At 41.2% G+C, this 72,089-nt stretch overlaps 1 protein-coding gene across 2 annotated transcripts; it reads left to right on the top strand.

Moving 5' to 3' along the window:
- The first annotated feature begins 12,825 nt into the window (after positions 1 to 12,825).
- Positions 12,826 to 52,127, top strand: LOC308087350 (matrix remodeling-associated protein 8-like). Of its 2 annotated transcripts, none has more exons than XM_080431131.1 (7): positions 12,826 to 12,957; positions 39,239 to 39,334; positions 48,405 to 48,707; positions 48,939 to 49,259; positions 49,628 to 49,684; positions 51,056 to 51,197; positions 51,550 to 52,127. In XM_080431131.1, the coding sequence occupies exons 2-7, from the start codon at positions 39,241 to 39,243 to the stop codon at positions 51,716 to 51,718; spliced, it is 1,086 nt and encodes a 361-aa protein (XP_080287257.1). In that variant the 5' UTR covers positions 12,826 to 12,957; positions 39,239 to 39,240; the 3' UTR covers positions 51,719 to 52,127. The 2 variants fall into 2 exon arrangements, with proteins under 2 accessions (XP_080287257.1, XP_080287258.1); XM_080431132.1 differs by lacking the exon at positions 12,826 to 12,957 and adding an exon at positions 29,809 to 29,880.
- The last annotated feature ends 19,962 nt before the right edge of the window (positions 52,128 to 72,089 follow it).

Below are 72,089 nucleotides of genomic sequence, written 5' to 3'. Positions count from 1 at the left end.
CACATTAGTAGGACACTGCGTGTCGTGAGGGGGCCATGAATTTTCCATAACTTTTTTCATTTATTTTTTATATTTTTTTTAAATGTGTCCCCGGCCCGAAAGTGAAGTATCCCTTTAAGCAAGAAGCCATTGGACCAACAGACCTGACCTGGTGAATATGAGAGAGAGAGAGAGAGAGAGAGAGAGAGAGAGAGAGAGAGAGAGAGAGAGAGAGAGAGAGAGAGAGTGAGTGGTGAATATATGAGAGAGAGAGAGAGAGAGAGAGAGAGAGAGAGAGAGAGAGAGAGAGAGAGAGAGAGAGAGAGACTAATGAGGAGTGAGTGAGGGCAGGTGTGATTATGGATTGAGAAGGAATGACAGCAGGTGAGGTGGGTAGATCCAATCCATGGGAATAGGCCAGGTGGACTGTTGCTGTTGCTCACTTTCTACAAGAACATAATTATGTCAGAAAACTGACAAACAAACATTGTTAAGCATTTCATGTTATGTTTAACAATTGCACATGTATTCACTGATACAGTCGTGTTGTGTGCAATGCAACTTTAATGAAGCCTGCATCAAGTGAGGCTTGAACTGGCAACCTTGGGGTTGTGAGGCATTTGTTTAAGGGAGAAGCCATTGGACCAACAGACCTGATGCATTGAAAACGGAGGTCAACAGATGATACCATTTCACGCAAATAACTGAAAAATCCTGGGTTTAAGTGTTTTTCAAACTGCTCAAAATTGCGGACAATCTAAGGGCGGAGCTTACTGGTCAACGTGATACATGTGTTCCTCATGAGTCAAGGCACATGTGTAAGCAGGTTTAATGGCTGTCGGCCAAACAAGGCATGACTTTTGCCTGTTTAAAGTTTGCATTTTCAAAAAATCACTATAGCGCCCCCCTTTGACCAATTGGAGTAAGATTGGTTTCAGTGATATTTGGAATGACCCTCAACATTACCGCAAAGTTTCAAAGAATGTGAGTCTGCATGTATGTGTTAGGGGCAGATGAATAATTGTCATAAAACTGCAATATTCATTGGCTCATTAAAGCTTTATTTTTTCACTTATGGAAAATCTTTGCTGCTTGTTTGTCGGCATAGGTCCAAAGTTCATGTGTAAAACGTTTCGTGCAGATTACTCAAAAATCCCAGGAGGAGATAGGTTTTAACTGTTTTTCATATAATTCAAAATGGTGGGAGATCTAAAGGTCAGAGGTCAAAAGTCAGAGGGTAAAAGTTGTTCATCATGAGGAGACGCATGTGTGTATTAAAGTTTTATGGCTGTAGGTCAAACAGGGCATGAGTTGTACCTGTTCAAAGTTGGCATTTTCAATTGAGTGCTATAGCGCCACCTTTTGACGAAAGATTGTGAGAATTATTTCTTGATCGTTTTTCATGACCATCTACCATATGGTAAAAAGCGACAGCACGGTTCACCCAGAACTGCGAAAAGTGGCGGAAACAGAAGAATACAGGAAATATTAAGGTCCAGAGCCCATAAAAAAACAACAACCTGTCATTGTAGTCTCACAACGTCACTTCAGCAGAATACACCCAGAATTGTCTCCAGCTTGTCCCCATTATGTCCCCAGCCTGAAATCTGCCGCTGATCGATCCAGTGATTTGTGAGATTAGCTCCACACAAACTGGCAGACGGTTTAAGAATCGCCAGTGTAGGACACAATGCTATGTCTGTATAACCTCAGCAACATGCAAACCCATACACGCACACACACAGGCAGACACACTCACACAATGGCCACAAATCCCACATCCTCCACCCACCCATTCCCTCAAGGAATCTTTGTTGTATTACACATGTTGCTATTTCATTAGAATGAGTGACAATTTCATGTGCAGGGAGCAGTGGCGGAGCGTCCGGGAGGCCAGGGAGGCGGCCGCCTCCGGGCCCGCGACCCTGGAGGGCCCGGCCCGTCAGATAATAAATCGGTAAAATCAGGCAAAAATAAGAATTAAACAACATAACCCTAAACTAACCCTACCCTAACCCTAAAACCGAAATAAAGTGACAAAAAGCCCCCCAAAAAGTGACAGAATCCGCCCAAAACCTGCAATTTTTTTGACACGGAATGTCACAGCCTGATCACTGTGCTGTGCCTCCCGGCCCGGCCCGGCTTTGAGTTGTTCCGCCACTGGCAGGGAGTCTGAAACTTGTAATGTTTGTCGAAGAATGCTATAGTAAGCAGCGATCATTGATGTTATCAAGAGACCAGGCTATGTGATTCGTGTCATCTATTCTCCTCGGCTCTTAACTAGATCAGTGTGTGAGGACGAGTATGACAGAGCAGCTTCTTGTACTGTGGTATCTCTCTTTTCCCTGTCCTCATTCATGTTTCATTTACGTTTAGTTTTTTCTTTTTGTGTGTGTGTGTGCGTGCGTGCGTGCGTGTGTGCGTGTGTGTGTGTGTGTGTGTGTGTGTGTGTGTGTGTGTGTGTGTGTGTGTGTGTGTGTGTGTGTGTGTCTGTGTCTGTGTGTGTGTGTGTGTGTGTGTGTGTGTGTGTGTGTGTGTTTAAACTGGCCCGTAACTACCATCGTCAATGTAGTAGTTGCAGTGGATGCATTTGCAACTTTTGTGGACAATGTAGCTTGCATACAGGAAGGCACTACTGACCGGTGGAATCTACCGACAGCCGACGCTACCTAACGGCCAGGTGGGACTTCCAGGCCCATGAGAACAACAACAGAGAGCGCTTTAACACCAAGCAGCAGTGCAAGACTAAGAACTTTGTTTCCTCTGGTGATCCAGCCTAGGACATACCCACTGACTGGTTGTTGGAGGGTTTTGACAACTTGGGATGCCCAAAGACGAGGCAGGAAGGCTGGCACAAGTATTGTGCTGTCTCTGCTGCCATGTATGGCAGCGCCGCCGCTACTTGTGCCCATGGAGTGATGAGTTTCACGCGTGTTGTATCATGAGGACATATATCCATGAGTTTGTGAATGTAACCTCTAAAATATTAACCTCTACCTCTATGAAATATTTGTGTCCCTCCCTGTATGCTTTCCCTGTGTGTGGACATAAATAAATTGTTAAACTGTGTGTGTGCATTCATTCAGTTAGCCGATTAAGCCGGATTTACTTAGTTGTGAGCTTGTACAGTAGTCAGCTATTTTCGGTGCGTAACACTGTGCCACAAAGTATATCAAACCCTTTACTTTACTCAGATGTGGCCAGTAGTGCCTGGCTAACGCTGTTAATCCTATATAAAAATTGCCCAGAGGGTGAGTGAACGGTGGACGGTGGGTACAAACACTGTTCAGGGCTAAAGGCACACCGTTGTTCCAATCCGCACCAAACCTGGCACAAACACTGTTTAGGGGCCTGCCATGACAATAGTCCGCCCAGGGGCCACGTTTGGGCCCCAGGGGCCACGTCAGTGACCCCCGGGGGCCACAGGTACACTGTTGCTCCAATCCACACCAAACTTGGCACAAACACTGTTGAGGGGTATGCCAGGACAATAGTCACAAAAGGGGCCACAGGCACACCGTTGCTCCAAACCGCACCAAACTTGGCACAAACATGGTTCAGGGATCTGCCATGACATAGTCACACCCAAAAACCTAAATTGCACACATATGGGCCACTACAGCAGTGTTACAGCAGTGTTTAACATTTCAAATGGCCATAACTGGTGACCATTGCTCTGATCAGCGCAACATAGGGCTGGATTTGAAGGCTGCGTAGCGGCCTGAAATCTAGCTTAATAAAACTGCACAATGAAACTAAAAACTGAAACTCTTCAGCAGTAGACTCACGTTTTGTCCAGGTGGTCCAACCTGTCTAAGTGCACCTAGCTTCCCCGGTTAAGTTGCGCCTAAAAGACGGGGTGCCATGATTTTCAGTGATTCCCCCCCCCCCCCCCCCCTAAAACATAATCATCAGGTATTATGGTTATACTAGGAGGAAGATTTTTTTCAAAAAAGTGTACAGAAATTGTTAAAATTATGTTTTTATGTGGACACGCCTCCAGTTCATTAAGTATACCTGGTTCTCACCTTAGCACCTCCTCCACCACCTTAGCACCACCCACCTGTCCTAGTCCCTCCTCCTCATGCCCACACCTGTTGTGTTATGATAATGAGGGGGAGGGTATGTTTTTACTATGTCACTAAAGGGCTGTTTTTCTATTGGCACGTTTGACCCTCAAGGTTTCAGCCTCCAGGTAGAAACTCAAAATAGTCAGAGAAGACATAAAACACCATAAAAACACCACCAGGGGGCTTAATGAAGTTCTATCAACCTCAGCAAAAAGTGCAAAACCATGGCACCACCTCTTTAAGGTTCCCCTAGGCCTAGGCCGGGGCGTAACACAGAGCATGATAGTAATCTAGTATACAAGTTATTACAGTATCTATTACTTGTTCAGTGTTTACCTGTGAACCCAACACTGAAAAAAGTAGGTCATCTGACTGACGGATTGGTTTCATGAGGTGTTTAATTCTGTGTCGAGGTTGTGAGAGTACAATAGGGACCATGGCCCATGAAATGACTCATTACAATTCAAGACACACTGAGCAATGAGCATTGAAGCCTAATGTCTTACTTTGTCACACAACTGTGTGTCACTTGATGAAAATTACAGATTTTCAACAATAGAACGTGTTTTTGTTTTGCAAATCTTTGAACGACACAGCCATGCAATGCTGACTAATACCCAGGTTAGACAGCACATGCTATGCTGACTAATACCCAGGTTAGACAGCACAAAGCACAAAGAACTGTCTTATACAGTACCATGGGTCCAACGGGCCTAGAGGACAAATGTGGCCTTTGACACCAGAAGCACCCTGTACGAGCAAAACAACGGACAACAGTTGGAAACAACAGAAAAAAGTAATAAAAGGGTAAAGCACAAGGAATGAACAGGGTTAGATGTGAAAAGGTACAATATAATCTTATATAGTAATCTATCTATATAGTATAATTCCTGGATACATTAACAAATAAAAGCAATTCATATTACTGTGTCATTAGACACATCACTGACATCAGCACCGAAAGCTATGCTAACACCAACATACTTCAAAATACATGTAAAGTAGATCTACAGTAGATATAATAATACTGTAAATATGAAAGCGTTTTTTAGCACAGCTTGGAGTCATGTCAGTGTACATATGTCCTTACCTCCTTCCCAGGCATTCCAATTTCCAACTGATGCACCTGGGTTCATCCGTGAGGCAATCTCTATCACACAACAGAACATGTGTCAGCCTTTGTTTTTTAGTTTTTTAAATACATTATTCAAATCGTTGCTGTCGTAAGTAAACCTTGTACTGTATGTCCAAAACTGTTAAAAATAGATACAAATAAAAAAGGGCGGCGGGGGGGGGGGCGGACAGAGGATGCCACTCACACAGGGCTCCTTCAGTGGAGCTCGCTGAGGGAGTGTGTTGTTTGCATTCCTGGGGGCAAGCTAGTAGGGGGGTCAATTTATCTATGTCCAATTAGATTCTGAGAAGCAATGTACTGTAGACATTGAATGCACTGAGCATGAGATGTGTGTATAATTGATATGAAAAAAAAACTGAAGAAGACCGCAAGGTCGGAACGTTGTTTAATTAAACAACGATGACAATCCAGGAGATTGTCAGCTGACGTGGTTGAAATCCAGGAGACTCCTGCAGGATCCAGGAGTGTTGGCAGCCCTTAATTGCTGCTGTTTATTTTAGGAAACCAGGACATAGGTGGAAACCTCATATGTCCAAAGCATAGAGGTATAATATAACTAGAGGGCGGATTGCCCCGCCCCCAGCTATTCATTTCAATTAAATTGCTCAGTGGTGTTTTGAAGCACCCGGAAGCCTGCCGGAAGTAGAATTATTGAGACGTTTTTGAGACGTTTGGAAGTAGAATTATTGAGACGTTTTTGAGACGTTTCGAGCAACCATAGAGTTATGCGCATGTGCACTAGTGTCCCTTTTGCGTCCTACGATACAACCTACCTCCATGAACGAGCCTGTGTTTATATTTATATTTATTAAATACACTCGAGATGCATATTTATATGTAAATGCATATGTATTTATGTATAATATGTTTACATATTTATATTATATTATATATATTTATATATAAATATCTCAGTATTTTTGGCTCGTGCATGTATTTCGCCCCGCCTGCCGTTCCAGCTTTGACCACTGGGATGGCAGCTTCAATGTTTCTCAGCAACTCTGGGGGCCTGGTCCAAAGCTGTGACTTTTCAGGATTCAAATAAAAAAATAGTAGCAGAAAGTAGCAGATTTAGCTCAAGCTTGTGGATCTGCTACTTTTGATGCTTTTGTGATCAAGCGTGTGACGCTGTAGTATGATCTGACCAGGAGTATCTATACTTTGACTCAGGAGTATCTATACTCTATGTCAGTGGTTCTCAACCTTTTCAGGCTGTGACCCCCAAAAATAATCATATTTGAACTGGAGACCCCCGAAAATAATCATATTTGAACTGAGGACCCCCCGCCCTAATAAGCATGCACTTGGAATTGTAGGAGTTGAGGCATTTCATTTTGTTTGACTCAGTTCCACAGATAAATAGCAGATCTACAAGCTGGCGTTGAGAGCTTGTAGATTGGCTATTTTCAAAGATTTTACCTCTTTCTTATGTTATTTGACAATTTGGCCAATGTTTGACCAGTTTTTATAGTATATATTTTTGAGGTATTACAAAGAAGGGGAAAAAATCATGTGGGGACCCCCCAAAAATCATGTGAAGACCCTCCTGGGGGTCCCGACCCACAGGTTGAGACACACTGCTCTATGTGTGTGTGTGTGTGTGTGTGTGTGTGTGCGTGTGTGTGTGTGTGTGTGTGTGTGTGTGTGTGTGTGTGTGTGTGTGTGTGTGTGTGTGTGTGTGTGTGTGTGTGTGTGTGTGTGCGTGCTTGTGTGTGTGTGTGTGTGTGTGTGTGTGTGTGTGTGTGTGTGTGTGTGTGTGTGTGCGTGTGCGCGTGTGTGTGTGTGTGTGTTCTTTCTTCATCCTCGCAAATGTCTCAGTTACATAACACAGTGGTTCTCAGCCCGACTGGCCAACTGCCTTTGGGTCTAATTCAGCAGCGCGCAGTCATCACATCCAAACACAATATTTATACACTGTCTCAAATCCGACAGAGGGTCTAGGCATGTGTCTCCCATCCCCCCTTCCTGCCTCTTACAGTTGCAAATGTATTGGGCCAGGGGGTGGGGTCTCACCTTTCAAGGCTGACACACCCACACATGTACCTCCTCTTTTTCTGAATGTGACTGGCTGCTATAAAGATTGACTATGAAATGTAACTTAGTTAGTGTGTGTGCCACTCCAAGCCGTGAGGCTGTGGAGATGGCTGAGGGACCTCAGGGTCCAAAGTACTCTGTTGTACTATGAAATAAACTGGAAGCAAGTAACCTCACTGACTGGAGTGATGCCTCAATCCATTCTTCAACCATTCATACACATCTCTGGAACATCAAACGAACTACAATATGGCGTTGTTGGCAACTAAAAGTGCAGTAGAACCTTTACCAAAACCTAGTGAAGTCTGTGGATTCAGATACCACACTACAAAATAAGCTTTTTCTGTGAAACAAGAATAATTACAAGAATTCAATTTGAGTCTTCACCTTTACCACACTTCCTGGGGACAGAGGGAGACAACAGATGTTTTTCATTTCGGCCACCATCCTTACATAAAGACAATAGTATTGAAATCAGCCTGCTAACTAACAAAAGACTTGGCTCTGTGACTTGTTTTTAGTTCACACCTAAAGCTGGGAGCTTCTGCTACAGGACAAAGACCAGGATCTTAAAGTGTTGACTGATCAACACATCAATAGCAGAGACATGCATTTGTATTCAAATTTAGGGGGTTATTTTCCACTCCAAGCACTACTAACTGCAAAACTCAGAATCACCTAATCCTGTATCTCAATATGAAATTACTTATATCGAACACCGTGCTATATGTTTGAAACGATACTACACCAGCAAAATCTGTTAAAGAGGTGGTGCCATGGTTTTGCACTTTTTCTGTTTTTCATGTGTCTATGAGGTTGATAGAACTCCATTAAGCAAACGTGCCAATAAAAAAACAGCCCTTTAGTGACATTATACCCTCCCCCTCATTATCATAACACAACAGGTGTGGGCATGAGGAGGAGGAGGGACTAGGACAGGTGGGTGGTGCTAAGGTGGTGGAGGAGGTGCTAAGGTGAGAACCAGGTATACTTAATGAACTGGAGGCGTGTCCACATAAAAACATAATTTTAACAATTTCTGTACACTTTTTTGAAAAAATCTTCCTCCTAGTATAACCGTAATACCTGATGATTATGTTTTAGGGGGGGGGGGGGGGGGAATCATGGCACCCCGTCTTTAATATGGCATCTAAATCAGTTGAACCACTTTAGCTCTTTTGTTTGAACATTTAGCTGTTTGTGTTAGTATTTTTGGAGAGACATTACTTAATTATCAATATAAATGCTTCTTCTTCTTCGAGTCCATAACAAACTCTGATGTCGTTCTGCCAGCAGTGGCTTAACCCTATTTTTTTACATTACCGATACGAAGCGGATAAAAGCGCCAAATTTTGGATCATGACGCAACTTCCCATATAGGTCCCGCCCATTTCCGATTTCAAGATTTTCCACCATTTTGCGTTATCTTCAAAAAATAATGTTGTAATTACCCCTATACATTTTGTCCAAAACTCCACACAAAATGTCTTTGGTCATGTGACCAAGATGTATCAGTTAGATTTTTCATCGGATTGGCTACGATTGGCTTCTGAAATTTGTGGGAGGGTCCGTTTGGCCAAAATTGCACAAATCATGAACACAGCGTCCTATCTGTCCTACATTTTTATCATTGTGGGGCCACTAGTAAACGCAGAGGCAATGCGATTTCACTGCGACATTCTACAAATGTCACTGTTTTTAAAATGACATATTATGTAATTTCCTGTGTTCTGGTAAATTTGGGGAGTTTGATACTTTTATCAGGCTTGCTTTACTGGCATTGGAAAATTATGGGTACATTTAGAAATGTAATCCATTAAAAACCTAAAACTAGGCCTTGCAGAAATTGATTTGAAGACTGAAGCAATTAAAGACCCATCTTTAATAACTATTCATTACTTATAAGTTAATATCTCTGTATGATTGCATGCACTGACCACACCACTTGATGTTCATTAGGAAATGTTCATTCTGACCAGCTATGTTTTTAACAGTTTCATTTGTCCAAAGTTGTGGTTTTCTGCCTGAGTTTGTTGCATGCGTGGTCAGCCGAAAATATATTTATATTTCCCATCAATAGTTTCGTTTTGATACATAGCCCTCTTTCATTTCCTCTTCTTGTGTCCAGAATGGATCATTGTTGTGAAATCTGACCCAAACCCATCCCATGCCCAGGGGTCTATATATATATATATGTTACAGTATGATTGGAGAACCAGTACGATTGAAGAAAGCGCACTCGTTTTTACCACCCACCCAGCACTAGAGGGAGCCACAAGCCAGGCTTGTGCGCAAACATATATGGCCACACACACACACACACACACACACACACACACACACACACACACACACACACACACACACACACACACACACACACACACACACACACACACACACACAAGCGCACACACACGCGCACGCGCTCATGCTTTTTTTGGTTTATTGAAAGCAGGACTGTTTAGATACTTTTATTGTGTTCTGGCTTTTGTTTTACTTTCTCCCTGACACACACACACACACACACACACACACACACACACACACACACACACACACACACACACACACACACACACACACACACACACACAGTGATCCATGAAAAGAACTATTCTGTCCCTATCGGTTTACAACTCAAACGGCGCTGAGTCGTCTAGTAGAGCATCGGCCGGTCAGCGCGGGCACTCGCGCCTGGAGGCGCGAGGGCGCGCTTCCTCGGCCTCAAGCTCTACTAGACGGCGCGCCTCCGTCATGGACAAGCGTGTGCGTGTGAACGCGTGTTCAGCGTTCCCCTCATAGATATTATGGTTCCCCTAGCGTAGTGTCCTGGTTGCTATGTGGGGGGGAACAACAAAAGACAGGTCTGCGTCGGCGCATCAAAGCCCCGCCTCTCCGCGTTCTCCTTCTCCTCCTCCTCGGAGGAGGAGAAGGAGAGAAGGAGGACGGTTTATTACGCGAGGAGGAGGAGGAGGAGGCTCCTCTTCCTCGCGAGCCTCGCGTAATAAACCCCCGCCTCGCAGCGCCGCGTCCTCCTTCTCCTCCTCGCGAGCCTCGCTAATAAACCCTGTCTCGAAAAGCCCCGCCTCGCCCCGAAGGAGCCCCGTGCCTAAAAACGAGCGCTCTGTCTTCAATCGTACTGGTTCTCCAAACGTACTGTGACATATATATATATATATATATATATATATACATAATACGTTATATATACATATAACGTATTATTCGCATGAAAAAAATCGCCCCGGTGTGTAAGGACCTTTAGAGGGGAGGTTCATAATTTAGCGCTATAACAGCCAACTTTACCTTTTGGCCTATAACTTTTGAACCGTAGGTCTTAGAAAAAAAAATCTTTTCCCCTGGATTCCTTGAGTCATGACGGAACTCCCCATATAGGCCACGCCCATTTGCGTCTGGATACAAAAATCGGTACACATGATCTCTGGACCCTTGCGATAAACATATCCAAACGGCATTTTGATAGTCCTTACCGTTCGTCCGTAATTGGCTTCCAAAGTTAGTGGGAGGGGCCTGTTTTACAAAGAATGTCAAAAATCACGAACGAAACGTCCAATCAATCCCAAATTTGAATCACATGTCGAGGGTGGTTTACTCAACGAATCCCCAAAAGCAGTTCCACTTTGATCCATAGGAGGCGCCACAAATGCGCAAAATGTAACAGTTTGATGCAAAAACATGATTTTTGGGGGGATCAGTTGTCTCAAAAAGAAAAGCAAGTGATCTCAGGAGTGACATGACGATGTCATTGGCCCGCTACATTTGTGGGAGGGGCCTGTATCTTTAGTGGGAGGGGCCTATTTCCTCAAATCAAAACGGCACGTGTCACGAACGCGGGATACGATACGATATGATAATACTTTATTGTCAGCTCACACTGAAATTTGTCTTGCGACCCAGCAGCCATGTATGCAACAATAAACAGTACACACATTTGACATGACACAAGAAAAACAAAACAACATACATACAAAGACAAGAGCAGTGTCCACCTCTCAGCCTACCCCTGGCCTATAACTCCTGATTAAGCCTCAGTGTCGTCTGATGGACAAAGGACCTCTTCAGTTTGACCTTATTGTATGTAGGAACACTGTATCTCCTTCCTGAAGGCAGCAACCTATATTCTCCATACAAAGCCATGCTTTGTATACAATACAAAGCCAATACAAAGCCAATTCGAATCGCACGTCGACGGTATTCCTCCAGGCGTATTCCTCGAGTCCCGACGGCCGCGACCGGCGTCGGTGCAACCACACTTTGCAATTTCCCAGAATTTATTCTAGTTTATTCTGGTTTTCTCCTGGATTTGGTATCAAACTCCCAAAATTCACCAGAACACAACTTTAGTTACTAGTTACTTTGCAGATATACATTATTATATTGTAAATCACACACATTAACCACTTTAGCCCTATTTCAAATGTAGGCTATTTGAAAATAGCGTAGCCTGTAGATCTGCTATTTTCAAACATCCCCTCCAAATCTGGTATCTCTAGCTCTTACGGTTTCTGAGAAAAAAATACTTGAAATCTAGTTTTTTCATTTTCCCATTTTCCATTAAAGTGGGTGGGGAAATGTAATTCACTAATAAATTAATATCAATTAAACTATGCAACCAATCTCTTAGCAAAATACAAGCGCACGATTCCCGGTCAAGCCGTGTGAGGAAAACTGTGGGAGGAGATGCGGTTTGAAGTTTTTTTCATAGAGTACTATATAGTCTGGCAACCACACTAATACAGTGGGACTGTGGCGCCCCCTATGGATCAAAGTGGAAATGCTTTTGGGGATTCGTTGAATAAACCACCCTCGACATGTGATTAAAATTTGGGATTGACCGGACGTTTCGTTCGTGATTTTTGGCATTCTTTGTAAAACTTTGGAAGCCAATTACGGACGAACGGTAAGGACTATCAAAATGCCGTTTGGATATATTTATCGCATGGGTCCATAGATCACGTGTACCGATTTGTGTGAGATTTGGAAAAGTTTTGAAGGAGAAGGAGCAAAAAGTGTGTTTTGAAGAAAATTCAAAATGGCCGAAAATCTATCCTGACGCAAATGGGCGTGGCCTATATGGGGAGCTGCGTCATGACCCAAGGAATCTAAGGAAAAAAATATATTATTCTATGACCTACGGTTCAAGAGTTATAGGCCAAAACGTAAAGTGGACTGTTATAGCGCCACCATGAGGCCAAATGGTGTGATTATTTTTAAAATAATTTCGGACTAAATTATGAACCTCCCCTCCAAATCTGGTATCTCTATTTCTTACGGTTTCTGAGAAAATCTAGTTTTTTCATTTTCCCATTTTCCATTAAAGTGGATGGGGAAATGTAATTCACTAATAAATTAATATCAATTAAACTATGCAACCAATCTCTTAGCAAAATACAAGCGCACGATTCCCGGTCAAGCCGGTCATGACGTATGGCACGACATTGGGGGAAAAACTGTTTGAGGAGATGCGGTTAGAAGTTTTTTTCATAGAGTACTATAGTCTGGATGCACACTAATTACATCTACTCTGTTTTAAAAATCGGGGGGAGGACCCCCCGCTAGCCACGCCCCCAACCAAACTCCTGGATTCTAACAGTCCAATGTTGGCAGCGCTGGAATCTAACCACACCGAGACAGAATGCTGCTGAGGAGTAGTCGTTAGTGTCATATATGAATCAGACGTGGAATGTGTTGTTTTCGGAGTTCTTCATAACAGAGGTAAGCTACTATTTGTGCCACTAAATCAACATTTAGGCTGCCGTAACCATAATGTGTTTGTGTAACTGATTGGATTCTGTGGATCTGCTGAATATTCTAGCTGACGTTTGATGCCTGATTTTTACTTTGTTCGTACAGTAGTCTACGTCGGTGTCATGAAAATAGCAGATCTACAAGCTCACAACGCCTTTGCACAACGCATTGTGAGCCATACAGCCAAGTAGTGGTGTTAAGTAACGAAGTACATTTACTCAAGTGCTGTACTTAAGTACACTTTTGAGTGATTGTTACTTTACTGGAGTATTTACCATTTTCAATACTTTTACTTCTACTCCACTACATCTCAGAGGCAAATATTATACTTTTACTCCACTAGTAATTATTTGAAAACTTTAGTTACTTTGCAGATATACATTATTATATTGTAACACATAACCACCCTATTTATTTTATATGTAGGCTAACATATTCTTCTCACAACAAACGTGTAAACAAAAAGTGCTCATTAATTAAGCAGAAGGGTGAACTTAAAATATCAAGACTTATTCAAGTTAATTTAAAGATTATTTGTAAATAGTGAGATGACATGACTTTTAGGGAAAAAAAGTGTATATGCAATCAGACTTGACTTGACTTTGAATATCAAATGAATAACAAATGAGAGCATTTCATTGTGTGTGTGTGTGTGTGTGTGTGTGTGTGTGTGTGTGTGTGTGTGTGTGTGTGTGTGTGTGTGTGTGTGTGTGTGTGTGTGTGTGTGTGTGTGTGTGTGTGTGTGTGTGTGTGTGTGTGTGTGTGTGTGTGCACGTCCGTGTGCTTGAATATGGAATTAAAAAAATATAACTATTTTACTTATGTTGAGACATTACTATTACGTACTTTTTGTACATATTAGTGTACATTAGTATGAATTGTATGTTTTTTTAAAAAGTGTGTTGCAACAAGGGAGAACACTGCTGAGAACACGACACGATTCCTCATCTGATTGATTGATTGAATACTTTATTAGCAGTTTGCCAAAAAAAGAGCACAGGAAAGTACAATACAATATAAGGTCTGTATTCAGTCTCTTGAGCAATGGCTCACCTGGTATTCCCTCTGGGTATAAATGAATATATCAAAGATCAGTCTCTCCTTGCCTGTTGCTGTGCCCTAAAGATACACCTTCAGGAGGCTGCAATTCAAAAATGGCCCCTGTCCAAGTCCTAACCTACCCCATGTCCTAACCTAACCTACCCCCCTACACCCCCCCCCCTCTCTCTTTCTTCTTTTGTACATATTTTTCACTCTTCATACCAGTAACCTGTAAACTGATTGTATGACATTCTGTATAGTAGTGTGTATATCTGTCTGTCTCTTATATGTCATCATGATTTGTGTGCATGGGGTTCTCATCTTAAACAAGCTCAGTGCTTAATGAGTTTTCCAGTTTAGTAGACCTTGTATTGTGAATTTGTACTTCCATGTACTGTTATGTACTGTCATGTACTATTCTCATGTCTTACTAAATAAAGTACATCAATCAATGCCCACACACTGTTGGGACTAGTCTGCAACAAATTTTCCCACGGCTATCCCGATGCAAAATAATCAAACAACAATCTGGTACCACCCACTGTTCAAACCACTTAACCCCCCCCGCGTCTCCCTCTCGTGCACTCTGAGTAGGCACATGTGTATGCTTTTAATATAAACCCCGGGGCGGGTTTAAGCACGGTGATGAGCACAGGTGTTCTGGCACTGCTGCTGTCCTTTGCTGGCGTCTTGCTGGAGCTGGCGGCGAAGTGTAGTAGCATGCTGCTCTGGACGAATCGTTTTTTTGGTTGGTGGCTTCTTCATGTTGTAGAGTAGTAAGTAGACTAGTCACAAGTCACAACAAAATGAAATGTGAAGCTATTTCTGGGCCCTCTTTATACTGTGTACCTGGCAGGAGAACCGGTGTCACAGTTCTACTGGGCTCCCATTTCAAGTGGCATCTCGCTCGCTCCCGACAGCAGATCGTTGTTTGAGGAAGTGGGTGGAGCTCACTTCGTCAAAGCTTAACGTTTCTACAGCTATTAAACTATCATGTGAACGGAGCGCTTATATTAGTCAATATTATATGCTTATATGAGAAACCAGTTGATTCAGTTCATGTGGGGTCCCACGGTTCACATCTGGACACACACTAGAGTATATACATTGTTTCCTGGATTACTAACAGTGTCTCACAGCGTGACAGGTTAGGCGCAGGTCTATGGATTTTTCTCAACTGTGGAGGTGGGATCGAATCCCGCTCGATACTTTCAGATGTTTTTATAGATTTTTTTTCCTTCATTATTCTAACTGTTTTTTATGGGTGCATGTCTTTACTGTTTCATACAAGTAAGATTCCACAAACAATGGGATGGATGTAATGCTTTATTCATTGATATAAACAACGTTAAAGGTTTCATGACGTTCAGTTTTACCACACATTAAAAGTCTTTGTCATGGTCCTTCAAACGTGTATAGAAAGTTTTAACAAAAAAATCCACTCCATTGATCCATGGCAGGTGTTTTTCTCTCACATTTCTAAAGCCTTTTCAACTGCAATGAAAAAAGAAATCTTTGCCTGTTGCTGTGCCCACACACTGTTGGGACTAGTCTGCAACAAATTTTCCCACGGCTATCCCGATGCAAAATAATCAAACAACTCAGTCACAAAACTAGAGGGAGCGTAAACAACAATCTGGTACCACCCACCCAGAATCTTAAAACCCGCCCGCCCCCGGGGCGGGTTTAAGCACGGTGATGAGCACGGTGATGAGCACTGGTGTTCTGGCACTGCTGCTGTCCTTTGCTGGCGTCTTGCTGGAGCTGGCGGCGAAGTGCTTCTTCATGTTGTAGAGTAGTAAGTAGACTAGTCACAAGTCACAACAATAATGAAATGTGAAGCTATTTCTGGGCCCTCTTTATACTGTGTACCTGGCAGGAGAACCGGTGTCACAGTTCTACTGGGCTCCCATTTCAAGTGGCATCTCGCTCGCTCCCGACAGCAGATGTTGTTTGAGGAAGTGGGTGGAGCTCACTTCGTCAAAGCTTAACGTCGTTTGTATCAATGAATAAAGCATTACATCCATCCCATTGTTTGTGGAAGGTTTCATGACGTTCAGTTTTACCACACATTAAAAGTCTTTGTCATGGTCCTTCAAACGTGTATAGAAAGTTTTAACAAAAAAATCCACTCCATTGATCCATGGCAGGTGTTTTTCTCTCACATTTCTAAAGCCTTTTCAACTGCAATGAAAAAAGAAATCTTTGCCTACGGGTGTCGCTGGTGAGGGATTTTGCCTGTCAATCATCGCCTCTGCTCCGCCCTCCCCCCCAAAGGAAAGGATAGTGGAGGGGAGGGGCGAGGAGGAGAGTGGGCGGGATTAATCGGCTGTGACCTCACTGCCGAAGGGCCAAGCTCAGATTACTTTTCAGCCTAATTATTCAGAAAACCCCAGACCACAGAAAATCCACTGAATGTTCAAAGTTCAGATTTTTTGGGTGTAATTGAGGTCATAAAACCCCCCCAAAAACATAAAAACATAAAATGAATGTCATAGAACCTTTAAGTTTTGACGAAGTGAGCTCCACCCACTTCCTCAAACAACATCTGCTGTCGGGAGCGAGCGAGATGCCACTTGAAATGGAAGCCCAGTAGAACTGTGACACCGGTTTGACGGTGAAACCGTTTTTTAATGGCCACTCATTAACAATTCGGCCGAATGCAAATAAGCCCGATTTGATAACAAAGGCGACTTTCTGTGGTTGGCTACAACATAATAGGGTGAGGGGCTGCTAATGTTGTTATGTTGATTTTTACATTTTTTCCCCTGGCGGAGCAGGGTTTTACAGACCGGGCCATGGCCTCGTTGGCCCCAATGACCGTACGCCTCTGCACCCACCCATAAAACAAACATGGGTAAATTCTCCTTGTACAGCACTGCCACCCAGGTTTGGAATAGTCTACCACATCCCTCAAAAAAAGCAGTTCGCTGGGTTCATTTAAAACAGCCCTGAAAATTCATCTTTCAGGAGGCCAAAAGGAGAGGTAGTACCATTTTCCTGTTAGACAGACGACCCCCCCTGCTTTGACTCTCACCCCCCCCCCCCATTGTTTGTACATATAGTGTTATTTTTTTCTGTATTTTTGTTTGTACATGTAGTGTTATTTTTTCTGTATTTTTGTGCTGACATTGAACTGTTTGGTGCTACTATGACTATGAATTGAATACCAAGGACCTCAATGGAAACAAGACCGCAAGGACTTTTTTGGACGGACGTTTTAGTCAAAATGTTATTAACTGTACTTGTGCAGTTTTTAATATTCAATCAATTCAATCAAAAACAACACACACACACACACACACACACACACACACACACACACGCACACGCACACGCACACGTGATCAAAGTAGTAGGCATTCCCTGGCATAAATTAATTAAAGATCAGTCTCTCCTTGCCTGTTGCTGTGCCCACAAACTGTTGGGACTACTGATTTTCCCACGGCTATCCCGATGCAAAATAATCAAACAAAATTATAATTCAGTGGCAGAGACGCCTGGAAATAGAACAGCAGCAGAAAATATTTTGTGCCGGCGATACCCATATAAGAAGGTATCAGAATTATTTTCTAAAATAGCAGATCTACAAGCTCACAACGTTGTGAGCAATTTTCGAACAACCTACATATAATATAGTGTTTAACTGTTCCTTATTTTGCTGGGGACCCCCTGGAACCCCGTCGAGGAGCCATGGGGGTCCCCGGACGGCGGACCCTAGTTTAAGCACTGGCGTTACTAATCGATCATGACCGACCCATCACTACTGGCGTAAAGGAACTCAGGGCGGCACGTTGACAAGTGCAGTGTTGTGGTTGTACATACTGTAATATTCTCACAGAATATGCTGGTATTTGATACTATACTAACATCTAGTGTCTGTTCCTTTAGCTATTGTGATTGGTTGATACAACGCACGTAAGGGGTGTGTCCCCAGGTACAGAGTCAGTCTGTGGAAGTCAGCCTTCCTGTTTACATGTTAATGCAGCGGTCTGAAATAAAGCCTACTAAAGCGTCGTCCTGGATATGATTGTACATATTGTGCAACCCTTGTAGAACACAAGATATTTTGTCCACAGCTAGTGTGTTTAACTTACACAAACCCTGGCTGTTTATTGTCTGTTCTTGTTTGTACTTGTGTGATGGAGAGGGGCACTGTGTGGGCACTGCAGCGTCACAAATTCAGCCATGCTTGTTCCAGCAGGTTTGTGTTTTTGTGTTGAGAAATAATGTAGGTAATAATTATAGGTCTACTCTGATCACACTGTGGGCCCTATTCTGGAGCACTTTCCCCCCCCCCCTAAATCACGTTAAATACTGATAATGGAGCTGCGCCGCCCCAATAGGTTATTCTAGCACCTGCTCTACCCGTCACCCATTATGATGACGCCGGTATTTGCGCATAATGCGCATGGAGGTGTGCCCGTGGGCGTGTTGTTGCTATATCCCCACATTGCCATTCTGCAGACACACATGGGTACGGCTTTGGGGGGGGGGGATAGTGGATTCTAAAACCACCCGCCGGTTTCTAAAACCACCCGCCAAGTGCACACAGACCCTGCAATGGCTTTGTGCGTTGGACCATGAGCCGTGTTGCCAGCCTTGGCGAGAAATAAGCAACCGCAGGTCTATGAAAACAAAAAGAAGCAACTATAAGGCCACATGAGCACTTCAAACTACTAACTAGAGCTTTCATATCCCCTAAATATTTCAGCCTGGCTTGACTAATAATTGACAAATTAGGCCCAGCCCAGCCCGTCAGTCATTTTTCAAAAGAAGCTTAATTGCTGCATTCAGCCTTTTTTCTCATTAAATCTTGGTAATTCGTTAAGAACAGGAGTCATTCCAACCTATTCCAACAGTCTATATTTTATTTAAAAAACAGCTTGGAGCAAATAGGGCTATATAAATATATACACTGCCCCATAACCATTTTAAGAATGATATTCGGTTATTATACGAAATATATTTTTAATTGAGATATTTTCGTTTTTTCCATATTGCTGTCATGTCTTAATAAAATCATGCTTTTAGCAAGCAAAATAAGCAGTACAAAACAGTTTGGATTTCTTTGTTTGATGGGATAGAGTTGCGATGGAGAAATCACATCCAATGTTACCTTCTACTGCCCGCTGCCTGTGCTCTCATTTGAAGAAATAATCCAACATTTACTTTGAGGTGAAAAAGACATGAAGAAAGCTTTTCAATCTCAATAGTCTGAAGATCCATTCTATACGTCATGTTATGGTTTAAACTTTAAAGGGGGCTCTCTGCTGCTGCCATTGTGACAACTGTCAGGACAGCTATAATTGATTTGACTTTGCGCTGCGCTGCCCTGATGATTAATTATTTGGCATCAGCTGTGTAAGAGTATAACTATTTTAAATGGCTTTCATATACTCTTGGGGATCTGACTAATGACAAGTTGCTTATTGTGAACACAATACGCTACAAATTAATTAATATATGAATTTATTTGGATTTAAAAAAAACGTCGACCCGGCCCAGCCGGTGCCGACGGGCCGGGTCGGGTCCCGTTGGGTTTGGGCTAAAGTCTTAAGCACTTACATTTTTTATAAGATGATTGGATCATCTAGTGTGATTTTCATTTTGGCTGCTGTCTCGTTAAACCCATGCTGCGGTGAATATTATATTATATATTATATATATTATATTATTATTATATTCCCCACGTAAACGCTGTCATGTTTACTGCATTAAAGGTTCTCAATCTTTTCAGGCCATCGACCCCCCCAAAATAACCATATTTGAACTGGGGACCCCCCCATTTTGTTTGACTCGGTTCCACAGATAAATATTGTGAAAATAGCAGATCTACAAGCTCGCCAGGCGTTGGGTGCTCCATTGTGGTCTCGACCCACAGGTTGAGAACCACTGCATTAAAAGCTCCAAGCAAGTTACATGTCTAGTATGTTGTTGACCACGTAATGTAATGTTTTTGGTTTAGTGTTAGGCTACTCCGTGGCGCGCGCGCGCCTCATTGTTTATGCTGTCCAAAATAACAGATCTGTAAGCTGTCAACACGACATGACGCAGCGCCGTTGATAGCTTGTATGTCTGTTATTTTGGGTAGGTAGGCGACGCACATACGCATCGCAGCAATGTGTCTGGGTTTGAGAGGCTATTAGATGATTGATGTAAACTTAAGTGTAGTAGCTCTGTTCGGGATTCAACATACAGGCATCCAACATACATGCGGCATCCAACATACAGAGCGCAGCGCAGCACCGGTTAAAAAAAGAGAAAAAAGACGCACCGACATTCCATAGGCTAAATCAATGCATTTTGTGATCGCATCGCACAGAGGCTGCTCTACACACTCACACAGACACAAGCACGCAGATATTTAGCTATTTTATGGATAGATATAATAGATCTGGATGTCATTAATTTATTTACCGCAATATTTCACCCGCGGTTTATCCGATATTAATTAATAATTATATTTGATTGACCCGAATCCACCCAAACCGCGGTTAACTGCGGCAGCGATCCGCGCATCTCTAGTGAGTAGGTTATATAGACCTTTCCTAAAACTGTCCAATTTATTATACCCATGTGCTACTGTTTGTCTGTGTACCACGTAGGAGCGTTGTCGCAACATGATGTAATTAATTATTTGGGAGCAGCCGGTGTGTACCAATAGTATAAATATTTTAAATGGCTTTCATATACTATTCCGGATCTGACTAATATGGCAAGCTTATTGTGAACACAATAGGCTACAAATTCATATAAAAATGTATTTGGATAAAATAAAAGAAAAGAAGGAAAACAAGCCCAATGTGGCTTATAATAATCAGACCAGGCAACAGTGCAGACAGGGAGATAGGCTAGAGCATATATTGGATCGGGGATGACGGCTAGCGCTAGCCTGGTAAACCCTCCCTCCGGAAATCTCAATTCCATTTCATTTCAGGAGTGAGTCTGGCATGAACCGCCTCTCTGCAATATTGGCTGTGTATGCCAAACGGCCGCGCCTATCAGCGTCGTCGCTCATTGTTCTGTGATTGACAGCTTACGTTGGCCAATCAGGTGGCGAGTTCGAGTGAGCCCAAAACACGAACGGCAGCCATCTTTTTCTTGTGCGGCCAATTCTCCGCTATTTTTTTACTTCAAAAAGCTCTCTAACTTCTATTTTGAGGCACGGAATTTACTTATAAGATATCGTTTGGATAGAATTTAGTTGTTTAACTTCATATATGTGGTCAATTAATCATGACAAAGCCTATTTAAAAAATAATAATTAGAGAACCGGTAGGGGCGGGCAGTGACACCATTGTACCCGAAAAAGGCAACCCATTTTGGGTATGGCTGTCTCAAAAGTCCCGTCGCGTCACATTAAGACTGGTGAACTGCTGATTGGCTGAAGGGGAAAAATTATCATTGGCTGAAGGGGTTGTCAGTCAACGGTATTACTCCCGCCCAACTCCAGCACAGCCAATATTGCAGACAGGCGGATCAGGCCAGACTCACTCCTGAAATGAAATGGAATTGAGATTTCCGGAGGGAGGGTTTACCAGGCTAGGCTAGCGCAGTCTTCTCTTAAAGGCAATGGCTTCTGGCACGGTGATTGGTTTTATCATTGTAACGCCCAAACCACACCTATGCATAATGTAACGGGTAGCTCAGGTGTTTGGCGGGTGAGGGGGGTGCCACAGAATACCGAATTTTGCGGGGAAACGCCTCTTGCCTAGTCCGAAATCCGTAATTAGTGGTTTGTTCAAATTTCAGCTGGAATAGGGCCCTGTGTGTGTGTGTGTGTGTGTGTGTGTGTGTGTGTGTGTGTGTGTGTGTGTGTGTGTGTGTGTGTGTGTGTGTGTGTGTGGCCTACTTCTGTTCTTGCTCCCTTTTGGTCTAGGTGTCTTGTAATTCTGTTACTCTGTTGTTGGTATTGTGTATCTTTATTTTGTAGTTATGATTATATATACTTATAATGTTCTGTGCCTTCCTGTCTGCCCTTGTTTGTGTACCTGCCTCTCTCTCTCTCTGAAACAAGTCAACCAGCTTAAAAGGGCGCAATAGACCATATTCACACGGCGGCCATGTTTCTATGAAGTCAATGAAAGTAGCTACCCCGGGTGGCGGCACTTTCAATGTAAAATTCCAATATGGCCGCCGTGTGAATATGGTCTATGCAACTCAGAAACAGTGTTGCCATGTCCGCTTATTATAAGCGACTTTGGGCTTGTTTTTCTGTAGAGGTGCTTGTAAATATTGGTTGTTGCAGGTTGCGTTTTTTTGGGCTTATTTGTGTAGTTGCCTACTTGGCCTTGTTTCCTAATGTTATTTAAACCAGTGGTTTAAACAACACATAATATGTATTTGTCCACAGACAAATTCTGAAAATATGTTGTGCCATAGACCCCCATACAAGATTTGTGTGGAATTGGAAAATATTCCACATTTTAAATGTTTTTCTTTGAAAATAGCTACAACGCGTTGTGAGCTTGTAGATCAGCTATTTTCAAATATCCAATGGTTATAAGTGATCATGTGGCCTATAGTCGCTTTTGTTGGGCTTGTTTTCATAGACCTGGTTGCTTATTTCTCTCCCAAAATTTGGCAACACTGTTCAGACACACGCTGCACACACACACACACACACACACACACACACACACACACACACACACACAGAGCTCTCTCTCGCTCTCGCTCTCGCTCTCGCTCTCTCTCTCGCTCTCTCTCACTCTCTCATGCTGTTTTATAATGTTTAACTTAATACAGGACTATACGGTAATATCAAACCTGCTAGATATCTGAAACGGTCGGGAAGACATTATCATGGCCGGATCCTCTCGCAGTGCCTTTCACACAGTGACCAAAACCTCTGCGCCCGATCTGATCAGATCGGGGGGTTTGTCGGCGAGCCCCAAAAAAGGTAACCTGACTCGGCCAGATGGAAGAAGCTTGCGTCACATTTGTTTCACAGGCTGTATTGTGAAGTCAATACCGCCCCCATCTGGCAGAGTCAGGTTACAAAAAAGGTCCCCAACAACATAATCGGACCAAATATCCTACAGTGTGTATGCTATCCTGTGTTGCTCATACTTTGAGTTCACCTGTGTGTAGTTAGTTCCCTGTCTATTTATACCCCTCTGTTTCCATGTGTTCTTGACAGTCCATAGACCTTTGTCATGTGAGTTTGTGTTAGTGCTTGTTGCCTACTTTCCACCTGTTCTCTACCTACCATTGGAAACTTTGGTTGTTAAATAAACCTTTTGAGTTGAACATTCCTGCCTTGCTCGTCTGCTTTTGGCTCCTGCTCGTTACTCACTCTGACAATATAAGGTTTTGTGGAATTTTTTAAAATTATTTTAATTTTGATTAGGCCCTGGCCCAATGTTCGGGACCCATTGGTCTAGACCATGGGTTTTCAACTGATTATGAACCAGGGACCACCACCCTGACTGAGAATCAACCTGGGGACCACTATTGTGTTGGGAGGAGGGATATGGGCGTGGTGTGGGGGAAAAGCTTGAAATTAAATAATGACTGTTAAGGCCTTAATTTAATTTGTTAATTCTAGGTGAATTAAATCAAGCGCTTAACAGTAATTATTTAACTGAGATGTGCTAGTGGTCCAGAGCTCAGAAAAGATTGAGAACCACTGATCCATTCCTTTCCCATGGTTGCCCTTATTCTGTTCTCTTAACCTTCCATATTAAACTCATGTTAACTGATTCATTGCATCATATGTATGAGCAAGCACATGTGATTGATATGGGCACATTTCCTACTAATGATGACTCGACCAGGTAAACCTGTACAGTTTCCCTTGAAATTCTAACTCCCATTTCTGTGGAAGTTCTTGACATCCGACTTCCAAGTAACTGACAACATTGATGCGTCATCATACATCATACTGTTTCTCAACTAGAGGTCGATAAAATAAAATATAATACAAATCTTCACTTTCCTACATTACTAAATGCATGGTCAGGGACCACATGCAATACCTCCACGGACCACCAGTGGTCCACGGACCACCAGTTGAAAACCCATGGTCTAGACTCTAGACCACTGGTGGGGTCCCCAAATTATTTTGGGGGGGTCCCCAGATGATAAGCTTAATTTGCAACATTGTTTCCTCACTCAACACAGTAAACAAACTAACATACAGTCAGTATAAGTGTATACAGGGTATCTGCACATTTCTAAAGTTAATCAATTTAATGACGTTTAAGACCTTTTTCATAGCGAATTGGCCACATTTCCAATTACGTAAGAAAGAGGCAAACATTGTGAAAATAGCTGATATACAAGCTCACAACGCCTCGCAGTGCAAGGCATTGTGAGCTTGTAGTTTGGCTAAAATTCCTCAAAAAAATTGTTTTCCTGGAACTACAATTCCAAGTGCTTGTCAGGGTGGGGGGTCCCCAGTTCAAATATGATTATTTTGGGGGGAACCATTGGTCTAGAGACGTTACCAACAGGTGTTATGCAGAATTAAGCCCCTGTTGTCAGAGCTGGATCCCTGAACGGGCCTGTCAGGCCCAGGCCCAGGTGCCCAAAGGTCAGGCCTTCTTGAAAATTCAAGCTCCGTTCCAGAGCCTGATCCTGAATTTCAGAAGAAGAACCAAAAAATACCCCTTTGCTTTTATTAGTTCACTCTCAGTTAGAAAGGTGTTGTGGTGAAAGTCTATTTCTCTTCTGATGTATTTGTCTCATCAGTTGTTGCTGATGAGACAAATACATTACATGCGCACTTAAAGTGCCAAAAGTACACCCTGCGTATGTCACTGATCACATGACCTCAAAATCCCTCATGGGGTCGCAAAAAAAAAAATCCCTCATAATATGGGGTTGTGACTCGTGGTATAGAGACACATGGCCGGAAGCGGAAGGCCTACAAATTCACGGCCACTTTTGAGACAGCGACGCTACTCGAGGTCCTGCCAATGCATTCCCTATGAGAGGATATGAGAGTTAGCCTACTTTAAAAATGATCCTGCATTTAACTGAAGACGATATTGATTTAAATAAAAATATGTTTCCAAATGTATGGAGTGTCTTTGTCAACATATCTTCTTGTTTTCTTAATAGTTGATGTGATTCACATTTAATTTGCCACTTTAACGAGTTACCCATAATGTTAACACAGCAGAGGCGAGACGGCAGACAGACAAGTTGTCGCATTTCAGTGACATCACTGTCTTTACGAGCGCCGAGCGCCGACCAGTGGCGTACCCACTGTAGAGGCAGGACAGGCGGTCGCCTGCCCAACTAAGATCTCGCCTCCCCTAAAAAAAACAAATAACTCGAAAAGGTCTTCAAAGTCACGCATCCAACAAGCTTTGAACTGAGCAGATTGGACCTTCTGTTCCAGAGATAATGACCAAAACATCTTGAAAACGGCCACTTTCGCCGGTTTTCTGGGTATTGAAAACCTCAAGGGATGCGTCCGTGACGTGTATACAGTACCATGCGACCACTTAAACTCTAGATCTCCGATGCTAGCGGTTTTGACATACTGATGGAGTATATCGTCGGTGTCCGGGACGAACCAGCTAACTCCATTTTCAGCTTTTTTTTTTTTTTTTCATAAATCAATGCTATTGAACACCCTTTACGTCTGTGTAAAAAATCTAAACATTTGAACCAATGAAAAGTATTAAAAAGCGCCTCTGACGAAACCTCCCAACTCCATTGGATCCTCAAACTGTCCGTCAAAAACAAACAACTCCCCCTCTCTACTCTGCTGCAGCTTTTTCATAACACAGAACAGAGCGTGCTGCGCAGTGAACGAGGAGGAGTATCACGTAAACAAACTCACCGTAGTCTGTTAAAACTATGCAGTGTACCTGTTTATCAAACTTAGCACTGACGCTAATGTTATGAATACAAGTAATTCTATTTCTAAAATCTATGAAGTGTTTAATGAAGAGAGCAATGTGACAAGAAGAAAGGAGTTGATAGCATTTCTGTCGCGAAACTGGAACTGGTTCTGTAAACCCCTCTTTGCAAAAGTTATTGTAATATTTAAAGTCCTGTTTATTATTGTTGGCCTATATAAGTGTCATGAAGCATCAGGGCATTAATTCACACGTTGTTGTGATGCATTGTGAGCTTGGAGATCCATTGTTAGCTTTTGGAAATTTGTACCCTTTTGAAACCTCTCCCTCAGCAGCAAGTGGAGCTATTGTTGTTTGGACACCTAACTCCATTTCAGCTTGATTTCTGCTCGTCTGAAACTACTATCTCCACTTGCGCTGGATTTGGGTAAAGTGGTGATAATATAATGACACATGCAAGTATCTGACGATATATAAAGTCACTATACCAACTTTGATGAGGCAGTATTGCTTTGTTTTAAAAATATTCATTTCCTGAAAAACTTATATTTTGTTCCGCTTCCGGCCGTGTGTCTCTATTCACCTGTTTCCTAGGCTGTGTGTTTTCCACTTCCTGTCGATTTCATTGGATATCATTGGTCATCTGACCAGTTTCATTGGATTTCATTGGATCAAATCGACAGGAAGTGGAAAACACACAGCCTAGGAAACAGGTGAATAAAAAGGTTTGAGAACCCTGGCCCTGCCCTAGGCTAACCTTTGTCCTTCAGGAAACCCTGCATGCTAGCCTTGGTAAACCAGCCCCCTCCGGAAATCTCACTCGCATTCAGGGACGGCTGGTATCAATGGGCTAGTGGGGCTAAGCCCCCCCTATTTTATGGAAAGATGAGAAATTATTATTAAAATGTTTTAGAAGAGATTATTTATATGCTGGTGGAACCTGAAGCAGCAACAGCATCAAACAGTTACAAGAAAAACACAAAATATGTAAATATGGGCTGATTTCTTTTAGCCCAAATCAGCTTCCATTGGCTTTCATTGAGTTGAGTGATTGACAGCTGACATGACACGCCTGCTTGATTTACTCACCATTGGGGCTAATATATTTTAGCCCCCAAGCTCCGCCCTCACTGGCTTTTGACCAATGACAAAAAGGTGTACCTTTCTGTGCTTTGTTCTGGGAAAGTGAAGGAGGATTAACAGGCAGGCGCCAGTATTCAAATGGATTGCAGATTACTTACTTTCTAATCCGTCTTCAGAAAGGTATTGTGGATTTGCTTCATTTATCTGACAAAGTCAAGAAACATGATTGCTGCTTTAATCACATTGGAAGTGGCTCAAGCTGTTTGGGGAACGCTAGGTGTGTGTGTGTGTGTGTGTGTGTGTGTGTGTGTGTGTGTGTGTGTGTGTGTGTGTGTGTGCTTGTGTGTGTGTGTGTGTGTGTGTGTGTGTGTGTGTGTGTGTGTGTGTGTGTGTGTGTGTGTGTGTGTGTGTGTGTGTGTGCTTGTGTGCGTGCGTGCGTGCGTGTGTGTGTGCGTGTGTCACAGTCAGGGGTCATCACCATGGCAGCTTGTGATGGACATTTTCATTAATATTTAATTTTTGCCACGGACATGCAAAATAATCATCTTATCAAAAACACAGTGGCCTAGCCCTAAATGTATACTAATGGACTCCTAATGTGTCATAGGGTCTATTCCAATGTGCTGCACATTTTAAAACGATGTGTGCATTAACTACTAGTATGTCTGCATTAACACCCAATAATTATTAAATCCTAATTATTTTGGATAATAATAATTTAGTCTCATCAGTACAGACAGTGCTTCAACCTCAAAAGGGCCACTTTAGCTGCAATTACAGTATACATCATATGGCTTTTCAAAAGACAGTGTTGGTAGCTAGTGCACATGTAACAAAAGAAAAAGACACACCCTACAAGCTACACTAGATTTGTTTTTGATTGACATATTTACATGTTAAATGCTTCTCACGGAACTCATGAAATGAGCATGCTACTTTATGTGTCACCAAAGTTATTCAAGGCATTTTTATGTTTCTACATTATACCAGTTATACCAGTTAGGCCCGTTGAGAACCAGACATGCAAAAGTGTCACTTTTCAGCTACAGTCACCTTTTGAACCCAAATAGGGCAATTGTGTGACACCTGACCCAAAAGAAAACAACATGTTGTCACCTTTTTCACCTCGGGGCTGTTTGCATGCCTGGAGAACGCACAGACAGACTGTGTGTGTGTGTGTGTGTGTGTGTGTGTGTGTGTGTGTGTGTGTGTGTGTGTGTGTGTGTGTGTGTGTGTGTGTGTGTGTGTGTGTGTGTGTGTGTGTGTGTGTGTGTGTGTGTGTGTGTGTGTGTGTGTGTGTGTGTGTGTGCAACACAAAAGCAGAGTAAACTAGAATGCTATCTGGCCCTAAACAGAGAATACACAGTGGCAGATTACCTGAGCACCGTGACCGACCCAAAACAAAGAAAAATCGTAACTAGGTACAGACTCAGTGAGCACAGTCTTGCGATCGAGAAAGGTCGTCACAGGCAGACCTGTATCCCGAGAGAAGACAGACTATGCACCCACTGCACACAAAATGAAGTGGAAACCGAGCTACACTTCCTAACCGTCTGTCCATTGTACCAAGACATCAGAGACACATACTTCCCACAGATTACGACCACACACGGAGATTTTGAAAACATGACCAATGACAAAAAACTCCCATATCTGCTGGGCGAAGTACAACAATGTGCAAACACAGCAGCAAGATTCGTGAGTTGCTGTGATAGGAGAAGGATATCAAACGGAACACAACCACCCTAAAGACTAATCATTGTGTATATTCCTGCACTATACCTGCACCCAGTGATCTTGGTACATAGAAATTGAAAAATTGAAGATTCTGACTTTCAAATGTACATATTTTTTGTTTTGACTGTATTGCTGTATTGTTGTATTGTGCTTTCTGCTTTGGCAATGTAAACGTATGTTTTCTCATGCCAATAAAGCCCTTTGAATTGAATTGTGTGTGTGTGTGTGTGTGTGTGTGGTGTGTGGTGTGTGGTGTGTGGGTGTGTGTGTGTGTGTGTGTAGACAGACAGACAGACAGACAGACAGACAGAGGCTGTGTGTATAAAACTTTAAAAGCAGTGCTAAGGAACATGGGAAGAGGTCTACTGTAGGAGGAGAGATGAGTTTCAGTTCATACATACCACTTGCTGCTATGTTTTAAGCAGATTTAAATAATCTAACCTTTTAATTAATTGTCTGGTTCTGGTCTTATTTTGTTTATAAAGTGCATGCTATTCTTGTGTGACCCTCAACACAGGATTTGATCATTCCAGGCTCAAATTTTTAGTATTGCCACCACCACCAATAATCAAGATATAAGAGCAGCTTTCTGCACTTACAAACAACGTTCACTGGAGCAGTGGAAGCTCTGCTTTGTTGTGGGTACTTGTGTTGTTGTGGAGCATTTCCTATAACAAAGTATAGGTAGCCTACAGTAGTGTAATTGCTGTAACTTGCTATCTGGAATGTGATGCTGTTGCTGCAGGCCCAGGTGAACTATGAGTATAGTATAATGGGCGTAGCACCAAATTCTGGGCCCTGGGGACAAAGATTCACTGTGGGCCCCACTATGATTTTTGCCCTTTAAAAAATATGTTTATTTTTTATTTTTTAGGCCCCCCTTACCTGGGGCCCTAGTAACTCAGTCCCACTTACACCCCCCCTGTGACGCCCCTATATGGATGTCTTGTAGCCCCCCCACCCAAAATCACCACCAGCCGCTACTGCTCGCATTTGATTTCAGGAATGCAAATGGGAACCTCAACCAGGCATCATGCACAAACTGTTTGTGCAATATGATGCCTGGTTGCCTTCCCAAAGCTGAGCCTCGTGGAGCAGCTGAAAGTGAAAGTAGTGTGTCTATATAACCACACCGAGGGACAGAACGCTGAGGAGTAGTCGTTAGTGTCAGACGTGGAATGTGTTGTTTTCGGAGTTCTTCATAACAGTGGTAAGCTACTACTATAAATCAACATTTAGGCTACCATAATGTGTCTGTGTAACCTATAGTGTGTAACTCAGTGGTTATCAACCAGTGGTGGTGGTGGGTGGGGGGGGGTTATGGGGTCCCCAGCAAAATGAGTTAACATAGTGTCACAATCATTTTAACCACTTAGCTTTGGCTATTAAAAAATAGCAGATATACAAGCTCGTAGCGCGGCACCGAGTGCCGCGCTATGAGCTTGCAGATCTGCTATTTTGGGAAAAACTTGAAGATGTGTGCATATCTTTGAATAAATATATATATATATTTTTTAAAGCGAATTTTAAACTCAAATTTTTGCTTCTGGGGGTCCCCGGCACAAAACATTTCCCGATGGGGGTCCGCGGCCAAATGTATATCAATGTAGGGGTCCTTGACATGAACATTTTTTAAAACCACTGGTGTAACTGATTGGATTCTGTGGATCTGCTGAATATTCTAGCTGACGTTTGATGCCTGATTTATACTTTGTTTGTAGTGATGTGTTCTACCGTGGTACGCTGTATACGTAGTATGGCCTACAGATTTTTTTCGTCGCCACCGTATACATTCAAAAACAGTTCGAAACGGCGTATCTGATACGTTGATACGCATCTGATACGCTGCACCCAGGAGTGGCTGGCTGGGGACGCAGCAATACAAACAGCAAGAATGTGGTCTGACCGTCTGACTAGTCTAACTCTGAGGTGAAGGCTTATCATGTGCGTGGCTATTGTTCTTGAGGTGATAATTAATGGCTACTGGCGAAGGAATTCACACATTTCAACGACCTGCCATTCACTTCATTGAACGTAGGTCACTGAATTGAGTACTTCATTACAGCAAAATCTTGAATCTTCAATACAGTTTGTGTCTTCAATGCCAAGTTAATACTATTCTGTAATAGATACAGGAATGCTCGCTTTTAACACTGCTATTATATCTGATAAGCCTAACCAGCATTTATTTATAACAATCCTTGCACTTCTATGGTAATAAAAATAAATAAAAAAGAAATGCATCCAAGGCTAAAAGCAGCTCCGAAGTGGTTGAGTTACAGGGTGATTAACATTAGAAACAGTAGAAAATCAGTACAAAGCATATTGTAAGTGTAGCCTACTCAGTGTTACTGTGAAACTGGGCCTGAGTGGGCCTGGTCGAGTTTGTGCGGAGCAGAAACGCGCACGGAGCAGCATTTTTTTTTACATTAATCAATTATACGCGCGTGCGGTGCGTGTGGGAGGAACTAGGGGGGGAATTGTTATAGTATACCCTCCAAAAAAAGCTAGAACACACCACTGTTTGTACAGTAGTCTACGTCAGTGTCATGAAAATAGCAGATCTACAAGCTCACAACGCCTTGTGAGCATTGTGAGCCATACAGCCGAGCAGTGGTGCAAAGAAGTACATGTATGTACACTTTTGAGGATTTTTTACTTTACTGGAGTATTTACCATTTTCAATACTTTTACTTTTACCCCACTATACATCTCAGAGGCAATATTATACTTTTACTCCACTACAATTATTTGAAAACTTTAGTTACTAGTTACTTTGCAGATATAAATTATTATATTATAAAACACACATTAACCACTTTAGCCCTATTTTATGTGTAGGCTATTTTAAAATAGCCAATCTACAAGCTGTGAGCTTGTAGATCTGCTATTTTCTAACTTTCTTGTACTTTTACCTTTGGTACTTTAAGTATATTTTGATTGCCTTTTACTTGTAACAGAGTACTTCTGCACATGTGGTTTTGATACTTTTAGCTACTTAAAGGTAGTGTAAGTGATTTGCAAAGTTTCAAATAATTGCAAAATGGGTATATGTTCTGATAGTACTCGTCACTATAGGGTGTCCTGTCCATATAAAGAGTCTCCATGTCTCTCCAGCTCTTTATAAAACAGAAAATGTATTTTGTAGTTTTTTTTTTTTTGTAGTTCTTTTCATTTCCAATTTTATCCAACCAGGACAGAGAACTCAATCAGGATACAGATTAAACAAGTGAAATTGGAAGTGATGACACTAAGAAATGAGCATGCAAAATTGGAACTGAAAACTATACAAATTAAGCTTAAAAATGGGTACTTTCTCCTGATTGGCTGAGATTTTGACACCTACCGAAAAATGTATTTTCTGTTTATTAAAGAGCTGGAGAGACGGGGAGACTCCTGTTACTGAACAAACACTCTATAGCAATGATTACGATCAGAATATAGTATTTTAACCTTTTAAAAAAATACTTTTTGTTTTAACCAAAAAATATCACTTACCCTACCTTTAAGTAAAACATTTCATACTTTTTCCAAAGCTGCAGCAGAGTATAAATTAAGCTTAATCTGGCTTCTGGAATTCAAAATGATACAATGATTGCATGATAGCTTGAGACTAGATGTTTTTGTTAGAATCTTGCAAATAACAGCTGATGTGTCCTACTGTAATCTGATGCAGACGGCTCTCATCAAGCAATGGTGATTGAACCCGGCTTTTGTTTCAAACATATTCTTCTCACAACAAACGTGTAAACAGAGTGCTCATTAATTAAGCAGAAGGGTGAACTTAAAATATCAATATTTATTCAAGTTAATTTGAAGATTATTTTTAAATAGTGAGATGACATTAGACATGACTTTTAGGAAAAAAGTGTATATGCAATCAGACTTTCCGGCTCTCTGATTCATGATTTACATTGTTTGAATATAAAATGAATAACAAATGAGAGCATTTCATGATCTGTGTGTGTGTGTCTGTGTGTGTGTGTGTGTGTGTGTGTGTGTGTGTGTGTGTGTGTTTGAATATGGAATATAAAAAATATAACTATTTTACTTATGTTGAGGCATTACTATTACGTACTTTTTGTACATATTAGAGTACATTAGTATGAATTGTATGTTTTTAAAAAAAAGTGTTGCAACAAGGGAGAACACCGTTGAGAACACGACACGATTCCTCATCTGATTGATTGATTGAATACTTTATTAGCAGTTTGCCAAAAAAAAAGCTTCTTGAAAATTCAAGCTCTGTTCCAGAGCCTGATCCTGAATTTCAGAAGAAGAACCAAAAAAGCCCCCTTTGCTTTTCTTAGTTCACTCTCAGTTAGAAAGGTGTTGTGGTGAAAGTTTATTTCTCTTCTGATGTATTTGTCTCATCAGTTGTTGCTGATGAGAAAAATTAAAGTACATACTTTATTTTTTTTCTAATTCCCAGTCGTCATGCCAATTATTTCCCCCCACACACATTCCTGGGTGTTGTATCCTTCCTGCCCCATCCCGTAGGATTACATGCAGTAACAATTTATCAACCCCTGGCGCGGCTTCCCTCCCCCTAACACGGGCCAATTGTGCTCATATAAACACGAGACAAAGCCGGATGCAACACGGTGGATTCGAACTCACAGACTCCGTGGTGGTGGGCAGCTACTTCATCACTGCGCCACCCATGCACCAGACAAATACATACTTAAAATATAGTTTAAAGCACTTGATCCAGTTTCATGTACACTGCACATCTTGGATGTTCCGTTCTTCTGGGGAACGAGTGGAGAGGGTAAGCCCAAGGCGGCTGTGCCCACGGAGCACAAATTGTGCAGAACGACAGAGCAAATCCTAAACTTTCAGTGAAATGACACATAAGTAATGAAAAAATACTGTTGATCTCCTTTAATTGTTGGGATTTAAGCATCTGTTTAAATCATGTTTGATGATTTATGTTTTTATTTATGTTATTTTAGAGTGCTCCTCTTTAATCTGTATGAAACATCTTAATTCATGCTCTTATGCAATGATTTTTTTTTTTTTCATGTTATTTCATAATTGTATGAAATAACATGAACATTATGTTAATGAGAGAAAAAGAGACCAACTCTAAAGAGACATCGTTCCATTCTTCCACTAACACAACACAAAGCTCCACCAGTTACATATCTTGGCTGTCAGAAAGAAACTTTATATCACTGTATTTCAATGTTTTATGTTTTTCTCTCGCCCCCTAGTGGGGGGAGAGACCAGTGATGTGTTCTAACGTGGTACGCTGTATACGTAGTATGGCCTGCAGATTTTTTTCGTCACCACCGTATACATTCAAAAACAGTTCGAAACGGCGTATCTGATACGTTGATACGCATCTGATACGCTGCACCCAGGAGTGGCTGGCTGGGGCAATACAAACAGCAAGAATGTGGTCTGACCGTCTGACTAGTCTAACTCTGAGGTGAAGGCTTATCATGTGTTTGGCTATTGTTCTTGAGGTGATAATTAATGGCTACTGGCGAAGGAATTCACACATTTCAACGACCTGGCATTCACTTCATTGAACGTAGGTCACTGAATTGAGTACTTCATTAGTATTCAAATTGCGCGTCATAGCACAGCAAAATCTTGAATCTTCAATACAGTTTGTGTCTTCAATGCCAAGTTAATACTATTCTGTAATAGATACAGGAATGCTTGCTGTTAACACTGCTATTATATCTGATAAGCCTAACCAGTATTTCTTTATAACAATCCTTGCACTTCTATGGTAATAAGAATTGCATCCAAGGCTAAAAGCAGCTCCGAAGTGGTTGAGTTACAGGGTGATTAACATTAGAAACAGTAGAAAATCAGTACAAAGCATATTGTAAGTGTAGCCTACTCAGTGTGTTACTGTGAAACTGGGCCTGAGTGGGCCTGGCCGAGTTTGTGCGGGGCAGAAACGCTTTTTTTTTTTAACATTAATTAATTATACACGCGTGCGTGCGGTGCGTGTGGGAGGAACTAGGGGCTGGGGGGAATTGTTATAGTATACCCTCCAAAAAAATCTAGAACACACCACTGGGAGAGACGTAGGGCTATTTGCTACAATTCTAAGTGAGTGAACTTGTTATGAGAAGAAAGCTTGCAGTAATAGTGTACAATAAATAAGGAATGCAATAAATTGAAATATCAGCAATTCAGGAGTCTGTTTTCTTCACTCTGAGATAAATTACTCTGATACTCATTATCAAAGGACCACTTCATCCATTCTCAACCTAAAATGACAAAACATCTTTTTGAAATGACCAAACCTGCCTACAGATGTTGTCACTGGTAGGCAGGTTTCGGAACTGTCTACAGTCCTCCTCTGAGACACAGAGTGAGTAGACAGAAATGGTCATATTATCAGGGCCGGCCTAGCCAATGTTGCGCCTGTGGTGTTTTTGTCATCTTATTTCCTGACTGTCTGTTGGGTAGCTATAGGTAGCGCCGTAGCGAGTGCAACAATACATAATAATTAATCCATTTCACCTGTGGTGGCACGGCACAGCTAGGGACTTTGCACCCAGGGCAATTGCCTGGTTTGCCCAGCGCATGCGCCACCTCTGCATATTATAATGAGCATTAGTGTGTGGACCAATTATATGAAGGCAGTTTGAAAATGGGGGAAGTGGTCCTTTAAGGGTGTTTATACTAACATTGGAGTGATAGAGCAACAAATAGTAAGTTGCAAAAAAATAAGATCTAAAGTGTACTTAAAGGGGGGGAGGGGGGCTTGAAAAGTAATCAGCTGGTCTCAAAGACTGGAAATTGGAAATAAAAGTACCCCAGGTAGCTGACAATTTATCGGATAAATGTATATATGTACCAGTTCTTGAATATCGTATTACCTTTGGACGAACACTTAAAAAGAAAGCTGTTTTAGTTTCTACTGCATAAGATAAAAGGAAAGAAAATTACAGAAAGGTTTTGATTGTGTATGGGGCTGAACTGCGTAGCAGGCTGGGAATCCCTTATGTTTCAATGACCTGCAATAACTAACCAACATGCAAACTCACCCGCATGGACCACTGACACAACAATGGTCTAAGGCATTTGTACACAATTTAAAATACTCTCCAGACATTTTACGTTTTGCGAGGCTGTGAGGCTGGCCCGTGTTGTGCAGGGAAACGTTAGAAAGCACACAAGTGGCTATACCAGATTACATTGCAGTTGACAAAATAAAGGTGCAATGCAAAGTGTCACATTGATCAAGATTCCACGTGATTCTTCTGTTCAATAGAGGGGGCTGGCGTTTCAATGCCAAATTTCCTCCTATTAAAACATAAAGTTGGTTTACAGTAAGTATGGATATATAGTAGGCTTGTTTAACCCATGCAGATCAAAATAGCCAACTGAATAAAATAGACTGAGGATTATATATATATATATATAACGCCCGGGATTCGAACCCGAGTCTCCTGCTTGGAAAGCCATTCAAGCCAACATCTTAACCACTAAGCCAAAGGGATATCCCTATCGCTCAGGGGAGATATTAGACTTTCAGGCCATCAGGCTGAGACTGAGGTTGTGAACCACTCTGTTACATATATATAAATAGTATATAGTATATATATATATATATATATATATATATATATATATACATATATATACATATATATACATATATACATATATATACATATATATATATATACATATATATATATACATATACATATACATATATACATAGTTTCCTCTCTCGGATTTCGGGAGGTGTAGTTCCAGACTAGCAGTCGGAGATTGTGGAATAGTTGTCTGGCTACGCGAGACTATCCCCATAATAATAACTAAACCTATCCCTAACCCCGTTTTAGGGTGGAATTTCACTTAAAGCTTTAAAAGTGATATCCTGAAATTGCAAGCTTGGTCAAATAATTCAATATGAATAAAGACAAGACAGTCCCGAATCATCAATGTACACTTCCTAAACTATTCTCTGGTGCTATACCATAAGGTTTTAACCAAGTACACTCAATCACAAAACAATTGTTCAACTGTTTGAATGAGGTTTCCTCAAGGCAATGGCATTTTTAAGCTTGTTATTTGAGCTACTGCCACTACTATGAGCTACTGTACTGAAGTTGTAATTGCATGTTTTCCATTAATGAGAGAGGGAGACAGACATATTTGTGAGACAGATGAATGAGCTTCATTCAGCAACTTCAGTACAGTAACTCATAGTATAGTTCTCATAGTTCGCTTATGTGACTGTCAGTCCTGTGCGTGTGTCCGTATGTCTGTAGTTCACGTATCTCGAGAACCGTGAGAGACGACCGGCAAGGCGGTCGGACAGGCTGAGCTTCATTCAGCTAAAAGTGAGGGGGAAGTACACTTGGAGAATGCAATTACAACTTCAGTACAGTAACTCATAGTAGTGGCAGTAGCTCAAATAACAAGCTTAAAAATGCCATTGCCTTGAGGAAACCTCATCTGAAATTATTGTCATTAATTCACAAATTTGTTGCTTTTTCCAAATTATTATGACCTTGAGTGTCACGTCAAACAGTTGAACAATGGTTTTGTGATTGAGTGTACTTGGTTAAAACCTTATGGTATAGCACCAGAGAATAGTTTAGGAAGTGTACATTAATGATTCGGGACTGTCTTGTCTTTATTCATATTGAATTATTTGACCAAGCTTGCAATTTCAGGATATCACTTTTAAAGCTTTAAGTGAAATTCCACCCTAAAACAGGGTTAGGGATAGGTTTAGTTATTATTATGGGGATAGTCTCGCATAGCCAGACAACTATTCCACAATCTCCGACTGCTAGTCTGGAACTACACCTCCCGAAATCCGAGAGAGGAAACTGGCACTTCCGTTCACGAAAATATATTTAAAAATATATTTAAAAATATCTTAATATTTATTTATTTTAATTGCCATTTCTGCTAAGCAGCAAGCTAAATATACTTTTTTCTATTAGGATAAATTTGCGCTACTGTAAAAACGAAACGGAAGTTGGGAAGAGGCTTCACATCCGCTTTATATTTTAATCATGATCAGTCCCAGACTGTATAGACCAACATTAAACATTTGAATATTGTGGGAGGAAACAGTCTGGCCACGCAAGACTATTATGGGTCCAGTCGGACCAACGGACGCAAAAGTCAGTCTGTGGCCTCAGCCAATCAAACACAAGTAAACGTTTTTAACCAATCACGTCGCTTATACAGGGTCATTGTTATCTAGTGGAGGTATTGTATGTATTGATGTATGTAGTAACAATTCTCTCCGCCAGGCCAGAACAGCAAGGATTATGTTTTCGCCCCTGTCCGTCCGTGTGTGTCTGTCTGTGTCTGTCTGTGCAGCTAATCTTGGGCTACGTTGGAACGATCATCTTGCACGTACTTCCAGTAGGCCAAGGAAGAACCTCCACCCCAAATGTTTCAAATCGACCTCATGGTGGCACTATAATAGGCTGCTTCACGTTTTGGCCTATAACTATATGGATTCCTTAGATCATGACACAACTCCCCATATAGCCACGCTCATTTCCGCCTGACAAGATTTTCTGCCATTTTTCGTTTTCTTCAAAAAACACGTTTTGCTGCTTTGGGGGTTTGGTAGCGCAAAGATTAAATAAGAATAGATTAATTAAAAAATATTAAATAAATCTTGAGAAACAGAACAGTCAACAAGGCAGAAGTAATCTGACGTGACATCAGGAGGTCAGGAAACAAAGCTATAGGAAAATGGACAGGAACAGGAAACGGGTATGCCACCTTCGGGGACTACAGCCATGTACAGAGCCTACTATCTGAAAAATAATGCATACCTTCTGGCCAATCAGAATGGAGTATTCTCTGATCTGATCATTGTTACGGCCCTATATGGCCTCATATTGTGTTTTAACCCTCTCTAAAGGCCTCTCTAAATGGAGGGTGGAGTGGAGGAGTGGCATGGTGTCTGGTGACACACCTGGGCCTCATCCTCAATCAGCCAGCAGCCAACATAAAAGCCTAGGAGAAACTCTTTGTCAGTCCTTTTGACATCCGTCACCATGTGCTGAACCTTTTGTTGTTAGCTAGTGTTACTTTACTAGGTCTATAGGCTGTGTGCCATACCTATGCTTAGTGCTCAGGGTAACTTTATTACTGAGTGTTTAAAGTATAGAGACCATTCTAATCTCAGCTATTCTTAGTTTAGGAAACTTGACAGTATTACAAACCAATTCTTGAGTGTAGGGAAGGGAAGCTTGGTAGGGGTGTGCCACCATTTCTTTTGTTCCCCCTTTTGACCCTGTTTTGTTTAGCTAGGGAGTCTGGTTTGTAATGATTGTTTTGGTGTAGTTTAGTTTGGTTCCTTTTCAGGTAGGGTGGGGTATTTTGGCTTTGGCCACCCTGATGTTTTGTGCTTTCCCTAAACTGTTTATGTATCTGCTGTAAATTTAAGTTTAATCCTAATAATAAATGTACACTTTTTTTTACTTTACTCTGATTTGCGATTTTGATATGTTACTCCTTTCTAACCTCTAGAGTCTAGACCATATAAGGTTGTAACAATCATGGTGTAACTGATATTGATGCACAGGAACATCTGTCTTTCTTTCTTTCAGATATGAAGATGGCGTACCTACATGTGATCTACAATCAGAGACATTCCTCAAATATTCTTCTCATTTCAGTTCTGTATCTGCTCTGCTACGCTGAAGGTAAATTACACTGCAATTAACCTACAGTCTATGGAATTGAAAACTGATAGGCTGTTAGCCCTTACATTAACACATTGCATTAGTTTTTCCAGAGCATCTTTAGTTTAATGATCAATCAATTGATTGTTTTCCGGCTTGGATCAATGGAACTAACATAGTATACTTTAACTACGGTATTACAATGAAAACTTAATTTAGAGTAAAATTACTATGACTTTTTTTTGGTTTTAGATCAGGGGTTTTCAACAGGTGGTCCGTGGACCACTGGTGGTCCGTGAAGGTATTGCATGTGGTCCTTGACCATGCATTTAGTAATGTAGGAAAGTGATGAGGAAGATTTTGTATTTATTTTCTTACACGGTATTATACTGTATCTGGTATTATAGATATTTTTTTTTAGCTGTTGGAAATAACTAGGCTGCACTTGGTTGGAAAGTCCAGATGACAAAAATTTGAGGTTTGTGGAATTTATATTAATGCAGTATTATATTATATTGGTCAAATATATTTGTCGAAAACAGCCAGCAGACATTAAATGCCTTTTCACATAGTTTTATTTACCTCTCCACGGACAAAGCAACCTAACAGATCGTCCTCAGTGTTATCACACCTCTTAGGTTGAGCCGTACATCTTGAGACTTTTGTTTAATCTGGACTTCAGCTGGCATTCTGCTTTGCAGTGCTTTATCTTGCCTATATAAATGGACTCACTCTGCACACTCACTGCTAGATCCTAAACAGGTGCTAAGTTGTGTTCCTCATCTTGATGTTCTTGCTTGCTGTTCTACCCTTCATGAAAGCCTTTGTCTTATAATTGGACTTGACCTGCATTCCTACTTGTCTGCTTTTTAATGACACCCCAAAGGGCCGCAGAGGCTCCGTTTCTCCAATCCGTACCAAACTTGGCACAAACGCTGTTCAGGGGTTTGGCTTGAGAATAGTCACACCAAAAAAGCCTATATTGCTTGCACATGTGGCACTACAGCAGTGTTACAGCAGTGTTTAACACTTCAAATTGCCATAGCTCAGTGACCATTGCTCTGATCAGCACAGTATAGGAATAGATTTGAAGGCCAGGTAGCAGGTTGAAAACGTAGTGTTTGGGCTAAGAAATAGTACTTCCACTTAAAGCATCGACCATTATGCCAACAACTTATACGAGACCTTTTCTTAAAAAAATACTAAATATCACACCAACAACACAGAAATAAAATATAACATTGCTCTCATAGACTAGTAAAGACATACAATATTCCATCTCTACAACACTTCATCATCTTATTTCTCTTCATACTCTTGAGAGAACAGCTCTACAAAGCTTTAAACCTCCATTGTGTACAATATTGTCAAGAGTTCACTTGACACCAAACAAAAGTTTCCCAACATCACAGTCTGGAAAAAAACTATTAATTCGATTTAACAAAAGCAGGAAGTGGAAGTCTAAACAAGGCTTAACATAACTTCTCCCTGGATCTGGCTTTACTCTCCTAGTCTTTTATACTCTCTGTCTATATTTCCTACAATAAAACACAGTATAATCAGTACACTAGACTAGAGAGAGCCAGAGACTCTCTGCAAAGAACAACATTTTAATCTTAAATATCTCAATCTAACATCATTTTTGCGTTATTCTTATTGTTTATTTGTGCTGTTTTATTTGTGTATTATGGAGCACTACCCCCCAACCTAAGTTTTTCACAGTACTTGTACAGATATGTGACAATAAAACTCTCTTGAACGTTTGAGAACAAAATAAGTCTTAGCTTATCACCAGACACAGTATATTGTCAACCAAGGAGAGTAAGTTCTGAGCGAACAGTCAGCTTACAATGCCCAAACCAAACTGTAATCAGATCTCCCAGCCAGGTGTAACCAGTGTTGTATTGGTGATTTTGTAAGTGGTGGGACGCTATTTTAATGACGTCACGTGCACGTCGCTTAACACCTACACTACAGGTCACACATGCACAATTGATATGCATCTAGGCTCATTCCTATGTTAATCCTATGTTAATTCATGCTGGTGTGACAACCGGCAGCCGGCAGCCTTCGTTAACTTTGTTGAGGTGTGAATTTAAGGTTGTTTTAAATCTATGCATGTGCGTGCTCCTGCTCAAAAAAGGGGTTGCACGGCGTGTTACCGCGTCCCATGACCAATACATCCCTGGGTGTAAGCACTTCCAGTTGATGAATTGGCACACATACCTTAAAGGAGCACTTCACCCATGTTCAACCGTATCTTCATTGGTCCCCACCAATGCTCATTATAAGATGCCACAATTTGTGTCTCAGAGGTGGGCTATGGACAGAAACCTGCCTACCAATGACAATCATCAATGGAGACTCCAAGCCAATAGAAACTAGACGCGTCGCAATTCTGGGAAATTGCAAAGTGTGGTTGCGCCGACGCCGGTCGCCGGTCGCGGCCGCCTGGACTCGAGGGATACGCCGGTAGAAATACCGTCGGAGGCCGCGTGACGTGCCATTCGGTGCCGATCGGATCCCGCGTTCGTGACACGAGCCGTTTTGATTTGAGGAATAAGGCCCCTCCCACTAAAGAAACAGGCCCCTCCCACAAAAGTAACGGGCCAATTATATTGTCACGTCACTCCTGAGATCACTTGTATTTCATTTTGAGAGGATTGATCCCCCAAAAATCTGTTTTTTGCATCAAACGATTACATTTTGCGCATTTGTGGCGCCCCCTATGGGTCAAAGTGGAAATGCTTTTGGGGATTTGTTGAGTAAAGCACCCTCGACATGTGATTCAAATTTGGGATTGACTAGACGTTTCGTTTGTGATCTTTGGCATTCTTTGTAAAACGGGCCCCTTCCTCTAACTTTGGAAGCCAATTACGGACAAACGGTAAGGACTATCAAAATGCCGTTTGAATATGTGTATCGCATCGGTCCAAAGATCATGTGTACCGATTTTTGTAAAATTTGGAAAAAATATGTGGGAGGAGGAGCTAAAACTGTGTTTTGAAGAAAATTCAAAATGGCAGAAAATCTCTCCTGACGCAAATGGGCGTGGCCTATATGGGAAGTTGCGTCTTGACCCAAGGAATCTATTTTGATTTTACGACCTACGGTTCAAGAGTTATGGGCCAAAAGGTAAAGTGGGCTGTTATAGCGCCACCATGTGGCCGACTGGTGTGATTATTTTTTAAATAATTTTTCAATAAACTATTAACCTCCCCTCCAAGTCTGGTAACTCTAGCTCTTACGATTTCTGCGAAAAAAATACTTGAATTTGAGTTTTTTCACTTTTCCATTAAAGTGGATGGGGAAATTTAATGCACTAATAAATCAATATCAATAAAACTATGCAACCAATCTCTTAGCAAAGTACAAGCAGTCTATTCCCGATGAAGACGGTCATTATGACATATGGCACGAAATTGGGAAAAATAAACTGTGGGAGAAATAGCGAATAAGAAAAAAGTTTATCTAGAAAGTGGAATAATAAAGTCGGTAGAGTACTATAGTCTGGTTGCCCATTCGGGCAACCACACTAACTAGACGCGTCGCAATTCAGGGCAATTGCAAAGTGTGGTTGCGTCGACGCCGGTTGCGGCCGCCTGGACTCGAGGAATACGCTTGGAGGTATACCGTCGGAGGCCGCACGACGTGCAATTCGAATTCGGTGCTGATCGAATCCCGCGTTCGTGACACGTGCCGTTTTGATTTGAGGAAATAGGCCCCTCCCACTAAAGAAACAGGACCCTCCCACAAATGTAACGGCCCAATCATATTGTCACCTCACTCCTGAGATCACTTGCTTTTCATTTTGAAGGGACTGATCCCCCCAAAAATCATGTTTTTGCATCATACGGTGACATTTTGCGCATTTGTGGCGCCCCCTATGGGTCAAAGTGGAAATGCTTTTGGGGATTTGTTGAGTAAAGCACCCTCGACATGTGATTCAAATTTGGGATTGACCAGACGTTTCGTTTGTGATTTTTGGCATTCTTTGTAAAACGGGCCCCTCCCTCTAACTTTGGAAGCCAATTACGGACAAACGGTAAGGACTATCAAAATGCCGTTTGGATATGTTTATCGCGTCGGTCCAAAAATCATGTGTACCGATTTTTGTAAAATTTGGAAAAAATATGTGGGAGGAGGAGCTAAAAGTGTGTTTTGAAGAAAATTCAAAATGGCAGAAAATCTCTCCTGACGCAAATGGGCGTGGCCTATATGGGAAGTTGCGTCTTGACCCAAGGAATCTATTTTGATTTTACGACCTACGGTTCAAGAGTTATAGGCCAAAAGGTAAAGTGGGCTGTTATAGCGCCACCATGTGGCCGACTGGTGTGATTATTTTTTAAATAATTTTTCAATAAACTATTAACCTCCCCTCCAAGTCTTGTAACTGTAGCCCTTATGGTTTCTGAGAGAAAAAAAATACTTGAATGGGAGTTTTTGCAATTCCCATTAAAGTGGATGGGAACATTTTATGCACTAATAAATCAATATAAAAAAATCTATCCAGACGCAAATGAGCGTGGCCTATATGGGGAGTTGCGTAATGACCCAAGGAATCCAGGGATTTTTTTTTTGATTTTACGACCTACGGTTCAAGAGTTATAGGCCAAAAGGTAAAGTGGGCTGTTATAGCGCCACCATGAGGCCGAATGGTGTAATATTTGTTTCAATAATTTGGCAATAAACTATGAACCTCCCCTCCAAATCTGGTAACTCTAGCTCTTACGGTTTCTGAGAAAAAAATACTTGAATTTGAGTTTTTTCACTTTTCCATTAAAGTGGATGGGGAAATTTAATGCACTAATAAATCAATATCAATAAAACTATGCAACCAATCTCTTAGCAAAGTACAAGCAGTCTATTCCCGATGAAGACGGTCATTATGACATATGGCACGAAATTGGGAAAAATAAACTGTGGGAGAAATAGCGAATAAGAAAAAAGTTTATCTAGAAAGTGGAATAATAAAGTCGGTAGAGTACTATAGTCTGCACCACACTAACTAGACGCGTCGCAATTCAGGGCAATTGCAAAGTGTGGTTGCGTCGACGCCGGTCGCGGCCGCCTGGACTCGAGGAATACGCTTGGAGGTATACCGTCGGAGGCCGCACGACGTGCAATTCGAATTCGGTGCTGATCGAATCCCGCGTTCGTGACACGTGCCGTTTTGATTTGAGGAAATAGGCCCCTCCCACTAAAGAAACAGGACCCTCCCACAAATGTAACGGCCCAATCATATTGTCACCTCACTCCTGAGATCACTTGCTTTTCATTTTGAAGGGACTGATCCCCCCAAAAATCATGTTTTTGCATCATACGGTGACATTTTGCGCATTTGTGGCGCCCCCTATGGGTCAAAGTGGAAATGCTTTTGGGGATTTGTTGAGTAAAGCACCCTCGACATGTGATTCAAATTTGGGATTGACCAGACGTTTCGTTTGTGATTTTTGGCATTCTTTGTAAAACGGGCCCCTCCCTCTAACTTTGGAAGCCAATTACGGACAAACGGTAAGGACTATCAAAATGCCGTTTGGATATGTTTATCGCATCGGTCCAAAGATCATGTGTACCGATTTTTGTAAAATTTGGAAAAAATATGTGGGAGGAGGAGCTAAAAGTGTGTTTTGAAGAAAATTCAAAATGGCAGAAAATCTCTCCTGACGCAAATGGGCGTGGCCTATATGGGAAGTTGCGTCTTGACCCAAGGAATCTATTTTGATTTTACGACCTACGGTTCAAGAGTTATAGGCCAAAAGGTAAAGTGGGCTGTTATAGCGCCACCATGTGGCCGACTGGTGTGCTTATTTTTTAAATAATTTTTCAATAAACTATTAACCTCCCCTCCAAGTCTTGTAACTGTAGCCCTTATGGTTTCCGAGAAGAAAAATACTTGAATGGGAGTTTTTGCAATTCCCATTAAAGTAGATGGGGAAATTTAATGCACCAATAAATCAAAATCAAAAAATCTATCCAGACGCAAATGGGCGTGGCCTATATGGGGAGTTGCGTAATGACCCAAGGAATCCAGGGATTTTTTATTTTATTTTACGACCTACGGTTCAAGAGTTATAGGCCAAAAGGTAAAGTGGGCTGTTATAGCGCCACCATGAGGCCGAATGGTGTAATATTTGTTTCAATAATTTGGCAATAAACTATGAACCTCCCCTCCAAATCTGGTAACTCTAGCTCTTACGGTTTCTGAGAAAAAAATACTTGAATTTGAGTTTTTTCACTTTTCGATTAAAGTGGATGGGGAAATTTAATGCACTAATAAATCAATATCAATAAAACTATGCAACCAATCTCTTAGCAAAGTACAAGCAGTCTATTCCCGATGAAGACGGTCATTATGACATATGGCACGAAATTGGGAAAAATAAACTGTGGGAGAAATAGCGAATAAGAAAAAAGTTTATCTAGAAAGTGGAATAATAAAGTCGGTAGAGTACTATAGTCTGGTTGCCCATTCGGGCAACCACACTAACTAGACGCGTCGCAATTCAGGGCAATTGCAAAGTGTGGTTGCGTCGACGCCGGTTGCGGCCGCCTGGACTCGAGGAATACGCTTGGAGGTATACCGTCGGAGGCCGCACGATGTGCAATTCGAATTCGGTGCTGATCGAATCCCGCGTTCGTGACACGTGCCGTTTTGATTTGAGGAAATAGGCCCCTCCCACTAAAGAAACAGGACCCTCCCACAAATGTAACGGCCCAATCATATTGTCACCTCACTCCTGAGATCACTTGCTTTTCATTTTGAAGGGACTGATCCCCCCAAAAATCATGTTTTTGCATCATACGGTGACATTTTGCGCATTTGTGGCGCCCCCTATGGGTCAAAGTGGAAATGCTTTTGGGGATTTGTTGAGTAAAGCACCCTCGACATGTGATTCAAATTTGGGATTGACCAGACGTTTCGTTTGTGATTTTTGGCATTCTTTGTAAAACGGGCCCCTCCCTCTAACTTTGGAAGCCAATTACGGACAAACGGTAAGGACTATCAAAATGCCGTTTGGATATGTTTATCGCATCGGTCCAAAGATCATGTGTACCGATTTTTGTAAAATTTGGAAAAAATATGTGGGAGGAGGAGCTAAAAGTGTGTTTTGAAGAAAATTCAAAATGGCAGAAAATCTCTCCTGACGCAAATGGGCGTGGCCTATATGGGAAGTTGCGTCTTGACCCAAGGAATCTATTTTGATTTTACGACCTACGGTTCAAGAGTTATAGGCCAAAAGGTAAAGTGGGCTGTTATAGCGCCACCATGTGGCCGAATGGTGTAATATTTGTTTCAATAATTTGGCAATAAACTATTAACCTCCCCTCCAAGTCTTGTAACTGTAGCCCTTATGGTTTCCGAGAAGAAAAATACTTGAATGGGAGTTTTTGCAATTCCCATTAAAGTGGATGGGGAAATTTAATGCACTAATAAATCAATATCAAAAAATCTATGCAACCAATCTCTTAGCAAAGTACAAGCAGTCTATTCCCGGTGAAGCCGGTCATTATGACATATGGCACGAAATTGGGAAAAATAAACTGTGGGAGAAATAGCGAATAAGAAAAAAGTTTATCTAGAAAGTGGAATAATAATAAAGTCGGTAGAGTACTATAGTCTGGTTGCCCATTCATTCTATGACCTACGGTTCAAAAGTTAAAGGCCAAAAGGTAAAGTGGGCTGTTATATTTATATATATATAGTTTGATTGATAATGCCTTTTGAGGGTAACTAGACAGGTGCCCGTTGGGCACCGGCCTTCTAAGGATATGTATCGGTATGTCCTTGTCCCTGTTATGCCCATATATGGAGACCCCTGATGTTATCAGTATACGGGCATATGGTAATGCCCATATATGGGCATATGGTGGGGGGATCAGCGGTTCTGGAAAGTCCTTTTGCAGTGGTAAACGTTTGTCTGTGGCGAATGTGTGGAGAATGTCTGAAGAATTCGGACAGGTGTGGGGAATTTGCCAAATCAGATTAAGGCTGGGATTGCCATGGCAATAAATTGGCTAATTTGGGTAATTTTCTGGTGGTTCTGGACAACCGCCTATCCGACCGACTCTGCGGTGTGTACACAACTCCCTCGGGCCAAATTTGAAGTCGGTTGGTTGAATGGTTCTCGAGATACGTGGATTACTAGACGTATGTACGTACAGAGATTCCGTGCATTTATTGTAAGAAGATTGTGAACCTGCATGTTTTGGCTTAGCCAGTCAATCTCAGTTTGAGAAATCTGTAAATATTACATCTGGCTCGGTCAATTCGGACTACAATTTTAAATTTAACAGATATTGAGCCATATTTCATGTCCCTCAAGTGGGTAACATTACAAATATTAGTCTAATGCCCCTGTGTGTTCAAAAGGTGTAACGTCTACTCTGCCACATGAACTTCATTAGATATTGCTGGAAATTAGTTGTCACTGCCCAATGCCAACTATGTTGTTTTGTTTTGTTTTGGTATTTACCTGTACCTCTCTTGTGTTTCGTTCTTACTGTTGTTGCTATGTCACCTGAATGTCCCTCTGGAACAGGGCAGGAATTTCAAGGAGGCCATGAAGGACATGGCGGCCCTCGTTTTGGCCTTTTGCCCTTCAAAAAATGATATACCCAAAGGCCACAGTGGCCTTGATGATGTGTCTACACTGCCCCAGTGTGCCAGCTGATTTCACAGTTTCTCCCTTGCTTCTTTTCTGTCAATATTGCTTTTAGACACAGTAGTACTAATAGTTTATTTTGGTCATTAAAAGCATATCAATACAAAGCCTTCATTTGTTGTCATCAAATTACACCAGTGTCTTGTTGAGATTCTGAAATAATGAAAAGCTGTATTTATTTATTTTGTTGATAGTTATACTGTGTATTTAAAATGAAATCATTCTTAACCCTTGAATTCAATTAATACAAAAAAAAAAAGAAGTTTTATTTGATGGCCTCCCTGCCCAGGTATTTGGCCTTTGTGCCCTCAAAAAATGGACTACACCAAAAGTCAAGTGGCCTTGCCCCTAAAACGATGAAATTCCAGGCCTGCTCTGGGATCAATAAAGGTTTATCTTATATTTATCTTATCTCATATTTTCAGGGAACAAGAAAGTGAATACATGTGTTGGAGAAAATGCTGTTCTACCCTGTGAAAATCCCATTATGGATGCTGGCATGGCTGTAGAATGGACCAGAGCAGACCTACCAGATGAATATGTGTATTACCAGAGGAACGGGGAAGAAGATCAGGATGTTAAGAATCCTTCCTACGATAATAGAACGTCACTCCTCAGGGAAGGCAACGTGTCCCTCAAAATCAAAAAAGTGAATTCATCTGATCATGGAACCTACAATTGTAAAATTGATAACACCCAGAAGATCTGCACTGTTCGACTCATTGTTGGTAAGGGAATACATTTTTGTCCATTTTTATTTGACCTATGTCACACCACCGATCTATATGTCCATATGGAGATCTCTGTATCTGTCATTCCATTTTATTTTATTTATTTTGGTTCTTGGCATTTACCTCTCCTGTGTTTCATTCTCACTGCTGTTGCTGCTATGACCTCTGAATGTCCCTCTGGGATCAATAAATGTTTATCTTATCTTACCGATATCTTATCTTATGTAGTAGGGGACTGTCTGTACGTGTATGCATCTGTTGGAGAAAATGCTGTTCTACCATGTGAGAATCACATTATGGATGCTGGCGTGGGTGTAGAATGGACCAGAGCAGACCTAGAAGAGGAATATGTGTTTAACCAGAAGAACGGGGAAGAAGAGACGGATTCTAAGAATCCTTCCTACCATGATAGAACGTCCGTCTTCAGGAAAGAATTGACAAAAGGCAACGTGTCCCTCAAAATCTCCAGAGTGAAATTATCTGATGAAGGAATCTACAAATGTAAAATTGAGAAACCCCAGAAGGAATGCACTGTTCTACTTATTGTTTGTAAGGGAATACATTTTTGTTTTGAGAAATTATGATTAAGAATGTGTTTGTCATCTATGACATCATCTATGAAGTCAGCACTATTACGTCTGTGGTCTCCAGATTTGGACAAGATTTGGGTAAGCCAGATTAGAGTGCGTTTGACTTCCAGTATAAAATTCTTGTTAAAAAAGAAGACGTTGAATATATTAGATATAAGATCATTTTTGGCCTACTGGCAGTGTGCACAAAAGTTGGCACTAATCAGTACACTGGTTTGAAAGATTCAAAATGGTCACCCCTAATTCATTATTACATGATATAAAATGATAATAATAACGAATTTTTTTTACATTTATTTGACATTGATTGGAATATGGATGTTCCAGCGCTCCCCCCCGGTGACCAGAGTAAGCTGTCTAATGTCACTGACACTGAAGAAATGGGTGAGTGTAAAGATTGATTATTGTACAATGTCTTCATTCTAGAGCAGTGGTTCTCAACCTGTGGATCGGGACCCCCAGCTTACCCCAGATTACAATGAAGTGACAATTTAAAGACTTTTAAGACCTTTTTAATACCTAAAAAAGAAAGAGAAGAAAAAAGACCACCACTGCATCAAAAGTAATCAACAAACTATACTATAAAAACTGGTCAAACATTGGCCAAATTGTCAAATAATATAAGAAAGAGACAACATTTTTGAATATAGCCGATCTACAAGCTCACAACGCCTCGCACTGTAAGGTGTTGTGAGCTAGGAGATCTGCTATTTTCACAATATTTATCTGTGGAACAGAGTCAAACAGAATGTAATGCATCAACTCCTGCAATTCCAAGTGCTTGTCTTGGTGTGGGGCCAGTTCAAATATGATTATTTACTGGGGTCGCGGCCTAAAAAGGTTGAGAACCACTGTTCTACAGGAAGGGTCTTCAACGTTTTTGCAGGCCTAGGACCCCTTTGCTGAGAGAGAGATGAAGCAGGGACAACCCACGCCCCAACAACATATATTATATAAAATTGTGTTGTAGATTAAAAATGTTCATAGATTACATAGATAGCTTCATAGAATTGTTTGACAGCGTTGTGTAAATTAATGTGTTTACATATATTTTCTAATAATATGCTGGATGCATGTGTATTTTCAGACATTTAACCACTTAAACACTAGTAAATTTGACTTGATTTGGCTCTGTACTTGGTCTGCTCTTTCACTCTACACCAAATCTCTTTGCCGAAAAAAGGCGATCTACAATCTCACAACGTGATATCAATAGACTTCACCCGTTTGGTTGATCCTGTAAGGGCATCACGTAGCCTACCTCACGGACACACACTCACAGGCACCACACATGTGCATGCACAGCAGTCACCGCTTTAAAAAGAAGCATCACTTTAGGCAGAATCCCTAAAAAACTACCGAAGCAACCACTTCCTCAGCTTCTATAGAAGCTTTGTGGTTTTCTACTACAGGGTGCTCAATTACTGCCCCAAGGTATTACAGCAGTGTTAACAGCAGTAGTAACAGTGGCCGCTTTAAAAAGTAGCAAGTTCACAAGACATTTGTTTAAAAAGTATCTAGTTTACAAGGAATCCATCATGGCAGGAACACATGGCTTAACTAATACAGGGTTAAAATTATGTAGTGTAACATCTCAGGTTAATTATAAACCTGTTTAAACCTAGATTTAGTAACCCTAGATTAATTCTAATCTAAACCAGGATTAATTGAATCCTTGTTGGTGAAACCCAACCAAACTTCTCCCTTCCCTCCTCATCATCTTTCATTCTACTGTATCTCTCTCACTTTCTCCAGTTGGAAATTTTTCTGGGTGGGGTTTGCTTATCAGCATACCCCTCATCATTGTCTTCATCAGTGGCCTGGTTTACCAGAGGCAAAGCATTCTGAAGCTTGTTCACAGCAGATTCCAGAGACCTGACGATGGCGATGAGCAAAGGTGCAGTAGGCTACTACTGCATGCATGAATGAATGAATGAATGAATGAATGAATGAATAATTTTATTTTCGTGTCTGGCTGCCTTTCACAGCCCATCCCTTACGGGATTATTCAGACACAATTTAAAGAACACACTGTATACACAACTCTGATCAAAAGTACAGTTTAGTAGTCTAATTTTCAAACTAGAGAATGCATGTTTCATCCATTGAATTCACACTGAGTTAAGTTGAATTCATGTCAACTTAACTCAGTGTCATTTCAATCAATCATTCTATGCATTTTAGTAAAAGTTTGACTTTTTCTGCAGTTCAGTACAATTTCTGTCTGCTTTTTCCTGTCATTTGTCCAGTCCTGGGAATGGTGTCTCTGAAGGCAGCTCTCCACTGCACCGAAATCGTCCCGACTGGGCCGCGGGAGGCGCTGGAACGCCTCTCCTGGTGACAACCTGCCGACAACCTTTTGTAGGTAGTGGCGTGTTGCCGTCGGCAAGCCCAAAAAAAAGCAACCCGCAACTATGAATATTTAGTGACTTTAGGGACGAGTCGAAATTTAGGAAATGGGGGGTATGGAGGAAAATAGGGGAGGGTCATGCCATTTTAAATTTAGTCCGAGGGAGGGTCAACTAATTTTACTTTGAGTCCAAGGGAGGGTCATGCATTTTTGAATTAATAAAATAGTCCGGGTTTTTATATATATTTTTTTACTACAGTTTTTATGAATTACATTCTCCCCTTCCCCTCATCAATTTTACAAACAAGTTATAAATTATTATAACACCAAACAACCACCCGCCAGAGCGCACACTCCGCACAGGCTGCAATGGATGCGTGGAGATGGCCAGGACGCACAGCGCGCACCTCTGTCAATACGGTAATGGTAGACACCAGTTCTCTGGTTGAGATTCAACATCAAGTGCAACGCTGCACATAACCAGTGATAGGTTAGATTTAAAGCCTATATTCCAGTTTATAATGCGCGGAAGCCAAGCAACACTTTTGACAGAGAGAGGGGGGGGGGGGGCATGAGAGAGCACGCGGGCGCACGAGAGAGAGGGGGGGGGGGGAGCATGAGAGAGCGGGGAGAGAGGGAGGGAGAGAGAACCCGACGTCGGATCAACAGCAATACAAATTAATAACTGCAAACAGATCCAAAGATTAGGCTATCAATATCATACAAAAGCAGAGAGAAGCTGTGTTCTCACCGCTCTGATGGACAATAAATAATCCTTTTGCAAACAATATCCATGTTCTGTTCCTTTGTCAACAATGATCCAAATGGGAAGTTTATTTCAGCAGCTAGAACTGACTGTTTGACATAGATTAGTTTGAGCTGCGCAGCTCCTCATTTCAGTTAATTGCCTTCACCTGCTGCTGTGCTGCTGCGCAACAGGGCAGATCTCCGCCAGGCCAGGTGGCCCTATCCAGGCCCATGAAATTCATAGGCAGTCTACAGTAGCCAATTAGAATGAAATGTGCTAAAACTGACTCATACACTGATACAGAACCATATATAGGCTAAATATTGTCTCAGACTCTCTGTCGGTTGGGAAAACTGTTCCTTTTATTTTAAAACAATTTCAAATGCTGAAAAAACCAATCTACAAGCTATAATTATTAAAAATTAAGAAATACTATATATTAAATAGTGAAAAATACAGAAAATAGGGGAAAATACATAAAATCTCTAATCTGTGATTCTAATGTGATTAATGTGACCCCTACAGTCAGTGAAGTCCAGTGCTGAATGTGACAAATATTGAGACAAATAGGCTATAACCCAATACATAATTTTATGAAATAAATGGGTTATATTTTACAGATAGTTACACTATTCTTGTACTATATTAAAATTAAATCATACCTTAACCTTCAAGTTAAATTAATTATTTCCGTGGACTTATTTCCTGTGTGTGTGTGTGTGTATATATATATATACACACACACACACACACACACACACACACACACACACACACACACACACACACACACACACACACACACACACACACTCTAAATACATTATAAATGTATTCTAATTCTTTGAAAACAGATGCTTCAGTAGAAAAAAACGAAACATACCTGGTCAAATTTGGAGACAGGTGCTGTATCACTATCAGGTGGTGGTGGCACAACTGCCTGCATGTGTTGGCCAGGGGCATGGCCACAATAATCACATGCTGCAATGTCGTTCTGGGTTTCATACACATCACATGTGCACTCCAGGCACCTGCCTCTCATTATACCGCGCTTGTGTTTCATATTTGTTTTTAATACAGCAAGTGTTCTCTATTGATGATGCGTCGCGAGCAGCGCAACTTTTTAGCGGTGCTAACGTCAAGTCTTTCTGACAACTCAACCTTTTTATCAGTACGGGTAGCTCCTGAGTAAATTGTCAGACTCTGAATCCGTGCGCTCCGTCGTCTGCGGTATTGAATCCCACTCAAGTCAGTAATTTTCTGCGATGCAATGTTACTTCTTGCGGTCAATTTATTTACTCGAAGTTAAGGTTAGGAATAAGATTAGTGTATAATAGACATCATTTTAGTGAGGTAAATGTCATTGATATTTTTGGGGGAGGGTCATTCTTTTTTTTTTAATCACTTGGGGAGGGTCATTGATTTTTTTTCCCATTCAGAGGGAGGGTCATCGCATTTTAAATTAGGGCACATATATTTCCTCCATGCCCCCCCTTCTGTAAATTTCGACTGGTCCCTTACAGGAAATCAAGTCGCTTATAGACCGAATTCCTGGCCACGCCCCCTACTTCCGCTCCTGTACCTCACACATGACACTGCCATTTTCAGACTACTCAATGACAAAAACAGTTCTCACTTCACACAACTAACTATACTGTTCAGTATCAAACACCCCACACTGGACTGAACACCCCCCATCCATTGAAAGACAGTTCAGGCACAGGAGACGATATGTAAAGGTAACTCCGCACCAAACAGACTCGTCCAGACTATTGCAGACTACTCCAGACTGCAACAGACTGGTATTCGGTTGGCAAAAGTTGGCATTTAAGTCTGTCAGCCGACTGGCCATTCATGTGCTAATTTGACTTTTAGCCTGCCAGCGTTGCCAGGTCTGCTTATTATAAGCGACTTTGGGCTTGTTTCCCTGCAAAGCCACTTGTTCCCAGCGTTTTTTCTTCACTGACGTGCAGTGGTGTAAAGTAACTAGTACATTTACTCAAGTACTGTACTTAAGTACAATTTTGAGGTACTTTTACTTTACTGGAGTATTTCCAATTGTCTATACTTGTACTCCACAACAATTATTTGAAATGTTTAGTTACTAGTTACTTTGCAGATATAAATCATTATGAAACATACATTAACCACTTTAGCCCTATTTTATACCTATAAGCTATTTGAAAATAGCAGATCTACAAGCTCACAACGTGTTGCGATGCACGCGTTCTGAGCTTGTAGATCTGCTATTTTCAAACATTTTTGTACTTTTACTTTTGGTACTTTAAGTACATTTTTATACCAATACTTTAGTACTTTTACTCAAGTAAATGTTGAATTCCGGACTTTTACTTGTAACAGACTCAGAGTACATCTATTGCATTCAAGCCTGGAATTTCGTCATTTTAGGGGCAAGGCCACTTGGCCTTTGGTGTTGTAATTTTTTGGAGGGCACAAAGGCCAAATGCCAGGGCAGGAAGGCCATCAAAAAAATAAATAAAGATTTTTAAGTCCAAAAATGATTTTTAAGTCCACGGAAATAATGCATTTAACTTGAAGGTTAAGGATGATTGTATTTTAATATATTATAAGAATAGTATAACTATCTGTGAAATATAACCCATTTATTTCACAACATAATGTGTTGGCAAATGACCAATATTTAGTTATATAGGTCTCAATATGTCACATTCAGCCCTGGACTTCACTGACTGAAGTAGGGGTCACATTAATCACATTAGATTCACAGAATGTATTTTACCCACCAGTTATTTTCAATCAAATGAAATGTGAATGAACTTGCACTAATAATGACTTTAGTTGATTTTTCACTCTTTAAAATATAGTATTTCTTAATTATTAATAATTACAGCTTGTAGATTGGCTATTTTCACGATTTTAAATTGTTTTTAAATAATAATAAAAAAGGAACATACAAGATTTCCACCCGACAGCCATAATATATAGCCAATATATGGTTCTGTATCAGTATATGAGTCAGTTTTTGCAGATTTCATTCTAATTGGCTACTATGCCTGAATATGAATTTCATGAGCCTGGGTAGGTCACCCTGGCTTGGCGGAGATATGCCCTGTAGCGCACAGCAGCAGCAGCAGGTGAAAGCAATTCACTTAAATGAGGGTTGTGTTGCACACCAAAAAACTGACTAAAACTGTCACTAGCTGGGTCTGGGTCTCTCTCTCTCTCATTCACTTTTCCATTCTCTCACTCTCTCTCTCCCTCCCTCTTTCTCGCTCGTTCTCTCTCTCCCTCTTTCCGTCTCCTCAATCTCTCGCTCGCTCTTTCTCTCTCAATCTTTCACTCTCCCTTTTTTCTCTCCCTCTGTCTCTCCCTCTCTCTTTCCTTCTCTCTCTGCCGCTTTTTACCTCCCTCTTTCTCCCTCCCTCCGTTTCTCTCTCCCTCTCTCTCCCTTTCTTTCTCCCTCTCTGTTGCTCTCTTTCTCCCTCCCGCTTTCTCCGTTCCTCTCTCTCCCTCGCTCCTGGTATCTCCCTCTCTCTCACCCACTTTCTCCCACCCTCTTTCTCTCTGTCTTCCTCCCCTCTCTCTTTCTCTTCCCTCTCTCCCTTCCTCTCTCTCTTTCCCTCTCTCTCTCTCTCTCTCTTTCTCCCTCCCTCTTTCTCTCCCCCTCTACCACTCTTCCTCTGTCACTATCTCCCTGCTTTACGAGCCTATTCATGCAATGCTTGAACTCCCACTCAGAAGGACATGTTTACATACTTGCGCATTACATATTTATACATAAACACGGATGCATGTGACTCCGTCACTGGACAAATTTACACACCTGCTCCCAATCACCAGCGCAAAAGTAGGTCAAATCAATCAATCTCTCTCTCTCTGGGAGCAACAACAAGAAACAGTGAATGTAGGTTTTCATAGACATGGTCGCTTGTTTCTCTCACATAATCTGGCAACACCGACAGCCCTCTGTTGTCACTGCCACTGCTCTACCAGTCGGCTAAAAAGCTGAACATGTTCGGTCGGCTTTGGGTCGGCCGAAAAGGTCCCGACGGACCCCCCGACGGACCCCTAACCGACTGGCCGACGCTTCCCGAAGCCAATTCGGCCCAAAATCGGGCCGATTAGGATTGGTCTGGAGTTAGCTTAAGGCTCTGCAAGATGGCTACAGTGAGATGCGCAAGAAGCTACTGATACTTGAGATGCATTCAAGACGTTGAAATATCAGAATAACAGGTATAGCTGAAGGAGAGGAAAAAGATAACCCGACTGACTTTGTGTCTACTCTGATTCCATTGCTGTTGGGAGCCGAGCACTTTCCTGTTAAGGTCCTAGTTGACGTAGCTCATAGAGTAGGCCCAAAGCCTGCTAAAGGCAGCTACTCGCGCGCGCTCATTGCGAAGATACACTATCTACAAGTGCAGATGCTTATCACCAAGCTGGCCCCTAAAAAGGCTCCTCTGCGCTACAAAGATGGCAAGGTCTCCATATTCCCTGATCTGCCGACGGAGGTGTTTCAACAACGCAAGAAGTTCCAGGACGTCCGGAGCAGATGCAGGGCCGCTGGCCTGCTAGCCGGTTTCATGGGCCAGCAGACTTGACTTCGCATCACCGTGGATGGAGCCACGCAGTACTTTGATACACCCGAGGCAGCTGGACGCTTTCTGGATAAAAAGCTGGTCATCGTCGTGGAGGAGGAAGACATGAGCGGTGATCCCCCTGCATGATTCTCCTGTCTGTCGCCTTGGGCTGAGGAGCTAAGGGTATGTTAATCACACACGTTATGTTTCGTCCGGCTGGACCTGAGAGAGGTTCTACTTCGCAAGACTTTTTATTTTTGCTTGAAAAAGGAAGCATTTTTAATATTTTATTTATATGAACACCTGGACTTATGCTAGTGTGGCCCACCCAAAAAAAATCCTTTATACTTAGTATGTTATGATTGTTGGTCTCATTATTTCCTTTCTCTTTTTTCTCAAATACTGGTGGGCTACATTAGTTTATGGACATTGGAGTTATTCGAGGGGCTATGCAGCAAGATTTTTCATTTTTTATTATTTTTTCATATATATGAACACTGGGATTAATGCTCATATTCCAATGCAACCTTTTTTTCTCTTTTTTTATTTTTGATATATATATATTTTTTGTACTTCTATTATATTGGATGTCATGGAAACAATTCATGATGATTAGCTTTACTTAGATGGTCTCTATGGACAGGGCTGTTAAAATGCTGTGCAAACTTTAATTTTTTTTCTTCTCTCCCTCAAAGTGGAGGGCAGCACTGAGTATTTGTTTATGGTCATGGCAGGATGCTTACACTTTACAACTTATTTTTTCATCCTTTATATAGTCGTGTTTATATATATGTGTGTATACATTTTTTTTTTCTCTTTGTCTAAAACTCTATATGAACGTTGATCGCAATGCACACATTTTTTTATTTACAGGAGTCTTGTGCGAGCGGCTCAGGCCGGCGAGGGTTTAGGGGTTCGGTTGGTTACAACTGATGTATACCGATTTTCTCAGTGACCGTGTGATTGTGTCACTCTGTTATTATTGTATTTTTTATTTCTTTTTATTGTTTTATTATGGAGCGGAGCCGTGGGTGGGAATTTTACTTATGCCCCGGATTGTATTAGGGAGGTTAGAGAAGGATGCCAATAAGGGGTGTCCCTCTGCTTGGGGGTGGGGGGTGGGAAATCTGTGTTAAATGTTTTGTGTTTTGTTTGGCTGGTGCGCGCCTATTTGGTTCGGCGGGCGGTGTCACTACTTTTCATCCTGATCTGTGTCAATGACACATAGGGCGGTTAACAGGCTACCCAACGGGGCTCTGAGGTTTGTCAGCTGGAATGTAAAAGGACTAGGCAATCCGGTAAAGAGGGCAAAAGTTTTAGCTCATCTTAAATCCTTACAGCCGGATATTATTTTCCTCCAGGAAACACATGCGAAACGCAATGTGCAGTCAATCCTCCGAGCTAACTGGCTAGGCCAGGCATATCATGCTAACTTTGGAGCTAAGGCGATTCAGGAAAAATATTCCATTCACTCAAACTACTACAATAACTGATCCGGATGGTAGATACTTAATTATTACTGGTCATCTGGCGTCTCTGCCTGTGACCCTAGTGAATATTTATGGCCCGAACTTTGATTGCCCGGATTTTTTCAGAAAATGGTTTAATTTAATTCCCGATATACACCATACTAATGTTCTGATTGCTGGCGACGCTAACTGTGTTATGAATGCTGCGCTGGACAAAAGCTCGCCTCTTTCCTTGCAGCAGTCAAAGGCTGGATGTCTTTTGAATACTTTGTTAAAAAATTCAAATGTTGTGGATATTTGGAGATTGGTTAACCCTACAGGGAGAGAGTATTATTTTTTTAGTCCAGTACACAAAACCTCAAGTCGCATTGACTACTTCTTCCTAGATTCTAAGCTTATACCTGCGGTGATTGATAGCACTTATCATACAATATTGGGTAAAATTATAAAACTAAGGTATGAATATAATTCAATTATTACAAAACAGGTCTGCTCCCAACTACTAAACTACAGACAGAAGATTTTTGAAATAGGTGATAAACCACACAAATTACTCGCTAGACTGTTGAGGCAGTCGCAAGCCTCTCAAGCCATTCTCTCTGTAAAAAATAAAAAATGGTGACCTAGTTACTGTACCAAAGGAAATTAATAAATGTTTTGAGGAGTTTTACCGAGATCTATATAGTTCTAAAAGCACATCTAGCCAGGCCGCAATTGATCGTTTCTTAGAAGAATGTGATCTACCTACTTTGGATGTTGAGGCAGTGTCAACATTAGATGCAGATATTACACTGGAAGAAGTGAAGCTCGCTATTCAGCAGTCACCAAATAACAAGGCCCCTGGACCTGACGGTTTTGGGGCTGAATTTTATAAAGCTTATTCTACTCTGTTGGCTCCTCTTATACTTCGTGTGCTGAATAATTCCAAAGAGATGGGCTCTTTACCGAAAGCTCTCTATCATGGTAGGATTTCTCTCTTGTTAAAAAAAGGACGGGACTCCACTTTGGCTTCCTCATATAGGCCCATTTCTCTTCTCCCAATAGAAACCAAAATTTTTAGTAAAATACTCTCCTCTCGCCTCAAGGAACACATAACGAGTATCATTCATTCTGACCAGACCGGTTTTATGCCCAATCGCCACATTCAGTTCAACATGAGGAGGTTGTTTAATGTTATATATAATCCGGCCCGTAGCACAGAGGACGCGGTCGTGATCTCCCTTGATGCTGAAAAAGCCTTTGATCAGATTGAACACCCCTACATGATGTCTGTTTTGACAAAATTTAGATTTGGATTTTTTTTAATTAATTGGATAAAAATTATTTACAATAAACCATCTGCCTCAGTTATTACCAACCAGAATGTATCAGAGCCATTCAGGCTATTTAGAGGCACGCGTCAGGGAGATCCGATCTCGGCTTATATCTTCGCTCTGGCGCTTGAACCGCTAGCGTCAAGAATACGAACTTGTCCAGAGATACATCCAATATTACAATCTGGTACATCGCATAAGATATCGGCATACGCTGATGATGTGGTGTTGTTCATTTCAAAACCAAGGTCTTCCATCCCTCCCTTGCTAAGTCTTATAAATACATTTGGTTCATTTTCTGGGTATAGGATAAATTGGACGAAAAGTGAACTGATGCCTTTGTCGCAGGTTGCGGACCGAACTTTTCTGGAGTCCATCCCGTTTAGGATTGTATTAGATAAATTCACGAGTCTGGGTATAATAGTCACAAGTAAATTGAATCAGTTGCTGAAACTAAACTGGGAGGAAAAGATGAAACAACTAGCGAAAAACATAGAGTTCTGGAATACTTTGCCTATTTCAATGGCCGGTCGCATAAATGCCATAAAAATGGTAACTTTACCCAGATTCCTTTACATCTTTCAGTCACTTCCAATAAGTATCCCTCAATATTACTTAAAAAAATTGGACTCTGTTATCTCCTCCTTTATCTGGTTCGGAAAAACACCCAGAATAGCTAGGCCACATATTTGTAAGAGTAGGTGCGAGGGGGGATTTGGGCTTCCTCAATTCAGGTTGTATTATATGGCGGCGCATTTGAATTGGCTTTCTTTTTGGTATGAGTGTTATCCGGGTTATATTTTGGAGAATATGCCTTCCTGGCTGCGAATTGAGCATTTATCATGTGTAGGGTCGAGTTTACCAGCACTACTCAATAGCCCTACTAAGATTAAGGGAATCAGCTACGGGGACAACCCTATAATTCAAAATTCTCTGAAAGTTTGGTCTCAGGTATTAATGATGACGAAGGCCCCTAAAATGTATCTATATACCCCCATATGTTCCAATCATGCCTTTAAACCAGGAATGGCTGACCCTGTTTTTTTTAGCATGGAGGGAGAAAGGTATTGGTTCTTTGAGAAATGTATATATTGATGACCATCTTGCATCTTTCCAGCAACTGCAGCAATCCTTTCAGCTCCCGGCATCACACTTTTTCCGCTTTCTTCAGCTGAGACACTTTATCAGATCACATTTCCCACAATATGAGCAAAAACCCCATCATCCCGTTCTAGAAGAAATAATGAGAATAGAGCCTTTTAGTAAAGGTGCGGTCTCTCAATTTTATGGCATATTGCAGACCCTGATTAGCCCTTCTTCACATCCCTACAGGGACAAGTGGCAAAGTGAGTTGGGCATGGAAATTTCAGATGACATGTGGGAAGATTGTATCAATAATATACACCGCAGCTCAATTAATGTCAGACACTCTTTAATACAATTTAAAATTGTTCACAGGCTACATTTCTCCCCAACTAAATTGAATACGATTTTTCCCAACTCTTCTCCCATGTGTGGGAAGTGCTCTATTGAACAGGGAACTCTGTCTCACCAATTCGTTACATGCCATAAATTGCAAAACTTCTGGAGTCAGCTGTTCGATTTTCTCTCCAAAGCTTATAAAAGAGTTTTTCCCCCGGCCCCGTTGACCGCTCTTTTTGGAATCGTGGAACCAGGAATGGCTCACAATAAATATGAAAACCAGGCCATCACACTATCCACCCTGCTAGCCAGGAAGTTCATTCTCCAGGCCTGGAAATCGGAGAAACCCCCGACAATCAATATGTGGCTAAAGGAGCTGGGAGGAGTGTTGCACCTGGAGAGGATAAGGTTCACCCTTTCTAATAGGGAACCCCTATATCAGAAGATCTGGGCACCTATACTTGGGCTGCTTGACGAGTTGAACTGAGTGAATATAATGTTGTGTTGCCCCCCTGGGTAGTACCTGTTGTATGCCTTTTTATTATTCAGATTGTGATGCTGTACGTTTTGCCCTCTGGGTGTGTACCTTCATCAGCCTCATGTTGTTTGTATGTCGTTTTATTTAGTTAAGTTGTCTATGTGATTGTTCTGTTATGTATGCTTTTGTTTCGTTTCATATTGTTTTGTATTTCTTATTTCATGTGTCTTGTATTTCTTTTATCTGTGCAAATCGTGTCCCAGCAAATCGTGTCCCAGTCACTTGAGCCCCTGGAACGATCAGCTTTACCTTCCTTCCTTCCATCCCCCCCTTTGCCCACTATACCAGTATGGGAGGTATATAATAGATTGTCTTCCATCAACTGTCATAAATCCCCTGGCCCAGATATGATCCCCCCCAATATTTTGAAAGAGTTTGCATGTGAGATCAGCATTCCTCTTTGTGATATCATCAACAGTTCATTTGATGAAGGGGTGGTTCCTAGACAATGGAAAGAGGCTAGTGTTGTCCCTATACCAAAATCCTCCCCTTGCAACATAGATGAATTAGGCCGATCTCATTAACAGCTCAACTCTCAAAAATATGTGAACAGTTTGCTGGCAACTGGATTCTGAATGACATCACGCCAAATCTAGACCCCATGCAATTTGGCAGCCGACAGAACCGTTCCACAACACACAATCTAGTCAGTTTAATGGACTTTGTGTATAGGACCAGTGATGTTTCAGGCTCAGTGTGCACAGTAATCACAACTGACTTTGCCAAGGCCTTCGATGCCGTAGACCACACAGTGGCAGTGCAGTGTCTCCTTGATCTAGGAGTGAGACCGGGTCTGATTCCATGGATTTGCAGCTTCATGACTGACCGGCAGCAAAAAGTGCGCTACCAGGGACATCTGTCTGATTGGGAATATCCCACATGTGGAGTTGCACAGGGGACCGTATTAGGGCCTATAGTCTTCCTCGCACTGATTAACAGTGCCCTCCAGGATGGACCAAACCACTGGAAATATGTGGATGATATGACTATGGCCCAGTCGTGGAGGTCCAAGGTACCTTGCACCCTCCAACAGACCCTGAATGGTTTGGACATCTGGGTAAACGAGCACAAAATGAAACTCAATCCAAGAAAATGCAAAGTTGTACATGTCACTTTCATGAGACAAAAACCGGCCCTCCCAACACTTTCCATTGACCAAAACATACTAGAAGTCTGTGACACAGTAAAGGTTCTGGGGGTCACCATTCAAGCTGATTTGAAATGGGACAGCCAGGTGGACTATATGTTGACCTCAGCCAATAGAAAGCTTTTCGTCCTATGTCGCCTGAAGAAATTTGGGGTCCAAGACCCTGAATTGGTTTCGATCTACACAGGCTATGTGCGTCCGGTGCTGGAGTATACAGTCCCAGTCTGGCACAGTTCCTTAACTGCTGACCAGACGAAAAGACTGGAAAGAGTTCAGAAACGGGCTTGCAAAATCATACTTGGCCGGAGGTACTCGGGATACATAGAGGCTCTCCGCAGCCTCACATTGTGCACCCTAGCAGAGAGGCGCACTCAACTGTGTCTCGACTTTGCCAGGAAGCTGTTTAAGTCCAACTTCAGAAACTGGCTACCCTGCCTCAGGAAGGAGATCTCTGGTCGCCAAACAAGGAATGGAGATGACCTGGACACTCTACATTGCCGAACTGAGAGATACAAGAAATCACCAATCCCATATATGTGCAGACTTTTAAATGATAGTGGATGTTAGATTGTTTTATGTTACTAGATTTTTAGATAGGCAATTGCATTTTTTAGATTTGAAGTTTTATATTGTAATCAGCAAAATAATTCAGTGTTTTTAATGGCACCTGTCTTTTTAAACATCTGTGATCATGCTGAAATCTGAATAAACAAAATCCTGTTTTCAATTTCTGAAAAATGCCTGTGTGAGAGGAAAAAACTACAATAAACAGATTTAAAAAAAAAAAAAAAAACGTTTTGTTTTGTTAGCAATACCAGTAGGCCTATAAGATATATCACTGCTTGTGAATGTAGTGCATAATAATGACTAATAATAAAGCGAGTTTTTAACTGAATTCTCAGAATTTTTATCATCGGTTGTTATGAAATTTGATAACTTGATTCTGACAGGAGACTTCAATTATCACATTAACAATCCCTCCGACAACTTGAGTTTATGAGCCTTACTCCATCGCTAAATCTGACTCAGCATGTGTCTGGGCCAACGCATGACCATGGTCACACACTGGACTTAGTTTTCACAATGGGCGTGAACCTCAATAATTTATGTTTGGGTGAGTTGTTTCTCTCCGACCACAAATATATCCTTTTTAACATAGATTTTACTGCTGAGACCCAACCCATCATACGTTCTATCCGCTCCCGCCCTCTCAACAGCTCCTCTGCTGAAACATTTTGCTCTGCTTTTTCAGCCCTTAGTAATGATGTAACAGCTCCAACTGCCACCAATGACCTCGTCTGCCATTTTAACAATTTATGTCTGTCTACCCTTGATGTAGTTGCCCCCCTCAAAATAAAAAAGAAATGCGCTGGTGCCGTTAATTCATCCCCATGGATGAACGATGACATCCGCAGCCTAAAAAGGGAATGCAGAAAGATAGAGCGGCGGTGGAAAAAGTCCAAGGAGACAGTCCACTTCATCCATATGAAGGAACTGCTGTCTGCTTTTAATCATAAAATTGAGGATGCAAGATCGGCATATTTCTCAAATCTGATCAATCTTAATAAGAATAAGCCAAAAGCACTTTTTGCCGTCATTAATACTCCGGTTAACCCAGCCCCCCCGCCCCCCAGTTCAGGTCTTCTCTGACGATGATTGTGAACAATTCTTATCTTTCTTTCTGAACAAAGTTGACAATATAAGATCCAAGATAACACCACCTAGTAGCACCTAGTTGACCATCCTCCTCTAGTCCCCTCACTGTCCCAGTTTAATATGATCTCCTTGGATGATCGTTCACCAATCGTGTCACATATGCACCCCTCCTCTAGTCCTGTTGACACCATTCCTACTGCACTCTTAAAATATGTTTTTAACTGTCTAAGCCCCTACTTTTTATCCATCATCAATAGCTCCTTATCCTCTGGTTGTGTGCCTGATCACTTTAAGCATGCCATTATCCAACAACTCCTAAAAAAAACAAGCCTCGATCCACTAGTTCACTCCAATTATAGACCAATCTCCAAACTCCTGTTCATTTCTAAAGTCTTAGAAAAGGTTGTCTGTAATCAACTTTTACATTTTCTTAATAACAATAACAGTTTCAGTCCGGCTTCAGCCAGAAGCACAGCACTGAAACTGCACTCCTCTCTAGTGACATCCTCATGAGGGCTGATGTTGGTTTCGTTTCGTTTCGTTTTATTTGTTTCGAACATCATACAATAAAAAAGTCACAATAAAACAATAAAGTAAAGAATACAAAATATTCTAAAAACTGTTTCAACTATCTCATTGAGCAATAAATCAAAAGGAGCAGGAAGAAGCTAATGCTTATAAAATATCCTACCCCCTATTACAGTTTCATATTTACACAAAATCTTATTAGAAACAATATCTTGAAAAGAAAAAAACTAATAGAAAAAACAAATGTATACATTTGTACTTCAATACAACTTCACCATGCACAAACCTATCCATCACCATCAACAATTCACATTAAAATTTCCCTCCTCATTACTATACTTCTTAAAAAGGCTTTTCTTATATTGATGTTTAAAATGTGGCATACTATTGCTTTGTTTTCTTTCTTCCTGGAGTTCATTCCACAGTGTAACCCCGCAGACTGAAATACACTTTTTTGTGTAGTGCGAGCAAAAGGCTGCTGTAAGTCTTCCTTCCTTCTTAGGTCATATCTTCTGATGGCAATTTATATCCTTTTAAGCTTTAGTTATTAAGATCATATGTGTGTGTCTTCACTACTATTGTTTCATTGTTGTTCATATATACACCGAAAGAAAAAAAATTATTACCCTATGAAATCATTATAGCCCTGTTAGTATTATATTCTTAGAAGTACAGTTATGGTGATAAATATTATCTATTCGCATAGCGGAACTCTGTGTGTTATCTCCCAGTAGACAAAATTCACTCCCACTCTGGGCCGACACTGTGAGAAAGAGAGGATTACAATGGTATCAGCATCTACTTTTTAGGGAGGTTGTGCTTGCATTCCGCAGGTGCGAGGGACTCGGCCTGTGAGAACCCAAGGTCTTCGGCTGAACCTGTAAATCAAGGGGGGCCACTCGCACACCCTGGGAAGAGAACCTGTGGGAGGTGGCTGGACCCGTGGGATCCAAGGTCATGATTCAGCTCGCAAATCAGCACAGGGATGAGGCCCATCTGCACGCCCTGATGAAGAACTATGGTGGACCAACAGCGACACCTGTTGATGACTTCTATTGACAACTTTTTATTATAACATAGGACATACAGTATATAAAGGCTCCAGGGAGACATAGCGGGGCTCAGACCTGAATGAACTGACCTCGAAGTAACTTGTTGCTGCTAAGGCCAGTTAATGGGGAGCCCAGAGATCTCTGTTAAGTACATTTCTATATTCAATCTGTAATTATTTTAACTTACTGCTTTATTATTAAATACACTTAATTTTGACAGTCTTGTCTGCTCTTAATTTCACCAATTCAACGGACGCGCGGAGACGTGTGATCTGAAGGGTTACAAATTATTACATTGCACAATTTGTCTGTTGTCTTAGCCCAGTCTCCGAACACTTCCTACTTCTTTATCTTTAAACATTTTCTGAAGGTTCTTTGGGAGTAAATAATTCCTTGCTTTAAAAACCATCAATACAGATTTAAAATTGACAAGGTCCATAAATGTTTTGATATTTGACTGTAAAAACAAAGTATTTGTGTGCTCAAGATAACCAACATTGTGAACTATCCTTATTGCTCTTTTTTGAAGTGTGCATATCCTTTTTAGGGAGCTCTTATAGTTGTTACCCCATACTTCCACACAATAGTTCAAGTATGGTAGGATAAGTGCACAATAAACTGCTTCAGGTCATCCCCAGAACAAAATATATTTGTGTCGTCAGCAAAAACAAAAAAATGTAAGTCATTAGAAACTCTACAAATATCATTAATATATAAGATAAATAGTTTGGGGCCCAAGACTGACCCCTGAGGGACACCACAGGAAATATTAAGACACCTGGACTTATGATGGCCCAACTGTACGAATTGCTGCCTATTTTCTATATAGCTTTTCAGCCAGTCAAAAACCACCCCTCTGACACCATATGCTTCCATTTGTTTTAGGAGTATTCCATGGTCAATTGTATCAAATTGGTGAGTGTTCAGTGCTGCTGCTGCTCGACTTAAGCGCAGCGTTTGACACAATCGATCACTCCATCCTTCTAAATAGGCTTCAACAGTGGGTGGGATTAAACGGGTCAGCCCTGGAATGGTTCTCCTCCTATTTGTCAGGGAGAAGTGTGGCTGTCGCTGTTGACAGTTATGTGTCCTCCTCAGCTCCCTTGACCTGTGGGGTCCCCCAGGGCTCCATACTTGGTCCAGTCCTGTTCTCCCTATATATGCTCCCCCTTGGTACTCTCATTAACAGCTTTGAAGGTATGTCATATCATTGCTACGCTGATGATCAGCTGTATCTCTCATTCAAGCAAAACAACCTCAGTAAACTCACAGTCATGCATGACTGTTTAACCGGTATTAACAATCGGATGGCACAACATTTCCTACAACTTAACCCAGATAAAACTGAAATCCTCATCATAGGCCCTGAGTTTAGCTCAGATGTAATTGGGCTGTCCCTTGGTCCACTGGCTACTAATGTCAAACAGACAGCAAAGAACCTGGGTGTCTTTTTCAACAACCAGATGAACTTTGAGTTCCATGTTAAAAAGGTAACTCAGTCATGTTTTTACCATCTGTGCAACATTAATAAAATAAAATCAATTCTCACGTCTCAAGACCTGGAAAAAATCATGCACGCATTTGTCACTTCCCGTCTTGATTACTGCAACGGACTCTACACCACTCTGAGCCGTGCGTCACTATCCCGACTTCAACTAGTACAGAACACGGCGGCCAGAATTCTCACCAACACCAACCGCAGAGCACACATAACACCAGTGTTAGCCGCACTTAACTGGCTACCAATTAAGTCCAGAATAGATTTTAAAATGTTGTTAACCACTTATAAAGCACTACATGGGCTAGCCCCACTTTATATTACTGACCTACTGCCCCCTAAGGACAATGTGAGATCCCTAAGGTCCTCTGACAAAGGCCTTTTGAAGATACCCGCGTCCAATCTCAAAACAAAGGGTGACCGGGCCTTTGCAGTGATTGCTCCCACACTGTGGAACGCCCTTCCCCTGGCATTAAAAAATGCTGAGTCTGTTGAAGGTTTTAAGAGCATGCTTAAAACACATTTGTTTCGTAAGCCTATGAAGTTTTACCTGACTCACATAGGTCAATGCTTTGTTTTTATCCTTGCTGTTTTGTACTTTTTCACTATTTTGTACTATAATACCCTGTTTGTATCTTGTTAATTGTGTGTATTTTGTGTTCCATTGTACAGCACTTTGTAACACTGTTTCGAAAGGTGCTTTATAAATAAAATGTACTTACTTACTTACTTATTCAGTACCAGCTGTGTTAATGGTGAATGAGTGGTATCTGGGTGTGACTGGTAACTAGTAGGTTGAACCTCGCAGGTGATTGGCTCCTGTCTTCATCGACTGGAGTATAAAGCTGCATACACTGTTTAATAGATGTCTTCCTCCTGGCCTTCCAGATTCTAGCATATTTACAGATTCACCCAAATATAACATTTGTAGGTCTATATTGCCAGGTTTATTATTTTTTTCTATTAAAACTTTAAATATGAGACACTTTAATGTTAGCAAATAAAGTAGATAGGCCTATAGCTCCAGTACATTGGTAGAGGAGACAAAATGTTAATAGTTCTAATGCGTGTGCACTGTGCACATGCATCTGTGTGTGTGCTCATACTCCATTTTCAGCTTTTTTTTTTTTTTTTCATAAATCAACGCTATAGAGCATCGCAGTTCCCGCCCACTTCCTGGTTTTTCCTGGTGCCGGAAGAAAAAACTCAATGCATTTTTCCCATTGACATTTGCAAAAATATTTATATCTATTAATTTAAGCCTCGAATCAAGCCATCATGACATCACATGAATCATGACCATAAAACGTTTTTTTCTGTGATTTTATTTTATTTTATATTTAATTATATGATATACTATATTTAATAAATACCCTTGTTTTGCCGTTTAAAAAATAAATAAATCACAGAATCAAACGTTTTATGGTCATGATTCATGTCATGTCATGATGGCTTGATTCGAGGCTTAAATTAATAGATATAAATATTTTTGGAAATGTCAATGGGAAAAATGCATTGAGTTTTTTCTTCCGGCACCAGGAGGGGGCGGGAACTGCGATGCTCTATTGAACACCCTTTACGTGTAAAGTAAAAATGTAAAAAAAAATAAATAAATCTAAACATTTGAACCAATGAAAAGTATTAAAAAGCGCCTCTGACGAAACCTCCCAACTCCATTGGATCCTCAAACTGTCCGTCAAAAACAAACAACTCCCACTCTCTACACTGCTGCAGCCTTTTCACAACACAGAACAGAGCGCGCTGCGCAGTGAACGAGGAGGAGTATCATGTAAACAAACTCCCCGTAGTCTGTTAAAACTATGCAGTGTACCTGTTTATCAAACTTAGCACTGACGCTAATGTTATGAAAACAAGTAATTATATTTCTAAAATCTATGAAGTGTTTAATGAAGAGAGCAATGTGACAAGAAGAAAGGAGTTGATAGCATTTCTGTCGTGACTCGCGCTAGTTCTACTGAAACTCCAATTCTGTGAACCCCTCTTTGCAAAAGTATTTGTAATATTTAAAGTCCTGTTTATTATTGTTGGCCTATATAAGTGTCATGAAGCATCAGGGCATTCATTCACACGTTGTTGTGATGCATTGTGAGCTTGAAGATCCATTGTTAGCTTTTGGAAATTTGTACCCTTTTGAAACCTCTCCCTCAGCAGCAAGTGGAGCTATTGTTGTTTGGACACCTAACTCCATTTCAGCTTGATTTCTGCTCGTCTGAAACTACTATCTCCACTTGCGCTGGATTTGGTGATAATATAATGACACATGCAAGTATCTGACGATATATAAAGTCACTATACCAACTTTGATGAGGCAGTATTGCTTTGTTTTAAAAATATAAGGTTTTCTTCATTTCCTGAAAAACGTATAGGCCTATTTTGTTTTTCCTGAACAATGAGCGTTTTGGAGTTAGCAGGTTCGGGCTGGACAGCAGAGATATACTGTATAGCTAGCTTGTATATTGATGATGAATTGCATTGTATGTCTTGCATATCTTGATTATGAATTGAATGCATTTTTTGTTACCCTTTTACGCATTGCTTGCGTAATTGTGCCTGCTGTACTGTATTCAATCAAGACTATACATATGGTAATGGATTCTTATTTTGATATGATTTTGTACCGTAGTAAATTGACACGTTGGCTGCCTCTGTGTGTCTCTCTGTGTTATTTGATGGAAATGTTTACATCGATTTGTCAATTATTTAATGTTTTGTACTAGTAGCCTTTATGTCTGGTTTGCAAAACTAGCAACTATTTGCTTGGCTAACAGCTAATGTGGCAAGGCTAACCCTCCTGGACAGATAGTATGTACATATGATGTTCAGTTATTCCCATGGTTACCGTATTCCACCTCTGAATCTGCCAACAAATCTGCTTTTATTTCCTGTTTTTACCAGCTTGTGTCACTGGGTGAAAAAGGTGATATACCTGGATACGTGGGCAAGGCATACATCCACCCAACATAAATGATTGGTGGGAGTTTTTCAATGAATGCGGGAGAGGACTGTTTACCTTCAAATGCCTTTAAGATACCTGGATATGCATCTCTCTTTTCTCTGCTAGGGAAACTTCCTTACATATGCAAATTAGAGGTTTGTTCAAACAATGGGAGGTGTGGGGTTCAGAGTGGGGGGGGGGCAGAGAGAGAGAGAGAGAGAGAGAGAGAGAGAGAGAGAGAGAGAGAGAGAGAGAGAGAGAGAGAGAGAGAGAGAGAGAGAGAGAGAGAGAGAGAGAGAGAGAATAAGAACACAAACTATTGCACAATTACTGATTAAAAACAATGAGTGAGATATGTGTGTGTGTGTGTGCACACACACAGATCAGAGTGCAGTCTTGGGGCAAATATACTTTGCTCCACTACAATTATTTGAAAACTTTAGTTACTATTACTTTGCAGATATAAATGGTTACATTATAAAACATACATTAACCATTTTAGCCTTATTTTATACCTAGGCTATTTGAAAATAGCCGAGCTTGTAGATCGTCTATTTTCAAACATTTTAGTACTGGTACTTTAAGCACATTTTGATACCAATACTTTTGTACTTTTACCAAGTACGTTTAAGGGTCATTAAATGGTTAAAATGATATCACAAACAAGGCTTACTTTATGTGTGTTTTCGTGTGTATTTTAGGGGTAGAGATTTACATGCAGGCACAACATTTGCATGAAAGGTGTTGATGGGTTCAGGTCTCTGCAACAATATAGGAGCACCGCCTCTATCACCACATTAACCACTTTAGCCCTATTTTATGCATAGGCTATTTGAAAATAGCCAATCTACAAGCTTGTAGATCTGCTATTTTCAAACATTTTAATACTTTCACTTTTGGTACTTTAAGTATATTTTGAATACTTTTTTCTACTTTTACTCAAGTAACATTTTGAACACAGGCCTTTTACTTGTTTTATTATTTTTAGTATTAGTATTTTTATATTGTGGTATTGCTACTTTTACTTAAGTAAAATATCTGAGTACTTCTGCCATCAATGCTAAAAATACAGGTTACCACCAGTCATGTGGTTAAACTATTTAGTTTGTTTTCTAGTCTAGGCCCAGTAGTGCTCAAAAGAACAAAATGTTATGGACTTTTACTTGTAACAGTAAGAGTATTTCTACATTACACTACTTTTACTTAAGTATAAAATGTCAGTACTTTTTTTTGTGCTTGTTGTTTAGTGCAAAGTATTAGTACCTCTACATAACTTTTAACTTGTTAAAACTAACTAAACCTAGTAAATAGTTTATTTCCAGTCTCTCTCTCTCTCTCTCTCTCTCTGACTGCCAACATTTAACATGCACATTTCAAAGTGGGAGGGGAACCTGTGTGTCTATCCAATCAGATTCGTCCAAACAGAGATTTCAAACTTTCGAACTGTTTGGGCGGTTGGGTGAATTCATTCTACTCACATTGTACTGCTGGCCTGTTGATGTTTTCGGACTAGCTTTGTAAATGGTAAGCTGCTATTTTATCTAATTGTAAAT

The sequence above is a fragment of the Gymnoscopelus braueri genome (genome assembly GCF_963280865.1).
Source record: "Gymnoscopelus braueri genome assembly, chromosome: 6".
In the NCBI taxonomy this organism is placed as follows: domain Eukaryota; kingdom Metazoa; phylum Chordata; class Actinopteri; order Myctophiformes; family Myctophidae; genus Gymnoscopelus; species Gymnoscopelus braueri.
The sequence above is the reverse complement of the archived record's forward strand: the minus strand, read 5'-3'. Positions and strand labels throughout refer to the sequence as shown.

Coding starts and splice junctions, on each gene's coding strand:
- LOC308087350 (XM_080431131.1), top strand. CDS start 39,241: ATGAAGATGGCGTACCTACATGTGATCTACAATCAGAGACATTCCTCA. Junction 49,685..51,055: donor CACTGACACTGAAGAAATGG/GTGAGTGTAAAG, acceptor CACTTTCTCCAG/TTGGAAATTTTTCTGGGTGG. Junction 51,198..51,549: donor GACGATGGCGATGAGCAAAG/GTGCAGTAGGCT, acceptor TCATTTGTCCAG/TCCTGGGAATGGTGTCTCTG.